The sequence below is a fragment of the Danio aesculapii genome, chromosome 6 (assembly GCF_903798145.1).
Source record: "Danio aesculapii chromosome 6, fDanAes4.1, whole genome shotgun sequence".
Taxonomy (NCBI): Eukaryota; Metazoa; Chordata; class Actinopteri; order Cypriniformes; family Danionidae; genus Danio; species Danio aesculapii.
Window position 1 is genome coordinate 38,898,494 of NC_079440.1, and position 72,089 is coordinate 38,970,582.

Here is a 72,089-nt window from a genome sequence, read left to right on the forward strand (position 1 = left end):
GTCGTGTCATGCAGGTGGATGCTGTACACTGGTAGTGGATGAGGAGATTCCCCCTTCAAAAAATGTTTAAAGCACTTTGAGTGTCCAGAAAAGCGCTATTTAAATGTAAGGAATTAATATAATATAATATAATATAATATAATATAATATAATATAATATAATATAATATGATATGATATGATATGATATGATATGATATGATATAATATAATATAATATAATATAATATAATATGATATGATATAATATAATATAATATAATATAATATAATATAATATAATATAATATGATATAATATAATATAATATAATATAATATAATATAATTTTGTAATGATTTAATTTTCAGTTGAGAGCCATTGCTTCAGCAGTCTTATTAGGAAATTAACGTACACAGTAAAAATGAGATTCACTAATGAAAATATAATGGTTTTCTGTTTCTAAAATGGGCATCTACAGTGACCCATTAGCTTGGATGGCTGGTCCAATTGGGTGATTTCATATCGAAATAAGAGGCTTGTTATTTTCACCCCTAATTTCAGATGCGCAGAGAAATTCCAGGAGAGTCATTATCTGTATTTACGGGGCAGAGACTGCATGTGCAAAATCCGCAGATGATGGGGTCACTGGAGCTGTGTGATTTTCATTTCTCTGTATATAGAAGACTGCGTGTGCTTCTGTTTGAAGGTGCTTAAAGGCCAGAGGTTTGGCCTCTCGCTCTCCCTCTCAGTAATTACGTTTATGGAAATGGTCTTGGCAGCCTTTGCCCTTTACTTCTTATTTCCTCGTGCAGAAAAAATCATGGAAATTCAAGACTTAATGGAGGAAAAATGCTCCTTTAAGACTTCAGGCTGAGTCGATGGCACAGATATGTGGCATAAAACCGCAGGAAACGGAGAAAGGAAAGCTGGGTCGCCAAAGCACATATTTTGTCTTTTGTTGATTACTGTCAGTTTCCCCACAGTGATTTATGTAAAGCAATTAGCATGAGTAATGTGGGAGCACACGCTTCTGTGTTTGTTTGTTCTCCCAAAAGAGCAGTGAAAAATTAAGCACCTGCACGGATCTATAACTAGGCTAAGCTTGCTGGAAACAAGCAGCTGAGCACAAAAAGCCCTATGACAGCATTTTCAATTACACCACATCGGATGTGCCTCCTATCACTCTTTGCATGAAAAATGTGAAAGGTATTTAGTAATTATGCCAGTTAATTGTAAGTAATGTGAATTGATTTTAATGAAATCATGACATCTATAATTTAGTATACACGTTTGATACTCATGACGTATGTATGTATATTTATTCTTGATAATACATTTTTAAATAAAGGACTTATACACTGTAAAAAAGAAATGGCCATGATATCAACAGTAGGTTACCCCAAAAAATCTATAACCTGAATAACAGTAAATTTTATTAATATAATATAGTGAATAACTAAACAACTGGTGAATAAATTGACTTTCATACTGGGCCACTAAGTGGCTCAGTGGTTAGCACTGTCACCTCACAGCAAGAAGGTCCCAGGTTCGAGTCCAGGCTAGGTAAGTTGGCATTTCTGCGTGGAGTTTGCATACCCTCCACGTGTTGGCGTGGGTTTCCCCCGGGTGCTCCGGTTTCCTCCACAGTCCAAAGACATGCTATAGGTGAATTGGATGAACTGTAAATTGGCCGTAGTGTATGAGGGAGTGTGTATGGATGTATCCCAGTACTGGGTTGCAGCTGAAAGGGTATGCGCTGTGTAAAACATATGCTGAATAAGTTGGCGGTTCATTCCACTGTGAGACTAAGCCGAATTAATGAATGAATGACTTTTACACAATTCCCTGCATGACACTTAACTTTTCATGATTTTTTTGTTGACGTTGCTGTGGTTCTTTGTTGCTTTCTTCTCATCAGTGATGCACATAACAGTTTTATATTACATCTAACATGAATAAACAACAATAATTTAATTGTACATGAATGACTATGATGGTGTTTAGAAGTTATATAAATGACAGAGCACCTTCTTTATGTTAGTTATTTAGTAAGCTGATTGTGATGAGCATTGGTTCATTATTTGACATTCTCATCCCCACATGCTTCAAGTTATGTTTTTGTCTGTTTAACAAAGGATATGATGTGTAGACACTTCAAAATACTGTTGTATAACACTATAAATGAACAAAATACAATGGTTTATTGTAAAATTTGTACATTTCTTTGCCAGTTCTACCATATTTTTAATTGTGAAATTCTAGCACCCACAGCTGCCAGTTTTGAACATAAATGTTATGGATTTTTTTACAGTGCAGGACATAAAATACAAGTAAATAGGAAAATAATGATAATAATATTCATTATTATTATTATTATTATTTATGACTGTATGTATGCACTGTATATTTAATTATTGTTTTATTGAATTATTAAATGATTGTATTACAAACTACATTGAACTCCTCAGGTCACCACTGCGGACAAGACACTTCTATACAGCTTAAAGTGACATTAAAGACCTAACTAGGTTAATTAGGTTAACTAGACAGGTTAGGGTAATTAGGCAAGTTATTGCATAATGATGGTTTGTTCTGTAGACTATCGAAGAAAAATTAGCTTGAAGGGGCTAATAATTTTGACCTTAAAATGGCTTAAAAAAATACAACTGCTTTTATTCTCGCCAAAATAAAACAAATAAAACTTTCTCCAGAAGAAAAAATATTATCAGACATACTGTGAAAATTTCTTTGCTCTGTTAAACATCTGTTGGGAAATATTTAAGAAAAGTGAAAAAAATGAAAAGGGGGGCTAATAATTCTGACTTCAACCGTATTTAAGACTTTACTAATTATTATATTTAATACAATGACTTTCCCAATTACCCTAGCTTGTCTAATTAACATAGTTAACAGTTTAAATTGCACTTTAAACTGAATACTAGTCTCTTTAAAAAATCTAGTAAAATGTTATCTACTGTCATCATGAAAAAGGTCAAAGAAATTTAAAACAGTTATGTTTAGAAATGTTGGAAATATAAATATGCAAGGTCTAATAACTGTGTATGTGTGTGTGTGTATATATATATATATATATATATATATATATATATATATATATATATATATATATATATATATATATATATATAGTCTGTTTTTATTGTCTATTGTTCATTCCTGTTGCATTTTGCTGTACAATTAGAATTCAGCTGGTCTCCTCAACACAATCAGCCAAACATCAGCGGAGGCCAAGGACTTTGTCTTGCCCTGATGTTGCATCCCCTTATCTGACTCAGTCAACTCAAGGCAGCCGTTTCCCCTGGCAACACATCCGACTGGCTCTGTTTAAACCACTACACCATCCTCTTCTCTTTGTTCAGCTCTCGCTCTCAGTCCCGTCTCTGTGGTTCCTCTGTCTAACAGTGGTAGAAAAGCATGGGGTTACAGTGGGCAACATTTGTCCATTACCCACAGCGAAAGAAGTGTCATGTCATGCTGATGGAGATTTTCTGTACTGACTCTTTATATCCGACACTAAAGTGTATATATAAAGAATCATATTACTAAACAGATCTCCAGTGATATATTGGTATTACAGGGTCGTCTCACAGCAAGAAGATCACCGGTTTGAGTCCCCCTTGGGCCAGTTGGCACTTCTGTGGGGAGTTTGCATGTTCTCCTCGTGTTCATGTGGGTTTCCTCCTGGTGCTTCTTTTTCCCCCACAGTCCAAAGACATTGCGCTGTAGGTGAATTTAATAAATTATAAATTAGTCATAGTGTATGAGTGTGTGTGTGAGAGTGTATGGGTGTTTCTCAGTACTGGGTTGCGGCTGGAGGGGCATCTGCTGCATAAAACATGTGCTGGAATAGTTGGCGATTCATTCGACCGTGGCGACCCCTGATAAATAAGGGACTAAGCTGGTATCACTTTATTTTGATGGTCTCTTTAACATTAATTGTTGGTTATAAGATAAGTTGCGACTAAATGCCAACTAATTCTCATTTAAATATTAGGAGACTCTGAGGTTGGGGTTACTGTAATTTAACATATATTTGCAAAATTTCTTATAGGAGAATGTCAGTTAGTGGAGCAGTGTCAGGAGATATTAAGCAGATAGTCTACTAATACTCTAGTGAGTTGCAGTGTAACCTAATTCAACTAATTGTGCAAATGCGGTTGTGTGTATGGTTTCAACAGTATTATTGGTGATTGAAATGTGCTTTGATGTGATTCATCCACACCACTAGATGTCAACCTCTGAGTCTGCTGGGTGCACAGCATCATGCCACAAATAGTCATACAGTAGATATTTAGATTAGATGTTGCCTACGCTGTTGTTGTCTATTGGACGGAATGCATCAATAGAGCCACCATTTTAGTACAGGGTAGCGCTCCTTTAAAATGAATGTTGGACCAAGGTGTAGTGAAGGACTGGCCATCCGGAGCCATAGATATGTAAACATATATAAATAAATCTATGATCAGGAGTTTTCCCGGTGGTCAGCATCCAAATATTTTTTTAAATTACGAAAATTATAATTTTACATCACTTTTCAACATTGATGGATATGCGACCGCACAGGCATTGCCGGCAAAGAGCGTGTGTTTGTGTGCATGCAAATGTATTATCCTCCCTTCTTGTTAAATTTGATTTAATCCATGCCCTGAAACAGACCTCCTCTCCTGCATTCAATTCTAATGCTAACAGAGGGAGCAATTAGTTTGAGAATGAATCTCCATTATGAATGACTTGTGTGAACCATCGATATCCCTGCGTCCTAATGTGCACATCCACCTTTCTGATCTAAGTGGTATATAACATTTGTAATATTCAATAAATTAGAGTGGACCGTATGCACGTTGAAGTGCAGGCACTTTTATGTCATCAGGCACCCTTATAAGTTACTTTAAAAACTAGCTGTTACTGCATCAGGTAAGTTTCTGGCACCGCAGGGTCTTGTTGTCATATTTTATTTAGATTGTTTGCAGATTTTATTCAACAAAACTAGCATAAGCCTAGAATTTAGTGTCTGTATCATCATCAATAATGTTACTTGTTGAGCATAAAAGTTTGTAACATATAAAATGGTAAAAAATGACATCTTACCTATAAAATCTTCTGCCTTTATGTTTGTTTTCTTTGTTTGCTTGTTACTACATCCGTACACAGCGCAAAAGTCCAGCATCTTCAGATTGGCTTTAGTCTTGACAAGTGCGGTCGAATGACTTTTGTCCTGGGAGCACTGTACAAATGTGGCAGCAGAATTGACGCATACTCAGGGCCCGTATGCAATATCTAGTATACATATAACAAATAGCAAGTTCTATGGATACTATGGATCCATAGAATTCTATGGATTCTCCTACTTTTTTTGTCATCATTTTAAATTCAGATTTACTACTGTTTGCACATAGTGCTTTTAAAAAAAAAAAAAAGAAGTAGGGGAGAGCAGGGCACAAAGTAATACTTTTTTGGTTCTGGCCAAATAATGAATGAAGTAATGGGGTTAGACAAACCATATTTTTAATCAGCAACACACAAGCCTCTCCTACAAATGAGCACTGATAGTATGACCGCCGGACCTATGGTTTCTGAGCAATATTGCTAAAAGTGCCAGGAGTAAAAATGTTATTATTTACTCCACCTGTTGGTCAAGTTATAACAGACAGAGGGTTATTTGTAACAAGTGCTTAAAAAGTCAGATTTCACATAATTAATTAAATTGAATTTAATTTAAATAGTATATTTCCTCAGTACCTAACTCCTTTTTTGTTTATTTTACATATCACAGCATGTTTATTTATTTATCTATTGGATAAACACATGTAGATTTATTTGCATTATTATCTATTATTAAAGGTGCTGTATGCCAGTGCATTTATTTGCATTATTAGCAATAAAATATTTTTTTTCTAGTAAAAAATGTTTTCCTATAAACACGTTTTTAATTTTAAAAGTTTTGAACATTACACTCAAAATTCAACAATTATTTTGTTAGTTTAATCGGTGTCCAACAGTGTGTGGCTTAACTGTAACACCCTGTTACAACTAACCTATGTCGTGTTTTCCTCAAAACTGGCTAGCAGTCACTGTGTGTTTTTTTACATCTTTCAAAATAGTTCCATCTTTTAGCCTAGAAGACAGTAATCACAACAATATAAGATTTTACTAACATACTTTCACAGATTTTCTCAAATAAAAAAATATCAAGTATAATAAAAAATACTTTTATTCTGCAAAAATGGTTTCTCCTGTGTTTCTCATCCAAATTTCTCCAAACTTTTACAATAATTGGCAGGAAGACGTCTGCCGACAGTGTTGTGAAAACATTGGAAGCAGGCCATGGTTAACCTTGAGCAAATACCTTAAAACCCTGTGTTACATTTTACCCCGTGTTACTTTGTACCCCGCGCTCCCCTACATGATATTTTACAGATCTTTTTTAGTTTCTGTTCAACAGAAATCCAGTATAATGATAAAAGATTGACATATTTGCTTATCATGTCATATTCATACATTTTTAAAGGGATGGTTAACATAAAAATGAAAATTCTGTGATTGTTTATTCATCCTTGACTCATTCCAAACCAGCTTGAGTTTGTTTGTTTTTTTTACTGTGGGGAAAAAATATGATTTTGAAGAATGTTGTAAATAGGAAAAAAATGAAGTCAATAGTTACAGGTTGCAAATATTTCTCAATATATCTTCTTTTGTGTTCAACAGAACAAAAAAAAAACTCAAATTAGTTTGGAACAAATCAAGGGTTAGTAAATAATGACAATATTTTTTGGATGTATCTCTTTAACTATGGATGAATTTTAACAAATGTTATGTTGGGAATTATGCTAATGCTTTTGACCTCATATATTCAGACCACATACCCCTCGGAGACGCTCTTTGTGGAATTGTTTCTGCATGGTAAAATAGTGCTTGTGTAGGACTATTTCTTTGGCTGAAGTGCAGTATGTCTGCTGGTGTTGTAAATGTGTTCTGGCCATGTTTCAGGTGCACTATGGTGCATCAGGCAATTACAGTCTGAACTGAGGAAGAACTCTAAGACCCGCTGGGCTTCTCAGGGCCTTCAGCTTAACAACTAATGTTTCCCTCAACTTGTTCCAACACCTTTTGGTCCAGCTGGGAGTTGTGTTCTGTTCCATCATTCATTTGAGTCTTTAAAAATGAAGCGGTATATGAACAGAAACATTTGGACAGCTGTTATGAGGATTTTACAAGTTGCTATATAAGCAAACAATAATGACACCAACTATCATCTCAGCATTTGTTTCCCGGTCGTTCTCATCTAGAGTAAATGAAATGGACTGCATAATATTCAGATTTAATGTAAATGTGGAACAGTATAATAAAACAAAAAGCATTTGGGAGTTTGGTTTTGTGATGGCTTTACAGACTGTCCCTAATGTTAAGTCTATGTGCCGCTCTTAGTCTTGCCAAATACGTAGCAGGTGGGTAGCACGATTCAATCCATCTGTTCCTATGTGCATGTGTTAGGGGAGTACACAACCAGTAAGATTAGGCATATTGATGCTGTATTTAAAATGGTAATATAAATGTGATAGTAGGAAACCAAAATGAACCCAATGACGCATATATGCAATAAGCTTTCTTATTAAATAAAGATTTCATCTGGTTCTTTATTAAGATGGCCAATTTTCTAAAACAAATCTGAAAATGTCCTTGCTAAATACAGATTCCCTCTGAATATTTTCTGCAAAACAATAGGGATGTATTCCATGTATTATTTCCTGTTTTCCTTATTCCCTAAAGGTGCTGTATGTCAGTCTTTTAAAGCAAAAAAATACCATAATATGTTTGCAGATATTTAAGAAACATGCCAAGTGAACATTCTTGTTTATCTGAAAAACATTGCTAAAGTCAATTATACTACTTTGAAAATGTCTGTTACGTGCCAGAACACTGTCTTTGTTTTGGTCTTTTAACTTTGCCAGTGCCAGTTTAGCCAAATGTAGACGCTGATATGTGTTGGTTTTGTGTCACAGTTCTAAAGTTTAATTTCAAACGGTTTATTTTATTTTCACGATCTGAGGTGAACTATCTCCAGCTGCTTTCAGTAGTATGGCAATCAATGTCATGTAAAATGGCATTTAAACTCACATTATTAGCATTTAACACTGAATAAAGCACATGAGGTGTACCTGAGGTGATCATTGTCAGTTTTTTTGTTGTTCAGCTGCAAAAATTAGAAGCTGTTTCTAATATATCAATTTGAGGTGTTGGTTAGAACAAAAGCTCATTTTATTTTGGAAAATATTCCTTCTTTCATGTGACGTTGCTTTTATATAGAACACTATTTAAATTAGCCTCTAGACTCGATCGTCAGACCAGAGTCACACTCACTCCTGTTGGTCTTCCATCTGGCAACCTGCACTTGCGTTTGATCTAGGAATGCAATACCTTGTTCGACCACTGCGTGTCAGACTTATATCACCATTAAATATATACACTGAAAAAAGTAGCAACTTGTTTTTTTTCATTTGCTAGGTTTTGTACTTTTTAAGTCAACTTCAGATATGGAATTAAGTCAAATTTGCTATAAATTTATCTAAGTTATGTAATAGTAATACTGTTTGTGGATTTATTTAGACTTATTCATTTGAAGTTTAGCGGGTGGCTCAGTGCAAGAAGGCTTAGTCGCCTTACAGCAAGAAGGTTGCTGGTTTGAGCCCCGGCTGGGTCAGTTGACGTTTCTGTGTGGAGTTTGCATGTTCTCCCCATGTTCGCATGGGTTTAGTCCGGGTGCTCCGGTTTCCCCCACAGCCCAAAAACATGCGGTACAAGTGAATTGAATAAGTCGAATTAAAATTAATATTTTTAAAAATAATATTCGGTTCACAATCAAAGAATAGTACACTTTTCTCTTTGTAAAATGTAGTCAAACAATGTAGCGCTAAAGCACTGAATTAAGCAATGCTTTAAAAATATATATTTTACAACACGTTAAAATATGTGTTACAATCTGATAATGCACCAACATGGAAGTGTAGAATTAACTTTTTTTTTAATAATGCACAAGGACTATAATAGTAAATGATTTGATGTTGTTGTTGTTTTTGCGTTTTTGTTTTCTTTTTTATTCTTGTATGAATGTATCGTTTTAAATGGAAACAACACAAACTATATTACAATATCAAAGCCAATGATAAAACTAAATAAATACAACTGGAAACAACCCATTGTCTGACAAGTCTATTCCCCCAAAGAATCGTTGTTAACATAACAAACAATTCCATGTAAACCACAGTTCAAGCTTTAATTTAAACAAGGTTGAATTAAGTAATAATACAGAATTTATCATTCATTGATTGACTTTCCTTCGGCTTAGTATTATTTATAAGGGGTCATCATAGTGGAATGAATCGCCAACTATTCCAGCATATGTTTTAACCCAGTTCTGGGAAACACCCATACATTCTCACACACATACACTGCAATTTTTGTTTACACAACTCACCTATAGCACACGTTTTTGGACTGTGGCAGAAACCGAAGCACCCGGAGGAAACCCACACGAACATGGGGTAAAACATGCAAACTCCACACAGAAATGCTAACTGTCCCAGCCGGGACTCAAACCTGCAACCTCTTTGCTGTGAGGCGACAGTGCTAACCACTTAGCCACCGTGCCGCCTAATACAGAATTTGTTATTTTCTTATTTTCTAAATAATGTAGAATTTGTTTATTTATTTATTTCCAGGTAGTATGTGTGTCATCTAATTTTTTTCAGCTTACAAAAAAACGCTTACATAAGACCAATTTGCCAAACGAAATGAAAAGTACATGAGGGTCAGTTCATGCTGATAAGAGATAAGTCCATAATCTAAATTCTGATAGAATTACAGAGCACTTTTATAGTTTATACTCATATGGGCACAGAGGAATGGAAGGGGGTCAGAGGTGATCTTATCTAGTTTTTAGTAAAATATTTTTTTGGGGGGGATGGAGAATGGTAGGTTATTCTGGGTCTGTAGGTCTAAACAGAATGTTCCTCCAAGGGACCTGTTAAAGATAAGACTGCTGTGCCCCCATTGCACACCAGAAATGGTTTGTGGTCCCAGCTGTGGCTTTGTGAACATGCCTCATAGATTAGACTCTCACCCAGCAGCAGTCACGTGGCTCATTCTACAATTGCGGGTATTTCAAGCATTTTCCTTTCATTTTATTTTAATGATATATAACAAATGTATAATTTACAGTAAACTAAAGCCATTATTATTGTAAAATAATGCAAAATGTTTAAATGTGAAAACGATAATTTAATTCTGTAACTAATTGTTGTTTAAATCCTGTTAAACATTTTAAACCTCTAACAGAGTTGACAATAACAGAGTTGGGCAATAACAGAGTTGATGTTTTTCACCTTTTTTATGCTTTAGATCAGTGTTTCTCAACCATGTTCCTGCAGGACCACCAACAATGCATGTTTTGGTTGTCTCCTTGATATGTCACATCCATTAAAGGCTATTAGGGCTCTGTTAATGAGCTGATGATATGAATCAGGTGTGTTTGGTTAAGGTGACAAGAGCTGCGTCCCACATGGCACACTATGTGCATTTACACACTCAAGAGCATAGTATATGAATGTAGTGTCGTCCCAACTGGAACACTATTGGTTTTTGCTATCCGGAATTTCAAACCGTTTCCCTGATGACGTTTGACCGTTGCTTGCCATATTAGTGAAATAAATGACCAAACTACCAAATAATACGTGCCCTGAGTATAACCGAATTCACAATCGTGAGGCGCTATAATCACTCTCGTAGGAGAATTTTGCTTTTACAATCCAAAATGAAAAAAATAAAATAAATCCAACATCAGTAGCCAAAAGCTCCGCTCTTTACGCGATAGCAGCGATGATTGAGTGTTCTTTTTAACGACTGAATAAGTGCACCATCCGGGTATTTAAAGTGCACTTATTCTTTTTAGAGTTTTCAGTGTAAACACACTACTTACACTATTTATACTACAAAACGGCGTAGAATAGTGCATAAGTATGCAATTTAGGATGGACCTATGGAAAACGTGCAGAGCTGGTGGTCCTCCAGGAACATGGTTGAGAAACACTGCTTTAGATCACAGTAACAGAGTTGACAAACAATTAATATACTATTGGTGTATCATTTGGTGTAACATTTTGCACAAATAAATGAAGGAAAAATAATGACATGCTTTAACACCTTCCTCATATTTCCACCAAAGGAGGTGAAATCACTTGGAGAAAGTCACATGGTCTTTTTACAACTAATGTAACAAGAGTTGACCAGAGCATACTGACCCTATTTTTTTAAAACTGAACTTGCAAATAATACAGAAAGTATCCTACTGTAGATCCCATGAAGGATTTTCGTTTTTAAAAGATGTTTAATAGATGTCTTATAGACATCTAAACATAGTCGTCTTGGCTAAAACAAGACTAAATTTGGGCGGTCAGTGAAAATCTAATAGATGTATAAGAATCGGCCAAAACTAGACTAGTCCAAATAATCTGTCTATTTGACCACTAGTCTAGTTTTGGACTATTCTTAGATGTCTATTAGATTTTCACTGACAGCTCAAGTTTAGCCTTGTTTTAGCCAAGCTGTCTACTTTTAGACGTCTAGATGTCTATTAGACATAAAATTGTTTGCTGGGATGTTTTGTGCAAGGTTTTATTAAACTTAGAAGAATAAATACAAACAGAAAGATGAAAATAAGACTTAATTATTTCATGATAACTGAATATCATATATCATGATAATTGCCTGATTCAGGAGGCAAAGACAGTCAATAATAGCTATAAAAGAGACACAATGTCTTTAAATACACATACAAACACTGTTGTTTTAGAGATAAATTTGTATAATTCTTGTTTTATTCAAAACAGATTTATTTGTTTTATGGTTTTTGTTTAAGATTTATCCTGGAGATGCAATACCCGTAATACTAGAATCACATATAACTGTTCTCACATACTCGTAATGGAAAAGTATGTTTGTTTTTAGCCACATGTATATCTTAAGTTGCTCTTTTACTGTAAAAGTAATTCAAATTTATGCTTAAAAATGTAAACAATATAAAAAAGCATAAATTCATTCATATATTTATTTGTTTTGTGAGCCAACAATGCACAGACAGAGCAAAGATGTGACATTGCATTCTGAAAAAGCTATATTGGAAGAGCTGCGAATATCTGAATGCCTGTCACCTTCCTCTTCCTACAGCTGTCCGAAATATCCACCTTACCGTCTCGAACTGTCCTCCTCCCGTCTTCCCTTCTCAGATCTCATCTATCAGTTACAGGCAGCGTGACATTATTGGCTCTCTCTCATACTAATGATGACAGTGATGTAACCTTATCATATACCTTCTACAATGGTCAAAATCCAGGCAGCAGTAAGCTTAGAGTGAAGAAAGATAATACAGTCAGTATACAGAAAGGAATCACTGTATAATAGGGCCCTCATGTGGTAGAAGTGCGATATAGGTGAGCAAGGTGAGAGGTGTCAAAGAAAGACATTCAAAAATCAGGTTTTAATTAAAGCAGGTTTGTAAAACTCCTTAAAGTCTCTGAATTCCAAAATTTGGCAAGTGAATTAACAATATGTTTAATGTGGTACGTCCAGATTGCATTCATTCAACAAAATGTTTTTTTAGTGGTTGCTATGCAGTTACCCAAGAAAAAAGAAAAGTGCTGGGTGATTTCAATCCAATTTTGCATAAATGATGGACAAATTCAATGGTTGTAGTAACTCTGTTAACATTTAAACTGCCCTGTCAATTATCTTATCACAGTTAAAGGTGTCACATATTGCATTGCTTTAATTTAATTTAATTTAATTAATTTACAGTTTTTCTTAGTCACTTTGGTGCATTTCTCACAACAATCAATCGCGGATGTATCGCTGGATTGCATCTGTCCATTGTAATTAATACATGATATTAAATAGGCCTACATTTTGTGCATATCTGACGGACAGTTTTTGGTCTTATAAATCTATTATTTGTTATCAGGTGTATTATTTTGCCAGTGTTATGTTGTTACCTTTTTTAATAATTGTCTTTAATTATGTCACCGTGTTGTACGAGGTTTGTCTTTGTTTACCATTGTTTAACGTTATCTTTATTTCTTATTGTGTACGTCTTGTACTTTATACTTGTATATGTCCATTGTAGTTTATTAAATCTGCTAATAAAATACACGAGTCTGTGTATAAAAACCCATTTTACTTCACATTTATAGTAATTTATGTTTACATTTTCGTAAATCAAAACTATAAATTTATAATATTAATATAATATTAATTAGCCTATAAGGCCGTGCTTTATATAATTTCATCATTTTATTTTTAATGTACAGTGAAACGATGAATCCATGGTCAGGTTATAATGTACACGGCCGTTCCATTTGAATAAGTACCCGACTTGCGTCCTCGGTAGTTCGTTCTTCCAAGTCTGAACTTGGCAAGTCTGAACGTCCAAGGACTCAAGTCCGAACTTTGCATACCGGCCATTAGATCGCCCCCTGGGGGCTAGCTACAGTACAAGTCATAAACCACGCCTCCTCCGTGTTAATGAACGAGACCTGAGCCCAAATTTTAAAAAAATTACACTGACAATAGAATTTCACGAAAGATGGTTTTGGTCAATAAAGGCACCGATTATCAACCTGATAGGTTCAGATCTTAATTTTTGTGAGCAGTATGTAGCAGTAAATTACCACTACCAAATTGTACGGTACTGTACCACCCAGTGAAAACAAGATATAAATGGAAAAGTAAAGGAGGAAGATCTTTTCATAAACCCCCCAGCCAGCACAACCATCTGGTACATACTTAGAAATCCAGCATCGCCCAGTCTATTCCATCCCAGAACCAGTGCCAGCAATCCTGGAGATTTCCTGTTATTTTACCCTCTTTAAAATCAACCTTACCTGTACTACCATGGTCTGCTGGTCAGCCAGATCAGCCAGTAGTAGAATTTGGCCCCATCTGTCACACAGCTCCACCATGGCAATCTGATCGCATGACTCAATCAAAGTCCAGCATGCTCCTGGCTATATCCCAGTTTGCCACTCCCTGCCATTCTTGAATTCTTTCATGGGACATCATTGGATAACCCAACGGGCATCGGATGCACACTTCAGAATCATGGCAGAAGTAGTAGTTACTTCTCGCATACTATTTTTCGAATTCTATGAATTTGGACATACTACTTGGCCCGCATACTGTTTTTAGCATACTATCTAGAATGGAAGAATGCTATTTCGGATGCAGCCTAAGTATTTTTTGGGCTTCTTTTAAGTTACTTTATTCATTCTAGTTTTACCGATTGTTTCAGTTTGATTTAACCCAATTCCAATTTCAAGTGATTGTAAAATGTTGACTGTTTCTTATCACAACTGATCACATTAACAAATTATGACTGCATTTAGACATCCTATTATTTCAGAAGCACAATACTTTCAGTTATACATTCATTGGGGACTAATTGAAGTGAATTGTGTAGACCACTTTCACTGTGGAGTAGAAAACCAACATCTGGCAAAGACTTTATCAGGGACACAATTCAGATCAGCAGAATAGAATTATCAAAACACAAGTGACTACTGTGAAATTAAGAAAATTTTACCAATCAAACTGAGACTTATAAATGTAACCAAATATGAAAGGAACCAAAAACTATACTGTAGATCCACAAGGTACACCAAGTAATGGACATTTTGTGTGGACTTTCAATGACCTGAGCACTGGTGAAGGAGAGTGGAGAGAGTGGGCTTAGGATGGGTCATAGGAACAGCTAGCTTTCTTGCAGATCTTCTTTGATTAGGATGTTTATTGTTTTGTTGCAATCCATCTGTTTTTGAGAGTTCCTGGGGAAATCGGGGAGATCAGAGTGTTCTTACATCCTGAGTTTTGGTTCTGAGGAGATCAAAATGACCTTACAAAAAGCATTGTTGTCTTAATAGCTCATTGTTGTTTGAGCTTCCGGCGTAGAATGTTTCAAATTTACTCTGGCAGAATTTGATTTTAAGCTCATCAAGACAGAAAATGAGGTGAGTAACACTGTAAGAAAAAAAGTGTTATCAAAACTCAGTGTGCTGTTTTTACAAATGAATGTCCAATGTTTCCTGATGTATTCCTTTCTAGCTATGTAAGTACTTCAGTATCAGTGGTGCTTCCTCTCATTGTGCTGATGGTTTTCCAAAACAACAACTCTAAGATCAGACATGACTTGTCTACCCAGCAGGCGCAGGACTTCAACATGGCATCAGATTGACGTTGTACCCCAACATTGTGGGGAAGTTGCATTTTGTTTGGAAATGAAAATCTGGTTGATGTCAGAACCCAACGTCAAACCGACGTCAATGTCCAACCTAAAAATCAACAATTATGAATGTGTAATGATGTTACAGCTTGACATTGTGTTGACATTACCACTATGACGTCTATCAGATGTTGGATTTTGGTTACCATACTTATTTATGAATAAATGAATCAATATGACGTTTGTTTAAGATGTTAGCTTGATGTTGAATTTTGGTCTCTTTCCAACACAACCTAAAATCAACCAAATATCAATGTCATTTGACGTCATTATTGGACATCAAAATAACGTTGTCCTTAGACACTGGCTAGACATTGAAATTTGGTCACCTGTTGTCACAACCGAACTCTAACCTAATATTAACGTCTTATAACATTGTGTGCCTGCTTGGTAGGAACTTTAAATATGTTAATCAGAGTGGTATATAAAAAATCATAGGGTGCCCACTATAAAAATAAAATCAATTTTCATGCGTGTATTCATTTGTTTGGTAATGACTAATGAGTGGTGGATAAGTATGTATGTACAACACAATCTCATGACAATTCGTAACTTTTTGATTTAGTGGCCTAATTCGTATGAATTCGTACCATCTAATTCATACAATTTAGTACGATTTGCTCATCCCCCAATGACGGTTGGTTTAGGGGTGGGGTTAGGTGCCACGCCTCCTTTTTAAAATCGTACAATTTCGTACGACTGAACTGAACTGACAAACTGAACTTTTTGCCACTAAATTGACAAAACGTAAAATACTTACGTTTTCTCTTAAGATCAGGCTGGTATGTATGCATGTATGTAATTAAGTGGATATGTTTACAGTAGGTTACACCATGGTTTTAGATTTTTCCAGACAAAGTTTTAAATGCAATAATCAATATAGGCTCATCATTGAGTACGTTTACATGAACATCAGTAATCGAATTATTTGCTTTTATCTAATTAAGACTATAATAAGAATAAGATGTTTACATGAGTTGCATTTTGAGTGTTACTTTCATGATCCTGTTTTATATGTTGTAGCACATAATTTGATATACGTCATCGCGTCACCGTGCTAGCCGCATTTCCTCCGGAGTTTCATGTAATTTTGAGTGTTTCATTTTTAAATTGTGGACTTTAACTGCAGTTTGGCAATTTCACTTTCATTCATGAACATTTCCAGCGTGCCCTCCGTGACAAAGAGATATTGGATGCAACTATGAACTGCTGGAAGTGTTGTTTAATGAAAGTTCATACCACATGCTGAATGGATGGAAAAAGAAAACTCTGCATTTCACGATGCAGGTGTCTGTGGTCTGCACTGACTCGGTAGGTGCAAACAGCCGCGCGTGTGCGTGGACTATCCTGTTGCAAAACGCTGTGAAAAGTCCTACATGACAGTAATAATCCGATTAAGGTGTTTACATGTCTGTAATGCACTTCAATAATGAGACTAAAATCAGCATACTCCACACGCCTTAATTCGATTTCTCTTTAGTTTGATTATGACCTTAATCTGATTAAATTAATCAAAAATCGCTGTTTACATGGTTAACTCTTAATCAGAGTATTGTCTTAATCGCATTAAAATTGAATTATTGATGTCCATGTAAACGTAGTCATTGATATGTGCATACACATTTCTGGAGATTGTGAAATACGTCTCAGCAGGTACATTTTTTGCAGTTTTTGTTTTCACGAATCCACTTGAGGCCACTGTGTACACTTTTCAGATCTCAAATTTCTCTCGCGAGTGCCATTAGTGTCTGTTGTTCTTGTGTAAATCTACCAGAGGCTGCTGTTGACCGACTGACTGACTGACTGATGGAGTGACCGACTGAACGATCCTCCACCCACCTTTTCTCTAAACCTAACCGAAAGTGTTTTTAAAAGCACCGATTGACCCGATCACCCCCTTCCCTAAACCCAGCCAACAGTGTTCAAAAGCAATCCAGAAAAAGAAATGTTCTCGTGGCTGCCTGATTTTTACATTTTTAGATTTTTGGTAAAACTTTATTTTGATGGTCCATTTGACTAGTAGACTGTCTGCTTAATATCTGTGGATACTGCTCCTTCAACAGACCTTTAACTGACTATAAGAAACTTTGCAAGTACATGTCAACTTACACTAAACCTAACCCCAACCTAATAGTTCTCTTATAATCTAATGAGAATTAATTGACATGTAACGTAAATTCAACAAACGGACCATCAAGATAAAGTGTGACCAATTTTTTGCCTTTTGTTTTACCTGCTTTCTAGAACCGTTCTCCGCTGGACTCGAACCTCGTCATTGCAGACAATTCCTCTCTGTGTCTCAAGTCCACCTACGTACATGGCGATCTCCTGGGCAAACTGGTAACAGCGGAAAAGCCATCCACACGAAGGTAAGTGGTCAGCTGGTAGAATGAAAAGAAACAGAAGCCGTTGGCGGCGTCAATCCACCCCCTCGCGTTTGTTTCAAAAGCGAAATGCAGCTATATGTAGCGCTGGCTCATAATTTGTTCTCTCCAGAAATGTATACAGTTGTATGTTTTCACAATGAGCCTGTGTTGGCATTAATTATTGTGACATTGTTTTGTGTTTTAGCCACTGCCACTGCATTTAGAGTTTATGAGGAATTTTTATGGCAGACACAGGAATTCATGTTGAATGGGTAAAGGGCAGAAACCACATGTGAACCAATGAGAAGTCCTGTTCTTCTGAGTCTTGGTATCAGGGGTCTTCCTCTGACCCTCAGAGAGGTATCTGGATGTTGTCCTATCATCCTTATCAGATGTGCTGGACATTTATTTGTACTAGTCCTCCAAGATCCTATCAAGTTCAACTGTTGCAGTTAGAGAAGAGCCCCTGGGATGTGCTGCTTACTGCATCTGTTACTGTATTCCAGGACCTATTTATACTTCATCTAACCCAAAATGAGGTTTACGTTGATGTAATTTGTTGATGAAATCGTGTTGATGTATTTGGAGTAAATTATCATTTGAAACATGGATTAGTCAAGTGGCGATGGTCTTTTTCTGTTTGTATTTTTGTTATTTAAATATGATTTTCTTTGTCTGTCTGTCTGTCTATCTAAAATTAAATCATTTTCTTAATGTAAAACACCATATGCAAATTCTAAATTAAAAAGAATACACATTTTTTGACTGTGATTTTTTTTTTTCCAGTAAAAGTTTCCAGTTTTTTTATTTGGATTTCATTTCATTGTAATGGTTAAAAATCTGTAACCCCTTATTCTAAAAATCTGTTTCTTCAAAACAAAACATTGAACTCTATTTTATTTTATTTTATTTTATTTTATTTTATTTTATTTTATTTTATTTTATTAATTTTTTTTTATTTTATTTATTTTTTTTTATTTAATTTAATTTTATTTTATTTATAAGAATCCTAGTTCTATTTTAATTTTAAAAACTCTTACTGGCCCCAAAATTGGGAATTACAGTGTATACATGGATATGTTATCACAGCAGCAACAATAAATATTTAGATTTTCTCCCAAATGGTGCTGTTGTTGAACGAAAAAACAATGATGCTGGACAAATTTCCGGGCATTCATCTTTCCAAATCAAACTCCACCTCAGCATCCTGTGATGTCTTACCAGTTTCTCTCAGTACAATTCCAGCTAATCTAGTAAAATATCGGTCACAGATAATCCAGCATGTGTGATTTATGTATTGCTTACAGAAAAATAAAAAAGAAAGAAACACATGCACACTGTCTCTTTAACATGGTAAACAAAACAGGCTCTGTAATATTGATCTGTGACATATTACTTTATTAGATATGGCTTTGCCTTTTAGCTGTCTTTGAGTCTTTTGAATCTGTCCTTTTTTTCAATTTATGAAATGTTTTGACTTATGTAACTGTTTTTTAGTCGGCCTAGCATGACCCATCTTGACAATAGGCTTACTCAAGGCTGTATACTGCTCAGTTATCTATTTTATGCTTTGTTTTTTGTTGTAGGCTAGTTTGTTTTGTATATCTGAAACTTGTGTGTTGATTAAAAGTGTTTAGATTAGGGTGTGTAAGTTTATGACTGTCCATGTGCTGGGTTGTTGTGTTTTATAGTTAATTTCACCGTTTCTAGGAAATTTGAAGGAGTCTGCTTGAGATTTTACACCCAGGCTCCTTGCAAAGATTCAATGAGAAAATGATGTAAGCATTTATAGTTAAATAGAGAACATATTTTCAGGACTTAGTAATACATGGCACAGCTTTTAACAGCCCATATGTGAGTGTATTATGAAGGGAAGTGGCTTGTTTATTTCATTAAATGAGTGCAGTCAGCATAACTTTATCTAAAAGTAAGGGCTAAAAATGACTAATCAATGATTATGGAACTGATAATCTATGTATTGATTTAGATTTTTTATGAATAATATTTTAGATATTTTCTTTCTTTCTTTCTTTCTTTCTTTCTTTCTTTCTTTCTTTCTTTCTTTCTTTCTTTCTTTCTTTCTTTCTTTCTTTCTTTCTTTCTTTCTTTCTTTCTTTCTTCTTAAAGGGCATCTATTTTACTCCTTTTACAAGATACGCCTTTTGTGTCTCCAGAATGTGTCTGTAAAGTTTCAGCTCAAAATACCCATCAGATAAATTATTATAACCTGAAGAATCTGTCCATTTTGGTGTCTGAATACATTGTAGCCGTTTTTGTAGCCTGTGGCTTTAAAGAGCCCCTATTATGGGTTGTTGAAAATGACTTTTCATGTAGTGTGTAACACAGCTCTAAGTGAAGTGAAATATCCAACTAAGTTAGGTTCAGGTGTGAGGTGTCTGAATAACACCGTTGAGAACCGGGTACTATGTACTGTGGTGTTAGTAACTACTATGAAGCGTGTTTCGGGTGGCTGCTGTGATCGGATCCTATACCAGTGTTGGCGAGCCGGGGGTATCACAGCATTACCAACATGCTGAGGACTGGGGGGCTGGTTGAAATTAAGGGGGGGTTTCGAGATAAATAACAAAATGGGTGGGTGGCTGGAGATGGGTCTGAAATACGGGAGACTCCCAGAAAAAACAGGAGTGTTGGAAGGTATGCTCACACACACACTATGCACTCTGACTACTTAAATATTGTTGATAAACCATGCTGGGCATTTCACTCTGTCTCGCGCTCAACGCTGTCGCCAATCGCAACAGGCTGTCATCGGTCCATTCAGTGCAGATTAGCTTTGCGCTAAGGAGGGGTTTGGGAACAAATGAATCGCTGAACGATTCATACGGGAGTCGCTGGGATAATTAGGTAAAAATAAATACATATTATAAGACAATGGTAGTGTTTATCGACCTTGCATGCATATCAGCCGGTTGCTGGAGACCCTTAAAACTCAAATATGACCCTTTTTAATGTATAATGGGGGTTCTTTAAATACAAATGAGCTGCTTCAGCTTGCCCACCATTCCAACATGCGTGTTTGCTTCTCATCATGCTTTACGTCAGCTAAACATCAGTCAGTGATAGAGAAAGACACTGATGAAGCTGAAATACAGCTCATTAGACAAAAATAGCAAGCCAGTTTACTTGATGTATTTGTGGTGGAGTTTATTCAAGCCTTTCTGAAATGATGAGTCCCACAAAAATGACATTTGTAGTACACAGACACACACATTAGCATTTACTGACACCATGCGGCCATGGTGATTAAAGTGGTTAAGAATTACATAGCTTCTTTATTACAAATTGCTCTGTTTTAAAAATGTTTTAAACTTATAAAACTTCAGAGAGTTTTAACAGATATTTTAGTCCCAGTTTATTTGCAACAAAAAAATCTGTGGACATGTGTATTAATGTGATTATAGAAACATGGCACCTGTCAAATAATTTGGTGGGTGGGGAAAACTGCGCTCCTACATCACATTGCGATGGGCCTCAAAATTACTGGGATTTGGGTCTTATTTTAATGTCAGGAAATTTTTGAAAAGAGACTTGTTGGGTTTCTATCACTCTAACATGACTGTAGCCACACTATACCTACGCACATTTCTGTCCAAACAACTTACAAAAGTTGATTTTCATCATAGGTGGCCTTTCATAATACATATGTTAAAGCTGCATGAAATAGCTGTACTAATATAATACAATCAACATTAAGTGTCAGCAAGAAAAAATAAATAGAAAATGTAAAGATTACACTTTGCACAACATGTTAAGTGTCTCTAAGATTCCAGTAATTACATTTTTTCCTGTCATTTTATTTTCTGTGAATCTTAAATGTTTCATAAATAAACAAAGTCAGGCAGATTATTTTTCCCTTTATTTCTCTTTTAAAAAAAACTGCAGACAATGTTTTGATTTTAAAATAGAATATTGTTATGTTTGTACATCTGTATGTATAAATTTCAATCCATTAAAAATAAAAATAAAACATGTTTCCCACTCATTCTAAAAATTTGATTGATGATTGATTGATTGATTGATTGATTGATTGATTAAAAATCCAATATATAATAATAATAATAATAATACTAATAATAATAATAATAATAATAATAATAATAATTCTCAAATACAAATTTGACAGACAATGCTACAAGGAGCACTGAGACACATAACTATGATAGATGAAGCTAATGTGAGGCACACACATTGTGATAGACAAAACAACAGAGATAGTGATCTCCATGATTCATTTTTCCAGCATCCTTATGCTAAATACCCGGACAAAAAAAAAATTTCAAACTGGGAAATAATTTGGAAATTTGGTTGAAAAGAAATCTGTGGCTCAAGGAGTCACATCTCTGTACAGGAAGCAATTAGCCAAGGAAAGCTTCACATCCTTAAACAGGCCGGAATTCCCCTAAACATTCAGAGTTTTTAACGATCTACTATTGGAAATAACAGCACACTGGAGAAAAACAGTGTAAACGCACGTGCAAATAACAATTAGTAATAGAAAGTAGAAGAATACAAAGTAGGCATAGAGCAGACATATTCTAGGTACTAGGTACTGACTCAGGTCAAACCTTTTTTGACCTGAGTCTGACCAAGAGAAAAGAATAATAAACTGGCAGAGAAAGAACAGGTGAAGGGGAAGAACTGAGAAATATCATTCAAACTTGGTGCAGAAGAATGTTAACCCAGATTTAAGTTTATCTTAGCATTTACCATCGTGCATTCCTGATTTCCTGCTAAAATTCCTGAGTGAAAGTCTCTGGCATGAGGCCACATGCTGCTGTGTTAAATCAAGATGTTTATATCCCTTCCTATCTTGGAGCTCAATGTGACAAAACTTGCTTTTAAAGAAAACTTCCTCATCCTCTTTCCATGGGAAGAAAAACAAGTAACACTTTACAATAGCAGTCCATAAATAATGATGTACTAAGATACATTTATTGTATCATAGATGTATTTTTTTACATATAGATGTATTTTATTATGAACTAATGATAAGTTAAGGCATACGCTAATCAAGTAACTTTAACTACATCATGAATAATTTATTAATTAACACTTTAGTTTAAGCTAAATGTAACCCACACTATGAGAATGAAGATTCATTAAAAGTGAAACTTGACCAACATGAACTCATGACCTGTTATTGCATCATTATTTTATGACTTTTCTTGGAGGGGCACATTATTATTAACGGATGAACTCCTGTATTTAAACGATTCATTATGATTTAGACAGAACACGTTTTTATTGTTTTTCAATGACGGATGTGCATGATTGCTACGTTTAAATACAAGTGTTCATGAATTGATTGGCACATATCTTAACTTAGTTCATAATAAAGTAACATTTAGTTTACGTATTAGTGCATTGTGCATAATGTTACTGTAAAGTGAAACCAGAAAAACGTGTTATAAAAAGTTATCTTGTACCTTGTGAAAAAAATAATACCCACACAATGTGATAATTTTCATTTCGCTACTACTTTTCAATTCTAAATCGGATTAATGAGCTGTTTTAAGAAGAAAGATGGGAAATGTCTGACTGCAACATAACTGAGACAAATGAGAGGCTTGAAGAATTCATATATTCTGTGGTTACAATAGCAAACATGTTTGTTGTCTTATTTGATATTGTTTTGATATACGTCTGGTTTGAATTGTGTATTGAACAAATTTTAATTGCGGAACATTATGATTAACGTGTTATTGTGTCTTCATATAGCTGTTTATTTTGATTGGCTGAAAATGTTGTCCAGACATGCTACATTGCATCTCTATTGCCACATATTTGTCTAACATTTTATATAGTTGTTTTTATTTTGATCAATAAACTATATTTTATAATAATAACATTAGTATTCAATACAAGTGTTTCGCATTAATTTATGGTCTGTTTGTAGTGGTGAATGACAGTTGAAGTTACATTGTTCCACCATCAGGGAGTAACAGAGCCTTGTCCACAGTAACAGTGTCCATTATAAAGACTGTTAAGACCCATTCACACCAAACACAGTGACTATAAAGATAACAATAAAGACAGAATTCTAAGAATTGTTCGAAATGTAAAACAGCAGCAGAGTCAAGACCTCAAATATAATAATGAAGATGTAGAGAAACAATATATAATAAAAAGGCTTGCACAATTTAATGATACAGATGACGTCATTGAGGAGAAGCTCTGCCTGATGTTAAGCCCTATATTTAAGTTATTTAAAGATAATGACTATCAAGAAAAAAGTAATACCATTGAAAAAAATTTATTCCAAGAAAATAAGTTATTCCAAGAAAGATTACCAAACAGAGGTATAAAAAAATACAAAAACATCAGGTAACCCAGCCTGATCTCATGAGAAAACGTAAATAATCTACGTTTTGTCAGTTTAGTGGCTAATTCACTTGTTAGATTTGATTAGATAGATTACACAAGCTGGATTCACTGATCAAAAGCACTAGTAGTTTACTGTACTAGGACATCTGCTGGTTACAAGGGGGATAATGCTGAAAAGCATATACTAACAATAAACAGATTTTTATAATTTGTCAGTGTGTATGTGGCTCATTTTTATGGTTATATTTAGTTTCTTTGTGTGAATAGGCCTTTATAATGTAAAGAGTCAAAAGCACTTTTGTTGGAAGTCCCATTAACAGTTGAAAGGGTGTATCCTTTGCAGATATTCAAACCTTATTGATGTGATACTGATCTGAGGATGAATTTGACTGGTAAAGTAGCTAAATTAGACTCTCTCAATAAATCATTTTCTTGCATAAAACTGTATCACTGAAGTATAACACGGTATGTATTTGGAATTTGCTTGGCTTTCGCAATTATGGGGTTAAACTTGACAAATGACTAGATACTAAAGAGTGATATTGCAATGAAAAAAAGTACTATTTCATTACCCGTGCTAAAATGACATTTTTTAGATTAGCAACTGATACATCTCACACAGATCAAGTTTTTAAGACTCTCCCTGGTTGTTTCTTTGTATTGTATGTATTTGTGCAGTTGCACTTGTGTTGATTAGCATAAAAAAAAATTTTGATTACACTTTTATCCATGATATGGCTTTGTATCAAAGTGTGTTTATCATGGTTGCATGGCTACGCATGTGGTTTTACTCATTTATAGATAAGTGTCTCCCAAGCAACCAAGGTACCACATAGTACTCTACAAACCACTGTAGTGATATTAATGGTCTTATTGAAATAAATATTACGATTTTGGGGCGGCACAGTGGCTCAGTGGTTAGAATTGTCGCATTACAGTAAGAAGGTTGCAGGTTCGAGTCCCAGCTGGGTCAGTTGGCTTTTCTGTGTGGTGTTTGCATGTTCTCCCTGTGTTCGTGTAGGTTTTCTCTGGGTGCTCCAGTTTCCCCCACAGTCAAAGACATGTACTATAGGGGAATTAAATCAACTAAATTGGCCGTAGTTAATGTGTGTGAATTTGAGAGTGTATGGATGTTTCCAAGTACATGGTTGCAGCTGGAAGGGCATCTGCTGTGTAAAACATATGCTAGATAAGTTGGTGGTTCATTCCGCTGTGGCGACGGCTAATGAATAAAGAGACTAAGCCAAAGGAAAATGAATGATGAATATGAGGATTTCTATTCCCCTTCACTTAAGGTGAAAGTGAGTGTCAGATGATACTGTAAGTTCCTTTTTTAAAATTGTGCAGCATTAAATTGTGCCTTGCTTTAAATAATAATCAAAGATTGTTGAAATAAAGATGCCATAAGGCAAGGTCTAGGCAACAGGGCAAATGTTGATTAGTTGTTGATACTGATATTTTACTTTCTTAATGACTTTTCACAAGTTGTGGTCAATAAACAAGCAAAACAAAAGACAAATGGTTCATTCTGTGATCAGCAGTAGTGATGTCCTCATTTCTGTAATCAACATCTGATAAGCTTAAGTTCATGGGGTTAAAGTGTCACTTCAACCCCCGTTTGCATTTCCGTTTATTCATCTTAAGTAATGGCATCTGTTCATGTTCCAATGAATCTAAATTTAATTCCATATTCATGTGTGAATGTCTGTCTCTCTGTATCTATCTATGTGAAGTTTATAAACCTGCTTTGGAAATGAAATCAGTTGGAATAACATATGTGAGATTAGTCAGCATTAACACTGTGAAAATGATTCATGTGTTTTTTGTAGTAGTAACAAAGATTAGGGAAAATCCACCATGGCAGCACTTGCAAAATAAAAGGAAATAAGTTTGGGTGGACTCATATTTTTTTAGGGCAACATGGAACATTCTTTTTGAAGCATACTGATAATTCCACAACATCTGCTTTGATATGTCTTGTCAAATTCCCGTAATTTTCCTTGACTCAGCAGAGAGCAAAATATGTTTTCAAGTTAGTAAGTGATCTTTGGCACAGTAGAAAATGTTGTATACTTGTAATAGGTTACATATGTCCACTGAGCTTGTTTTATTTTATTAGCTTTATTAACTTTTTTCACTATTACTATAATATCTTGCAATACGCTAATATCTCACATTTCTAGGAAAGAAAACTGCCAGACAGTCTATAAACACGTTACTGCATAAAAAATTAATTACAAAAATCTGAGGGAACTTTTAAAAATGTAAGAATTGCAACATTTAAACTCGGAATTACCGAAAAAAAGTTGCTATTGCCTTCATTTTTATTCATCACTTTATTGACTTTAGAATTCATATTTTGTTCGTTCATTTGTTCATTCATAATTTTATCCATTAATTTTAACTCAGAGTTAAAGAAAATAGTTGCTATTGTCTTTATTTTTATCCATCCCTTTATTGACTTTAGAATTCATCGTTCGCTCGTTTGTTCGTTTTTTTGTTTGTTCGTTCGTTCGTTCATTCATTCCTTCATAAATTCATCCGTTAATTTTAACTCAGAGTTAAAGAAAATAGTTGCTATTGTCTTTGTTTTTATCCCTCCCTTTATTGACTTTAGAACTCATCGTTCGCTCGTTTGTTCTATATTTTTGTTTGTTTGTTTGTTCGTTCATTCATTCCTTCATAAATTCATCCATTAATTTTAACTCAGAATTACAGAAAATAGTTGCTATTATCTTTATTTTTATCCATTCCTTTATCGACTTTATCGACTTTAGAATTCATCGTTCATTTGTTCATTCATTCATAAATTCATCCGTTAATTTTAACTCAGAATTACAGAAAATAGTTGCTATTGTCTTTATTTTTATCCATCCCTTTATCAACTTTAGACTTCATCGTTCGTTCATTCATTTGTTCGTTCGTTCATAAATTCACCCATTCATTTTAACTCAGAATTACAGAAAATGGTTGCTATTATCTTTATTTTTATCCATTCCTTTATCAACTTTATCGACTTTATCGACTTTAGAATTCATCGTTCATTCGTTCATTCATTCATAAATTCATCCGTTAATTTTAACTCAGAATTACAGAAAATAGTTGCTATTGTCTTTATTTTTATCCATCCCTTTATCAACTTTAGAATTCATCGTTCGTTCATTCATTTGTTCGTTCGTTCATAAATTCACCCATTAATTTTAACTCAGAATTACAGAAAAATAGTTGCTATTGTCTTTATTTTTTTCTCCATCCCTTTATCAACTTTAGAATTCATCGTTCATTAATTCATTCATTCGTTCATTCATTCGTTCATTCATTCGTTCATTCGTTCGTTCGTTCATTCATTCGTTCGTTCGTTCGTTCGTTCGTTCGTTCGTTCGTTCGTTCGTTCGTTCGTTCGTTCGTTCGTTCATTCATTCAATCATAAATTCATTCATTAATTCAATCAAAAATTCATTCATTCATTCATTCATTCATTCATTCATTCATTCATTCTTTGAAAGAAATGGGCTTCCATATATTAAAATCCCCTACAGATGTTAATGATTGTTTATGGCATTTTATAAGAATGTGCACATATGGTTTACCTCAGAACAAAATGTTCTACATTCGGTTCTGTTCTGTAACCAACTTCAGAAATATCGTTACATATAGTCAAACTATCGTTGTCATTTTTTTTTTATAAAGTCACAGCATCTAAACACCCACAGATCTTTGTTTACGCACTCAAATACCCACAAACTTCCTGCCCCTTTAAAGAGCAGCACAAGGGTGGGGCCCCAAACCAGCATTTCCCCACCAACTCATTTCCAAATAATGTGCGAGAGTACATGAGAGCTTTTGTGCAAGGCAGAGCAGTCAACGGCTGACTGTAAAAGGGATAACCAGAGAGATATGAGGAGGCAGAAAGGAATCTGACCAAAAAACAACCCATCTGTTTAAAAGCAAACGGGGAAACGCTTCAGTGCGACGAGGAGAAACACAAATATCTCTGACAAATCTCCAAGTTCAACGGTAAGACACTTTGTATAAATTCATTACTCCTGACTGTCATTAAAACGTAAGTTAACAGTATTACAGTGAGCTTAATTATAATTCTTAAAGAGTAGTTAGTAGTAATAACAAGAGCACAACAAACATGTCTTTACAACAAATTTGGCTAAATCAGAAATATATGCTTATTGAATATCTGACATTAAAATGGCTATTTTCTAAATAACAAGACGCGATCTTAGATAAAAAATTGCTGTGAATAACAGTTAGAAGCAGACAGTTAAATGTGCCAGCTCTCACAGAGGGTAGTTTGGTTTCACTGGAACAGATTATGAAGTCATGAAACTTTGTTCCATGTGGTTTTCAGTATTGTCCTGACCTAAAACTGCATGCTTGTATATTATACTATTGTGATGGTGCAATTGAGTATTAGTAGACTGTCTGCTTAATATCTGTTAATACTGCTGCTGAACAGACATTTAACTGACTATAAGGAACTTTGCAAGTACATGTCAACTTACACTAACCCTAACCCTAACCAAACAGTTTACTTATAGTATAACGAGAATTAGTTGGCATGTCGATGCAATTTAACTTAAATTTAATACATAAATTGAATGACCATTAAAATAAAGTATGACCAATTTCCAAATAATAAAATGTTTCTAGAGCAAAGAGTAGTGCTAATATTTGTGCATAGGCTTTTTCAGCAAAAAGTCAAATTTAAAGATGTTATATGAAAGGTCATTTTCAAATCCAGTCAACATTCAGAAGGGCTATTTTTTTAACAGTGCTAACACTAGCTTAGCCAATATTTTAATCTTTGTGAAGTTGAAGATGAGTTTTGATAAACTTAAACTATTCAAGTAAAATTTTAAAAAGAGAAATTGAGTGAACATAAAAAAAATGGAACCACTTACTAAATTAAATGTAGAAGCTGTAAACTTTTACAGTGTATAAGTAAACATAAGACAAATATATTTTAAAGCATTTTCCTGAATATACAAAATAAGAATACAACTGCTGAGGATGTAAAATGTGAGAAAAACCAAAATGTGGTTACAAAACCACTGTAAGTCATTTACAGAATCGAAACTTGTGTGATATGGGTGGAGGAATACCATAACAGGAAGGTTACCCAAGAGGCTTTGTCACAAATAGTCAACCGCCCATCTTTTTCCCTCTGTGTGTCAACATTTGCTGTGTGACAAATTTAGGCTTTGGTGTGGCTGTACATGTTCATATTTACTACTTCTGTAAAGTATTACAAATGCTATAATTTCTGCTGTCTTTGTAGGAATCAATGGACCTGGTGTGGTGTGTGATTATTGGCATGTTTGCCATGAATGCTGTTGCTTCTGCATGTCCAGAAAACTGCCAGTGCCAAGTGACGAAAATTGTCTGTCAAGGATTTTCAGTGAAAGAAATTCCACTCACCATGCCCCCAACCATCAACACTCTTGTTATCTCCAACACCAGCATTCAATCATTAAAACCATCGGATTTTCAGACTTTTGCTGAGAGGCTTACACTGTTTGTAGCCAAAAATTCTAATATAACGGAGGTGGAACCTCATACATTTGATCAAGCTTTCAATCTCAATGCCTTAGGTTTCAGTGGGACAATGCTAACCTCTCTACCAGACAACCTATTTCAGAATCTAACTGCATTAACAACTTTAACACTGAGTGGCAACAAACTAGAAGTTTTGCCATCATCTCTTCTTACTCCACTTGTAAAAATGATCACTATGGACCTAAGCAAAAACCTTCTCAGCTCTCTGTCAGAAGATACTTTTAGGGGTTTAAACCGCCTAGAAAAGCTCATGTTACAGAGAAACTCAATCAAACAGCTTCACAGCAGCACTTTTCAGGGGCTCAGTCATCTCAGTTTCCTGTTTCTACAGCAAAATCAGTTAACGGATATACCAGCAGGCTTATTTGATGATTTGGTGAACCTTGAGGTATTGCATCTACAAGACAACAAAATCGAGCAATTGCCAGCAAATCTTTTTGCAAGAGTGCAGAAGCTGAAGAAACTCTACCTCTCCAGCAATAGGTTATCATTGCTTCCCAGTGGAATCTTTCTGAATCTTCCCAGCCTTACTCATATTTCACTGTACGAGAACCGACTCAGTAGGCTAATGCCTGAGACTTTTGGTCCAATGGCCCTTCAGGAGCTTTGGCTGTACGACAACTTGTTTACCCACCTCGAGGAGAACGTGTTCAGCAATTTAACCAACATACGTCTTTTGGTGATCAGTAGGAACCGGATTCAGTACATCTCTCCCGGTGCTTTCAATGGCCTTATAGAGCTTGAGGAGGTTTCCCTTCACACCAATCGATTAACCAGTATTGAGTCTGGGATTTTTAGAGGCCTTCCAAAGTTAGCGAATATATCTATAGAGAACAATCAAATACAGCAGATACCCATACAACTGTTAGATGGTGTGTCCCGTTTGTCTCTCCTGGAGATGCAAAACAACTCTCTACAACACTTGCCCAAAGACTTTCTGGACACTTTGTCTATAGTTGAAAATGTTGTTCTTCATGAAAATCCCTGGAGGTGTGATCAGGACATAAAACCTTTTTGGGATTGGCTTTTACAGCATTCAGAGAAAGTGAAGAACCTTACCCTTGTGATGTGCTCTTCTCCCCCATCCCTGAATGGTAGAAATGTTAGAGATCTGAAGGAGGATGACATCATGGTCAAACAAACGTCAACTATGACAACGGTTGATACTTCTTCACAAAGCACACCCGCAAGTGTAACCAGAAGGCCACCAGATTCAAACTTCACAACAGTTTCAGACGAGAAAAAGGACCAAAGTGAAGGTGATGCTGCGGGTCAAGGTCTGTCCAAAGACAAACTCATTATCATAATTGCTATCATTTGTACTGCTGTTGTTGTTAGTCTCATCTCCTGTGTGTTATGGAGGAAGAACAAGCGAGGAAGTGAAAACTTGGACCGTCGAAGAAAGACAAATTCAGTTATTTAGCATTATCTAAAGGCTCAATGTTTGGGTTGTTTTAATCATCTCTGTCTGTTTAAATAATGAGCAATGTCTTTTTAACAGGTGTATTGTCTTTGGAAATTTTTTTTCTTTGTAAATGTTTTTTTCTGTCCTGCAAAGTTGAGCTTACTAACATTTTGACTAAAAAAATCCAATTGATGTTGATTTTATGATTTATTGATCATAATTTCATGAATTGTGTCATAATGTAAAGCAATGTACTGTATTATGTGTGAATGACTGCACACATTCTGTAAATCTGTGTTAAATAAATATGTTTCCTCATGAGAAAAACATTTTGTGGGTCTGCATGTGTGTATCTTACAATTTTATTTTATTTTTTTTTTACCTAATTTAGATGTTGACAACATTATATTATGAGATTGACAGTTAATTTTCTTGATTTTCTAAATGACTTTAACTGAGCTATTTACTGTTAAGCAGTAATCATGCACAAATAAACACAATAAGACAACAAGAAAACACAAACTGCATACATACAAACATATACATGAATATACATACAGTGCTCAGCATATATGAGTACACCCCAGTTTGAAAATGAATATTTTATCAATTTATCTGTGAATTTAGATGATATATTTTGGTGCATTTGAACAAAACAGATTTATTAAACAAATATATTTATTAAAATATCATTTTAGTCACAGGACATGATTAGAAATAGAAAAATGACATTTAAATTCAAGTGAAATATTGCTGTATATAAATAAATATATATATATATATATATATATATGTGTGTGTGTGTGTTAGATTGGCTCCAAATTTGGCTTCAGTTCTGACTAAAGTAATGTATATGCACGAATATAATAATGCAATAAGTGAGGTTAATTTTGAAAGTGAGTTTGATGGTTCCAGTTTCTTATCTCTTTAAACAGAAACACACTTTCCACACCCGTTCTGCTGCCTAACAGCCACACGAGTAAACATTTGGGATGTATAGATAAGAGTAATGCACTACGCACTTTTATTTACTCTTGGTAATATCTTTCTAAATGGGCATTCGGGTCCAACAGAGATGACCAGGTAAGAATAACATTCTTTATTTGATATTTTTAATTTATTTATTTATTCATTACTGTAAAAAAAAAGTTGAATGCAGATCAGAATGCTAATCAATTATAAATATTTACTTGGATTAAAGTTCTTCTATCATGTTTAAATTGTATGATTTGTGTCACAAAGTCCGCAAGATAAATACACATCAGACATGCGAGATTTGCTGTTTCTGGTAAAATATCTGTGTATTCATATCATAATTGTATCTTTCGTACTTCTCAACAAATGCGCATGCACCTTATCGTTATTAGCTCAGCTTTTTTTGCACTGAATTGGCGGTATTACTATGAGCAACAGGGTCAGTTTTCTTTAATGCTGCCGTCACATGTTATCATAAATTTCTCATTTCCCACATATAGAGTTGTGATATGGACTCGTTGCCATATTGTCAGAAAGAATACAAATGTCATCCTATTCATAAACAACAAATTAAATATTCACACACAAATCTTCAACTTTCTGATGGTTCTGGTATTTTGAATCAAATAAATGCAAATTTCACTGTTTAAAAATCATGAAATACAAATACAAGTGGTTATGGATATATGTAAATATGCACTGCCTTAAAAATAGACCTCTTGTGGAAGAAAAACTTAGAAAGGACATGTCATTTGTAGAAATCGTTCTGTTCTCCAACAGGTTAAAACTGATGACACTCCCAACTCATGTCAACATTTCTTACAGTTCACCTTATACAGTGTTAGAGGCTGTTTATATTCAATTTTATGATCATTCTGACTGCATGTGAAATCTGCATAATTTGATATAATGAATTTTATAGGCTATTTGGTAAGTCACGGGAGTGTATTGATTCACATACAAGTTCATTTAATAATTAGCAATTAGATATTGACAACAATAACTATGGCCTTCAGAACTCTTTGTGTTTATGTGTCTAGTGTTCGTTTACAAAATGACACAGTGATACTGGGAAATATCCGGAAAATTTCCGGATTTACTCTACTAAATTCCAAAAAGCCACATTCACACAGGCAAGAATATTCTGGAATTTTTTCAGAAAAGATTATTCACACATCCATTCCAAGATACCGGTAAATTCTGGCATCATTAACTAGAAATGACCTCTAAACGACTGTGCTTGTATTTGTAAACGGAGTCAGGCTTTTGTTTATGGTTTCACTTTTATCTAAAACTTTAGCAATCATGCAGCTGCTTTGACCCAGAAACATCCAAAGGCAGAAGTGAGATCAGCAGCTAAATCTGTACACATTTGACTACATTACGAATTCTGTGGATGGATAAGTATTGTGAACAACTTCTATGAAAACATATAGAGTAATGTTTTCGCATGTGAGCGTCATGCAAAATATAGCATTTTAATGATATTCTTGTGAATAGGAATTGTTTTCAAAACCTTTTAAAATTGCTAAATGATTTTTAGAACACTGCTTTTACGAAATGCAAGTTAATTCTGTACAAGTTACTTTGGTTTGGAATTTTTAACTCCATTTGTTGTTGTTTTGTTTCACAGCATGGATTTACAAAGTGCACAGGTATTGTTTTTCATACTCGTGCACTTGCACTGGAGCCACACTACAGATATATGTGCACCGGGTGAAGACTGCAAAAATAAAGAAGTGTTTGACAAATCAGTGACAACGATCCCTGAAAATCTGAAAGATGGAGCAGATGAAATATTTTTTGTAAACAGTAAGATTGATGTCATACCAAAAGGAGCTTTTTCTAAAAATCCTCAAATAAAAAAACTGGAATTTCTTGGTACTTCGACTGAGTCTGTAGAGGTCGGAGCCTTTGAGGGTTTATCTGATATCTCCACCATTGAGATATCTAGCACAAACGTGACATCATTACCTGTGGGTGTTTTTAAGGATCTCGTCAACCTTCAAAGACTTGTTTTAAAAAGCAACAAAATCAACATCCTTGAAAATGGGTTATTTGATGATCTAACCCAGCTCCAAGAATTATTTCTACATATGAATGAGATCACCTCGATCGAGGAGGGGACATTTGACAATTTAGAGAATCTCAAACTTCTTCATCTTGCAAAAAACAACCTCAACTCCGTATCAACATCTCTCTTTTCCAAACTCAAGAGCTTACGCATTTTCAGACTTTATGAGAATGTGCTGACTGCAATGCCTGATGGGATTTTTGATAGTCTTTCTGATCTGACAGAGATAGCCTTGCAAGGCAACCAAATTTCCTCCATACAACCAAATTTGTTTCCACACAGAAGCAAATTAGTAAAACTCTTTTTGGACCATAATCTTTTGACGGAGTTGGAGCAAGAGCTACTTGTAGGTTTCATTCAATTAAAGACTTTAACTCTGCATAACAATCAACTCACCAGTCTTCCCAATGTGCTTTTTGGAGAAATGCCCAAATTGACTGAACTGAGTTTGAACCATAACAATCTCACACACTTACCACCTGGAGTTTTCAGCCCACTTAAGAGGCTCAAAAAGTTAGATCTTTCTTCAAACCATTTCTCGACGATATCTGGAGACTTTTTTGAGGGTCTTGAGAAACTGGCTGATCTGAATCTTCAAAATAACTACATAAAGTCATTAAAACAAGAAGACTTTGACAAACTTCCGATCCTTTCAATACTCAGACTGGAACACAATAAACTACAAAATCTTCCTGGAGATATTTTTGACTCTCATCCAAAACTCAGCAAACTCTACCTGAACAACAACCCATGGCAGTGTGATTGTAACCTGTTGCCATTCTTTAAATGGCTGAAGGACAATAAAGACAAGGTTAAATCAAGACCTCCCCTCTGTGAGTCCCCAAATCATCTGCTAAATCAACCAATCCACTCTTTAGAAGAAAATGATTTAATATGCCTTACAACTTTACCACCTACCACACCTCTCCTTACAACCACCGAGCCCATGACAACAACAAAGTTAACCACCACAACACCAACAGCACCCACAATGACAACCACAACACCTACAACAACTACTCAACCCACAACTGTGCCAACCACCACCGCTACAACTACAGCTTTAACAACAACAGTGCCAACCACCACATCAACAACTACTCTACAACCGATTACTGCACCAATAACAACATCAGTGCCGTCTACAGCATCACCAACTACATTACAACCAACAACTACAACCCTTAAGACTACATCAATGCCAACCACAATATCAACAACAACGCTACAACCAACAACTACAACATTGACAACCACATCAGAGCCAACCACAATATCAACAACTACATTAAAACCAACAACTACAACCCAGAAGACTACATTCATCCCAACAACTACATTTCAACCAACAACTACAACCCTGAAGACTACATCCATCCCAACCACCATTCCAACAACTACATTACAATCAACAACTACAACCCAGAAGACTACAACCATCCCAACAACTACATTTCAACCAACAACTACAACCCTGAAGACTACATCCTTGCCAACAACCATCCCAACACTACAACCAACAACTACAATTCCTACCACATCAACATTTCAAACAACAGTTGCAACAACTTCAGTAGCTACAACCATGTTAATCCCTACCACTATTACAAGTCACAAAATAACCTTACCACCCAGCACAACAACAAGGAGAACCACACCATTTCTGACCACAGCGAATAGTTTCACGTGTGGCTCTCTTCAGACACCTCCATCAAGCCACACTTCTGTCCACGAGTACTCATCATGCAAGGAACTGGCGATATTTTACACTACGATGCTGCTGGTGGAAATATGCTGTACTCTGGTGCTGGCCAAATTCACTTACTCATTATATTGCTCACTGGAGCAAAGGGAGAGACTGCACAACCAAGTCAAGCTGACTCACTTCTCCTATACTAAGTCCATTTCTCTTAGGCCAGTGGAGGAGACAGAGACTATAGCGCTATGATTTCTATTTTCAATTATTTATTCATTTTCTTTTTGGCTTAGTCCCTTTATTAATCAGGGGTTGCCACAGTGGAATGAACCGCCAACTTATTCAGCATATGTTTTACGCAGCGGATGCCCTTCCAGCTGCAACCCATCAGTGGGAAATATTTCTATTTTATTTGTTTCGTTTCATTTCGTTTCATTTCATTTTACTTGAGGTGGTGGTACTGCCAGTGAGACTATAGCTCTGTGTTTATTTTATTTTATTTTATTTTATTTTATTTTATTTTATTTTATTTTATTTTATTTTATTTTATTTTATTTTATTTTATTTTATTTTAAGAGCTGGAACTACCAGTGTGTGAGACAGAGACTAAAACGCTGTTTTGTTTTGTGTTGTTTACTTTATTTTTATTTATATGTTTTTTTTTGTTTTGTTTTTTGTTTTTGTGGTTGTGAGCATACTATACTTTACTATACTATACTATTGACCTTATTCTTTAATGCGGAAGTGCACGCGTTTTTGCGATTGTTTTAGAACTTCCGATTAAGCTGCCTATGGGAGAAATTTATTTATTTATTTGACACGGACATCACAATTACACTGGACAACCAAATGCATTTGTTTAAGTGTTTTAGCAAACTTGCTTATTCTCAACACCTGTCCAATGACTAGGAATAATAAACGGCTGAAAACGGTCAAACTACTTACTCTACAAACAAGTGTTTACATGACAATACAGACAAAGTAGAATAATATAATAATACTTAATATTTGTGCTTTGAATCAAAGTCTTATGGGTTTTGAATAATGTATGGAGGAAAACAATAAATTATATGCATTTTTAAATTTACATTTACATTTACATTTAGTCATTTAGCAGACGCTTTTATCCAAAGCGACTTACAAATGAGGACAAGGAAGCAATTTACACAACTATAAGAGCAGCAGTGAACAAGTGCTATAGACAAGTTTCAGGTGTGTAAAGTCTAAGAAGCAAAGCATTAGTAAAATTTTTTTTTTTTTTTTTAATTTATTTATTTATTTTTTTTTTTGGAGAGAGAGAGAGAGAGAGAGAGAGAGAGAGAGAGAGAGAGAGAGAGAGAGGGCACAGTTAGTGGTATAGCCAGAGAGGCAGTTGCAGATTAGGAAGGAAAGTGGAGACTAAACAGTTGCGTTTTTAGTCGTTTCTTGAAGACAGCAAGTGACTCTGCTGTTCTGATGTAGTTAGGGAGTTCATTCCACCAACTGGGCAGATTGAATGTGAGAGTTCGGGAAAGTGATTTCTTCCCTCTTTGGGATGGAACAACGAGGCGACGTTCATTCACAGAACGCGAGTTTCTGGAGGGCACATATATCTGCAGAAGTGAGAGCAGATATGAAGGAGCCAAGCTAGAGGTCACTTTGTAAGCAAACATCAGAGCTTTGATTAATGAACTGACCCTTTAAATGTGTTAACTGTAAACTGGTATTGTAAATATTTTACAGACATAACAAATACATTTCAAAACATTTCACAGCACAAACATACATTTGAAGCTGTTTCATTTAAGAATTGTAAATCAGTATGTGATGTAACATTTACAGTGATCTGAGAGTGTCATATATTAAAAGGGGTTGCCTTTCTAGTTAAGTAACACCATTGAGCTGCAGTTTGAGGCATCTGTTGGATACTATTAAGCAATTATTTACAGTTCATTAATACATGTCGGCAATCTTGATTTATTATCCCTAGACATAGCCCTTGGGCTTAAGTCACATATTAAGGAACTATTGTGACCAGATGCTTTTAAAAACTACAGAGGCAAAAGCCAAAAGAGATACAAAGACCCAGATATATACTTATTAACTGTATACATGATCGTATAGCATTTAGTAAACTGCTGTTTAACTGTATTTATACATGCTGTTTTATATACAGTAAAAATGTATGCATATGGGCCTGACCATTGATTATTGATTTAGAATAGGCTCACTTTCAAAATAATATCGCTATAATATTCACTTTTAAAATACATTTCAAATTAGAATTGAAGTAGGCAATTTTCACTTTTGTCGTCAATGAAATGAAAGTAGGCATTTGGTCACTTTTCACAAATCTAAATATTTTATTTTATTTTATTTTATTTTATTTTATTTTATTTTATTTTATTTTATTTTATTTTATTTTATTTTATTTTATTTTATTTTATTTTATTTTATTTTATTATCGTTCTTCAAAATAAATCTGGATGCAAGTCTTTAACACTTCATGTCAACCACCAGGTGTCAGTGTTATCACAAGAAACAGAAGTTAAAACAATCTGCACATAATCCTTCAAAAACAAGTATTTATTTATTTATTTATTTATGCATTTATTTTTGTTTAATAAAAAGTGCTTAGTCACCATTTCTTAGTTGCTATATCGTCGTCATTATCATCCTCATGATCCTCACATCAAATCAAATCATTCTCTGTATGTCTTTTTTTTTGAGTCAAAATATTATATACTAATTTATAGTAAATTACTTTAGAATTTTTAATCCATTCTATGGATGGGTGTATTAGGTTGTACTGCTTATATTATAGTATTTAGAAATGTGTTAATATGAATGCTACATCATTAACTATTGTGAACTGATAAACTGTCAAAAATATTATTGTATACTTTAGTTTTTACTACAGCAAACTGGTGTATTTCAGTATAATTTACCATACAGTTGTTTTAAAAAGTACACTATTGTATGCACTTTTAATATTACCAAAGCCTACCAAAGTAACTATTACCACAACAGGATAATTTGAGTATTTGAACAGTTCAAACACAGTAATTATAATTATTTATTTATTGATTTATTGACTTATTGATTGATTGATTTATTTATTTATTTATTTATTTATTTATTCTCTTCTGTCGAGGTGGACGTTTGTGGTAGAAACATTTTCTTAACGCATTTACAAATGCACCACTAGGTGGCGATGTTAGCAAATGTCCATGTGTGAACAGCAAATTCCGTGGCCTAAAAAGTTGACCGTTTTTAAATTCTCAGGCTTTCGCGTGCTCTGCTTTTTATTCTTGTTAGGCTTTTATTATTCTTTTATCCAGTTGTTTAAAGCTTACTTAAGTTACACACCAAGGTTTGGTGAAGATAGCCTAACTGTGAAAACGAATGTGTCATCATTTGCAAAGTAAACAAACAGCTCGCATTGTTTCAACCGATGCACCGTTCAACTTTTGAAGTAGAAACGTGGATGTGGGACGGGTGAGTAATTTTTCCATCAAATGTTAAAATGTTAAATGACAAATTGTAAATATTATTAAAACAAAAGCACTGTGCATCATGCCTATGGATGTTTCATAGAGTGTGTTCAGAATGTGAAACTGCCTCGGATCAGAAATCGACATGGGAACTCAATTCTATTCTAAAAAAATACATTATTGGTTGCCCAATACATTTATTTATTTATCTATTTATTTATTTATTTATTTATTTATTTATTTATTTATTTATACCTTTATGAGAAGATATTTTGAAAAATGTAAACAATTACCACTGACGTCTATTGTAGAAAAAACAACAACCATAAAGACTTATGCATAGTGGATAGTTGAAGACTTGAGTGGAAGAAACTGATAACAGAATCTTAATTTTTATGGTGAGTTATGCTTATAAATTTACTATTTAACAGGTGGTTGTGAGTGAGCTCATTTTGTAACTTTCCTATGATGCTTGCTGAATGAAAGGTTTATATGTAGATCTGAAAACAATCGGACCAGTTGTGTTAAATGGTTCTCAAACACTGCATTTGACATTAATGAGTGTACTCACAGCCATGAGTTCTTATAGACTGAGAAGAACAAAGTTACATTCAATGACGCTGTTCCAGTTCCAGAGAGACCACATAGAATTGCCATGGTGATGTATGGTGGTATTTTGCAGCCATGGTGATGGCTATATAATGCATATATTTTATCTAGCCATGGTGAAATGAAATGAAAAGAAAAAAAAAAGCTTTAAAGTCTCAGCTGCATCAGAGTTTCTTTTTTATGATGCAAATCACATTGACAAAGAAGCATTTCAGATGCAAAACATAAATTGATTAATTGAATTATTTCAGATTTAAAGGAAAGCAATAAAGCCCTCAGAAACTTTCAGGAGGACCTTTGTGAGTGAGGAAGAAACTTTGTGATAACTTGGATATTAGGGAACTTTGTAGACTTTTTATTTTAAGAATTTAGCTGAAATCTTTTGAATAAGTCTAACCAAAATTTACAATTTAAAGGAAATGTATCCTTTTTCAACACAAATTTTGGTTAAATATTTAATGAAAAATGTAACTTAAGTTCAGAGTTTTTCCTGGCTTGAAATGAGGTGGTATCCCAATCATGAAATTGTTTTTCTAATTTAAAAAGACTGACATTAAATGGATTTAATTACATGACCAGTACTTGAGCATCACTTGGGGTCTGTCAGTACCTGTGACTGCATTCCTGATTTTTTTTTGTCAAAAGGCAGAAATTATACAAAATTTGATGGAGGTGGCCACCTCGTAATTGTCTATGCCGAAAACCTCTGCTAGCTGTTAGGGCTGCTAGGGTTTTTCATATTTTAGACAAGTTTTAGTTGAAACTGCATGGAAATATCTTAAAGTCCCCAAGAAATCAAAACTAACCATATGATTTTGTTAGCTCACATGGCTAGTTTTGTGTTGAACATTTCATATGTGCATGCCATTAAGAAAAAAAAAATTGCCCCTCTAATCTATAATTGAAATCTGAAAATGCACTTCCTGTTTTTTATTTAATTTATTTATTTATTATTATTTATTTTTTCAGTTTAAATGTCAGATTACGTATTTCGGAGGTATTGTGAGGAGGTGTCTGTTAGGTTTTAATAGCTCTCCCAAAACCCTTTTTTCCAATGTTTTTTTTTAATGTAATGCCTACTTTACATCCAATCAGCCCACAGTAGAAAAAACAAGCCATGCCCACTGTTTTCTCATTTGTTATTGCGTTTCTCTAACTGCGTCACAATATGAAAAAAAAATAATGGTCGCAGTTTCCGGTTGATGGGGACTTTAATCTTTGGGATCTAAGTCTATGGCTCTTTCCCTGCTCTGTCATTTTTGATGTTGAAAAATGAAATCTGTTTGGACTTTTAGCAGAAATTAAACCACACGGAACTGAACTAAAATGAACTTCAATTCTGAAAACTGGACGGACACAGTTTTAATGTACTAGAACATCTATATTAAGCTCCTTTGACACAATATACATTTTAAAAGCGCTATAGAAATAAACATGAATTTAATTTAATTGAACATATATTGACATTTTAGTACTTTCAAATTATTTATTGTATAATGAATAATGTTGTTAAAAAAATTAATTCATAAATTTGTAAGATAACGTACTTGGCCACTCCCTGACAAGACATTAAAGGTCAGAGCAAAGATTAAGGTTTCAAAAAACTGTTTAAATGGAAATCAGCTGTAAATCACAAATACATATAACCATTAATTAACAGATTAATTTATGTAGTTATTTCTCAATATGTTCATTACTAGTTTTAGATTGTCCTCATAGATCTGTGTGAACAGGGATTGTTTGGCAGAGTTGTTATTTGTGCATGAATTTTTTCTAAAACCCAAATGAGAAGCTATTGTATTTTTAGCACGTTCTTATCTTGTAAATTTACCCTTACACTGATTTTATTTAACCATCCTTATCGTTGTATATGAACAGACCTTAAAGAGAAAGTTTTAATTAAAAAAAGTACAAAAATGTAATAATCCTTCACTTGTTTAAAACATGTTTGAGTTTTTCAAAGTAAGATATCTTGAAGAAAGCTGGAAATCTGTAGCTATTGACTTTCATAGCATTTTTTTTTACTTCTATGGAAGTCAGCTTGTTTAAAATTAATGTGAGTATGGAAGTGAACTTGTTAAAAATGTATTTGAGGTTTTTAAAAGAAGATAGTTTGAAGAAAGCTGTAACCATTGACTTCCATATTATTTGTTTTTTTTTCTTTTATGGAATGAAGAAAATGATTTTCAGCTTTCTCCAAAATACCTTCTTTTGTGTTCAGCAGAAGAAACGCATACAGTTTTGAAACCACATGAGGGTGAGTAAATAGAGAGTTATTTTTATTTTTGAGTGAACTATCCCTTTAAAAGAATTAATACCAATCCAATATAAAATTATTCATAGGATAACAGTTTCAGCATGTTGTGTGAATTGAATAAATCCTTGAAAAGCACAAAAAAGTTGATGATAATATTTAGAACATTTTCCGAAACCAAAATAAGCAGGGAAACAAAAAAAAAAGAAGTCTATTTGAATCAGACTGCCAAATTAACCAATTACCAAGTCCTAATTGCAGTCTCCCGAGGAGAGGTTAAGGACTGGGAGCAGAGTCTCTCTGGTTCTCCGCCACCAAGCCTCGAGGCCTAATCAAGTTATCATATCAACAAATCTCTCATCAGGGGCCCATGTCTGACACCGACAGAAAGAGAGGCCAGTCAACGACTAATTTCCAGCAGCAGGGCGCTGAGACTCGCCTGCCAGGCGGGATGAAAAGTACCTGCAGACGCCCAGTCGAGCTGCCCTCACCATCCTGCTGGGAGAGCACTCACGCTGGGCACAACAGAATGCTCTCTTCCCCTCTTGTCTCGACTGGAAGGGGGGCTTGCAGCATCATAGCGGGATAGAGGAACATTATTTGGAAATGTGCACAAAGAAGCCAGGCAGACAATGCAGTGATCATGCAGAGTTTGGAGGGACCTCCTGTGGCCATGAGAGGGGCTTTAGGGTCAGAGTTTTAGGGCTGGAGTGGTGCATCTCTGAAGAGGTTAATGTACTTGTTATGTGGGGTCAGGGTGCAGGCTTCACGGCAGTACATCACCAGTGACAGCCCCTCAGAGCCTTGACTGAAGCAGAAGGCTCTGATCTGGGGTAAGAAGGCTCGTTTTGAAGTCCATTGTATTGTAACCCTGGGGTCAGATCATAAAAGTTTAGTCGGAATGATTTTTGTGCTAGATGGTGGGGAAGATTGGAATATTGCCATTTTAGACTTGTAATGGCAGTTTTCATTTACTTTTATGGGTAATAATAGGGGGTGACATATTATTGTTTGCGATATAATGGTAAAAATTATCCCCACAATAAGAATTAGTGTTCCCACGATAATAACTGTAAATCCTACAATCTGGATTCTGCCTCTACAGTTTGGAACTGGTTTATTCAGAGCTGTACTAATGTGAGACAAAAATGGTTTGTGCAGTTAATATATGTCTTACATTAGCACATGTGCGATAAAGTGTTGCATATGTATGAGACTGTTTACAAACAGTGTGACTACAACTGACATACATCCAATTCACATAATATCACATCTTTTTGTGACCAGACAATATCACAACATATAATTTCATATCACAGCATGAGGAAGAGATCACACTATTATATAGTAGGGCTGCAAGATATTGGAAAAATGTGATGTATTTTAATTTTCTGCGATAAGGAATAGTTTTATAAGATAGTTTGAATAGCACTATTTGATGGTTTTCTATGGAGTCAAACAGTATTCTGGTACAGAAATGTAATAATCACAATGCAAAAAAAATGCTTTTCTTACTTGACTCTTAATACAAATATCTTTTCTTCAATTTTTACCTTTCAAAGTTTACCTTAAAACAAACAAAACTAGTGGGGAAAATAAAATAATCTAGTTTTTCTGCATTAAAAAGATATTTGGACTAGAAACAAGTAAAAAAATTGAAGTAAGAACAACAATTATTTTTTGCATAAATTAAATAGATTCGGCCAAATTATAGAAGTTAAATACAATTCTGTAGCGCCTGGTCAACTATGATTCAGACTCAACATTGCATATCTTGCGATGTGACTATGGCGGATGCACACATTTTGATATCTTTCTTCAGTTAAACAAAAAGAAAACTGTAAGTTATTGCATTTGAGAACAGAGATGAGGTTTTCAAGGTGAATGTGTGGCTCTAAGGGTCAAACAACAAAAAAATAAGGTCAAGATTCTTGGTGTGATTCTGGAGTCAGATATGAGTTTCAGTAGTCATGTCAAAGCAATAACTAAATCATCATACTATCATCTAAAAAACATTGCAAGAATTAGATGCTTCGTTTCCAGTGAAGTCTTAGAGAAACTTGTTCATGCTTTTATCACCAGCAGGGTGGATTACTGTAATGAACTCCTCACTGGCCTTCCCAAAAAGACAGTCAGACAGCTGCAGTTCATCCAGAACGCTGCAGCCAGGATTCTGACCAGAACCAGAAAATCAGAGCACATCACACCTGTCCTCTGGTCTTTACACTGGCTCCCAGTTACATTCAGAATAGATTTTAAAGCATTACTACTTGTCTATAAATCACTAAATGGCCTAGGACCTCAATACATTACAGATATGCTCACTGAATTCAAATCTAACAGATAACTCAGATCTTTAGGATCATATAAACTAGAAATTTGCTTTCTGCTACTACTTATTGCCAAAATTTTGTTTATTGTATCAGTTGCTTTAGTTTAAAGGGATAGTTCACCCCAAAATGAAAATTTACTCTGTATTTACTCTCCCTCAAGTGGTTTCAAACCTTTATGAGTTTCTTTCTTCTATTGAACACCAGAAAGGATATTTTGAAGAAAGCTGAAAATCTGTAACCACTGACCATTGATTATAGGAAAAACAAATACTAACAGAATTTTTGGATGAACTGTTACTTTACTCAGCTACAGTGATAGCTTGATGTCTTTACTACTGTGATTGATATGTGAAGAATATACATGAGGGGGCTTTTAGTAAGAAATAAGTAATATTCATGAACAGTATCTCTTTTGTATGCCTCCCTGCTTATACATATGCATATGCGTCAATAATATCATCATTGCAATACATACCAGAAAATGCATGTGTTTTACAATTTAAATCACTCATCCCTAGAATATTAAAATAATGGTTACTCAGGAGTCAAACGGATGGCTTTATGGATTTAAAGAAATAGTACTGGCAATAGACATGTGCTGAAGTTAAGTAGTGTGGTTCATTCCCTGGCTTTCTCTGAGATGTTTATGTTCTGCTGGCTGATGAGCCATGTGGGCATGAGGTTTGGAACTCCCCGGTGCTAAAGCGCGATGTCAAGATAAGAAGGTGAAGGAGAGATCTGGCTTAAAGCATGACTGAATGTTTGACATACTCTGTCTTCAGGCAGCCAGTCACATGATGATACGGCATACATGTGCAGTGCACACACACAGATGACCCTTTCACACATTATACAAAACTGCTGGAGCAAAACACAGCAGTAGATTGTCCTGTTCATTGTCAGTGGTGTTGGGGAAGGTACTTTGTAGCTTGTTAAGTCATGAGCTATATAATGTAAAGTATTTAAAAAAAGTTGTTGGCTGCATTACAAAGTATTGTGTCGTTACAGTTACTACCAGGTTTTTAAAACTTGTGATTAACTGGATGTTTTAGGATTGTTGAATTTGTGTGTTTGTTAAATCACTTTTACTAAATTAAACTGCTGTTTAGTTGTGCTCTTCAAAAGATCAAATCAGGGTTACTATTAAATACATTTTACTGGACTTATTTTACTAAAAAGCTATTAATTACTCTACTTTTAAAAAGTTGCCCTAAAAGTGACCAGTTGACAAAAATAAAAAGAGTAAATTTGTAACTTGAAACTTTTGAGTTGAAACTATTGAAACTAGCTAGTTGACTAATAAGTTGACTATTAAGTCTAAATATGGGATAGTTCACCCAAAAAATAATTTTGATCACTATTTACTTACCCTCAAGTGCTTCCAAACATTTTTCTTTGTATTTGTTTCTTTCATATGTTGAACAAAAAAAGAAGAAACCTGTAACCATTGACTTCCACATAGGTAAAACAGATACTATGAAAGTCACTGTTTACAGGTACAACGCTATCTCATGGCAATTCGTAACCTTTTTATTTAGTTGCTAATTCGTATGAAATTATACAATCTCATTCGTACAATTTAGTATGATTTGCTTATCCCCAATGACGTTTGGGTTTAAGGGTGGGGTAAGGTGCCACACCTCATTTTAAAATTCGTTAACATATTTTGTACGACTCAACTCTACCACTAAACTGACAAAACGTAAAATACTTATGTTTCTTTGAGATCAGGCTGGGTTTTCAGCATTCTTCACAAAAAAAAAAAAAAAAAAATACATATATATATATATATATATATATATATATATAATTATATATATAAATATATATATATATATATATAATACTATTAATATTATAATACTATAATTATATTATTAGTCCCTTTATTCATCTGGGGTCTCCACAGCGGAATGAACCGCCAACTTATCCAGCATATGTTTTACACAGCGGATGCCCTTCCAGCTGCAACCCAGTACTGGGAATATTTCGTTAACTTATTTTTTTTATTATATAAATAATCTCTTCAAAAGCGATGGTTTTACTCATTTTTTAAATAAAGTGAGTTACTTTATTTTAATTAAAATAATCACTTTTTACAGTGTTGCTGGCAAAAAATATCTATAATATGTTATATTTTTATTTAGACTAAATAAGATTACCAAAAAAATGAAAACTAAAGAAAATAACAACTGTGTCAAGAAAAAAGAAAGAATTTATTTGTAATGTCTGTAGTTGGAATTTTATCATAACTCGAGCAACAAACAAGTTGTTTGAATGCTTCAACATTGACATTTTTTTGCCTCGTGTCTGTACATTCAAACACTTGTACTGTCAATTTATTTGTTTAAAAGTTTTTGTAGATTAGTACTAGGTGTGCAAACATGTACAAGGCAAAAACAACTTTTTTCAATTGCTCTTTAAACTCAGTCATGTATCTATGCAGACACGCTGTTGTTTTGACCATGTTAAAAAGGCCAAATTAGAATACAGAATAGAATTATCCAAATTCCACTTAGTGTTAAGAGTTTGTTTCTTGATGGCGTTTCTCTAGTTGTTGTCGTCTCTTGACCAGATGCACTGAAAGGGATAGGGCAGGTATAGTGAAAGCCCAGTGGGGGAGACTCCAGAAGTTGGGTGACCCTTAACCCTGGCACTCACATTATTCTTATTGGACGGAGGCCACTGAGGAAGCCGGGACTGCCTGCTGATCTCTACAATACAGCCCTTTCCCCGGGCCATGGTTGGCAGAAAGACCCCCTGGAGCTCTAGTCACCATCTAAAGGCCTTTCAGCACAGTCCGACTGGCCTGGGCCAAGTATCAGAGTGGAGGGGGCAAGCTAGAAAGCAAGAGTGGGAGAAAAAAAAATACAATATCGAATGAAAGTGAAGGGAAACAATGGGCTTTAGAGTCTATCCTAACCTAGCACAACGGTGTCAACATCTGTGATTCTGCTCAAGGGATATAATCTACGCTGAAGAAAGCCTGTCTTCCTCAATGGAAAAGGATATGATTTTTTTTTGTCAATTTTATTTTTGTCATTCAGAAAAAATGTAGCCTTTCAAGAGCACTTAAACCGCACTGTGATGCACGCCACAAATTGTACTTTTAAAGCTGAGCGCAGAATGGCAAAAGTTCATTGGCTGGTTGCGGGAGATTTATGTCCACATTTATCAAGCAAGGTGATTTGAAGTCTTTCAGGGCGCTCACGATGTCGTCTTAGGCCTAGAAAGTGCAGCACATGGTTTGTGTGATTGTAAACAGGGCACATGCGAAGCCCAGACGTGTAGGAGGGAATTCTCACGGGGTGTTTTTCAAGAGGGAGGCTGTCACTGCTTCTTTCTTTCTCCTTCACTCAGACGCTTCTCTGCCTCTTTATTGCGGTACATTCCAGCCACAGGACGTGCTGCACATAAAGAGTCACTTCATGTCGCTGACGTCAACCTGAAAGGAGTCAGTGAGTGTCATGACCAGTTTGGATCCCACCCTAATTTATCAGTAACCGCCAATTGGTTCTAACACGGAGCCCATGGAGATCCAGGTGCTTATCATTATTTCGGCTTTGTTGTGCTTGAAAGAAACTGACAGGATATGGAATGATGTGGGCAGATAGAAAGACGCTTGCATCGTACGACTGCATTTCATTTCCTTTAAATTGCAAATGAAAGCCGTTTGAATTGGTTCATAGATGCAGTTTTATAGGGAAACTGACAGTTTGTTCTGTGATGCTTCGTGCTAATAGAGCTTTTGCCTACATAATCGTTCAGTGTTTTATACAATACATCCGGTGTGCATTTTGTAAAGTAGGAAAACAACAAGTGTAGCATGTTTATGCCTAATTGTTTAGAAAATATGTAGCCTAGATTTGAAAGTTTAGGTTAATCATCATTGAAATGTCAGCTGTCAGTACCCGTAGGACATATTTGTTTCAAATAGCAATTACTGTAAATCTAGAACGTTAAATGTGATGTGTTTGTAAAAGCAGTGGCGCAATGTTGAATATGTTACCATTTTTGTCTCAGAAAACATTTCTCTAATGCTGCTGATGTATTGTTTTTACCAGATGTGAGTAACATTCATTCATTCATTCAATTTCTTTTCAGCTTAGTCCCTTTATTAATCAGGGGTCACCACAGTGGAATGAACCGCCAACTTATCCAGCATATGTTTTACGCAGCGGATGCCCTTCCAGCTGCAACCCGACACTGAGAAACACCCATGCACTCTTACATTCACACACATACACTATGGCCAATTTAGCTTATTCAATTCACCTATACCGTATGACTTTGGGGAAAACACTGGGAGAACATGCAAACTCCACACAGAAATGCCAACAGGGCTCAAACCAGCAAGTTTCTTGCTGTGAGGCGATCGTGCTACCCACTGCACCACAGTGCTGTCCATGCGAGTAACAATCAAAGTAATCCAAGAAAGTGCAGAGAGATGCAGTTAGGGTTAGATTTAAGGGTAGGGTCGGCGCTAATAGCCTTTGCCGACCCTTCCTCTCTCTGTGCTCCCAACAATTTCCTGTCAGTTCTCTGCACTATTCTATCCATTAAAGGTTAAAAACCCCTAAAAAAAGATTTAAGGGTAGGGATTATGATTAGGTACAATTTTTGGATGGTAATGTACTAGGATCAACAAAATATGTTGATCCAGAAACAAATTTGATATGCATTACTTGGGTTATTTGCACATTTGCCAAGAGTTAATTTGCTAAGTTACACTTGTATTATTACATATATGAACACTCTATTGATTATATCCTGGGACATGTTTTCAGAAATGCCATGGTAGGGCAAAAATACAAAACACTCTCAACTCTCTTGTAATAGGAATGGATCTCTCCAAAAGAGAATGTTTATCAAATCCTGTCCAATCAAGCATGAATCTTCAAGCTCTTTTTGGTGGTCGCTGTTGTGACGTCCTTTAGCATGTTAGTGAACCAGGCCATAATGTTCATTACTCTGTCCCCACGAGGGTGAACAAGCTTACCTTTGTCCACTCCAAAAAACGAGACCACAATTAGAGATGGCTGACCTGTAGCCAATGTTAGGTTAGGTGAGAGGGGGTGAGGGAAACCCTCTCAAACGATAATCTCTTGTATTGCTCTCCCCATGGTACTCTTCATGTTCACTTCTCTATCACGCGGATAACAAGAGCTATAAGCTCCTTATTGCTGAATTACAATTATTGGAGGAGAATTGCATCTCTTCTGACAAGTAAAAGCTCTCTGTAGTGGTGACCCCTTCTTCAGTCACAGCCACTCCTCATGAAGTGCCTTTAATGCACATATAATGAATGTTTCATTGAGCTTCAATGGCTTTTCATCAAGGAGTTACTTATGACTGTGTTTTTTAATGCATTTCTACTTAGACGGTTTAAAAAATGGTAATCCCATTCTTTTTGCTGTAGAGTGGACCACAAAGAATTTTGGTGTAGGGGCAAACGCACATTAAAAAAATGCTGGGTTGTTTTCCGTGAGCTTGTTGTATAATATTTTGGTTATTTTTTTCCGTTTTTGGGTAGATTTTGTGTTACCCTGCAAATGGGTTTGGGGCTGGGTCTATAGACCCTTATCACAAGATTTCACACAACTTCTGTGCACAATTCTATGCAGTGTATTCATACTTGCCAGCTTGGCGCTACCAGTACAGAGTTCCCAAAGTCCCTTATATCTCCCACAAAAAACTAATTTGAAAGCATTTGTGTTGATCAAAAGCATTTTAGCAGTGATCAAGATTTTGTCATATATATAGCATAGACATAGGTATATAAGATTTAAGATTATAAGATTCTGACGGTATGATAACCTTGGATTAAAATATCAGTTTCACGGTATTGTAATTACTGCTGTAAAATGCTGTCTGTTCTTTTTTTAAATGTCTGGGAAAAAAACAAAAAAACTTTTCCCGCCATTGAACACAGTATATTTTATTTTGAGAAACGTTTAAATATTTTGGAACAGTAAGCATGTCAGGCTAAATAATTCAAATGAATCATTGACTGCTTTTGTTAGTTTCAAAAGCACCGATTTCTTTATAATTGAAAACAGCATTTTTGGATATATTTTCTGCTGCAGATACTGTTGTCCTAAAAAAAAGTCAAATAAAAAAAATAATAATTACATATACCATAAGTATGGTATAGCAGAAAATTTGGGCGGTTTTAAAACGTTGACTTTTCCAAACCGCTGTATACCTTGAAAGCAGTTATCGTCCCATGCCTAATATCGGAATAATAAAAATATTATTAATTAGTTCAATCAATAATTACTTTGAAAATATAGGTACGCACATAGTCAAATTGAAAAGACCAATGATATAAATGCAACAATACTCCTGTAGCACTATATTGACAGTTGTCTTTCTATCATCCTTTCAAAATAAAGCTACTATTTTTTTTTTACTTTATAATGTTGCATTTCTTTTCAGACAGCTTACATTTATAGATGTGAAATTTTTCATATGACAAATATGACAGGATTCATACATGTATATTTAACTCATGGCATGTGATGAATAAAGGGACTAAGCTGAAGGAAAATGAATGAATGAATGAATGAATGTCTCACGTTGTGAAAATGGTAAATCCCACAACAATCCCTTGCTCCCTCTGACATCACAATCCAGCAGTGGTGTTAATTACAGTGCCTAAACTAATAGACAGAGCCTGATACATTTTAAGTGTATTTTTTAAGGTTTACTGGGTGTACATTTATATTGAAATATTGCACGAGGTACAATATACTTGTAAAGCAAACAAGCACAATTTAACCTAAGGAAACAACCCAACATGCTAGGTTAAAATAGCACATGGTTTAGTTTATCCATGTTTGTCCCTTCTGTGGGTTGCAGAACACCCTAAATTTAGATACTTTTCAACCAGACATTTCAGCGGGAGGAAATTCAGAGTGTGTAAAGTATCAGTATCAAACCAACAAACAAATGTTGTGGTCTTGTTAATTCTTTATTGCCCAAAGACTAGCATATATTCTCAGAATTTCATGTCTATACCATCATTTTCTCATCCGCGTGGTTGTGAGTTTAAGTCTCAGTCCACTAACAGCCTCTTTATGTGCCTCTAAATCAGTTTTTTATTATTATAAAAATCTAATATTAATTGAAGTCTTTATTCTCTTATAAACAAATCTTGGTTAATCAAGCTGCAGTGTGTTCATCTTTCTTTGACTTTGATAGGCTGGAATAATAAATAAGGCAAATTACTCTTATATCAAAACAACAAAATATCAAAGCAGTTATAGAGCAGTTATATCATTTTTTGCACAACTTGCCAAAACATCATCACATTTGACAAAAATTTAAATGAAAGGGCAAGAGTTGATGAGGATCTCAACAATTAATGATCCATGGAAGCCTTCCAAAAAAAGAAAGTTAAAGAAAGAAAGTTGAAGTTGATGAGAAACATAAATTGAAATTAATTCTTTTATGTACTGTAACCCAAGCTAAATGATTCTTGAGCATCTAAATGAAGACTAAATGAACACAAGATTTATTAAGATATATTTTGTATTTTGTACTTTAGATGAATGAATGGGCCAGATTATGCTTCACCTTATGGAGTTTCCTTATCAATGACTGACCAATTACTCAACTAAGGTAAGTTATAAAGTTATAATGCGTCTAATTTTTTGCACACTGAATATGACATGTTTGCACATTAAAAAAGAAATGTGATTTCATGTTGTCAATTGCACACATTGCTTCTGAAAATTGTCATAAAATAATCAGATCAGGTTAGATGCTTTCTTTTTTTTTGCATCTGTAGAAAGTATTTTGAAAAGGGATTCAACAATTCTGAGCCACCATAAATGCGAAAGCCAAAATCAAGAATGCTGTTACTTCATCAATCTAGAAAAAGAAAGTGTGTTATATAAAGACAGAATGTGGCGGATGGTTGTAAAAATTGCTGTAGCCTGACCTTTCCCATGCCATTGTTTGGCAAGTTGTGTGTGTATGTGTGTGTTTGTATGTCCGTACCATTGACGTTATGCCAGTTTCTGTGAAAGTAAATGTGAAACAGAGCTAGTTTCAATTGACAACACACTGTTTACAAACTATTCCAAAATAGCTATTCAGAAAACATGACATTAGCTTCATGCTGCAAGCCGTCATGTGTGTTTAAAGTTAAGTATTCTTGAAAACATTTAATATTTATATCATACATTGTACTGAAATGTGAATATTTAGAGTGAGAACAGTCCTTCTGCCACTTCTGCATGCCTCCTTAAGACAGTCAAGCAAATTAATTGAAATTTGGCCTAACCCATTGTTCAGTTTTTTCCTTTGTATGTCTAAAAACCAAGCGCTTTTCTTTCATTAAGTAAGCGAATGACGGCAACCAAACAGCCTGTTTTTATACACTGAGAGGCTTCTGTCTTCATCGTCATTGAGTCTGTTGATATGGTGAATCATTAGGCCTGGTGCCTTTCCTTTGATGGTCTGTTTTCCTTTTTTTTTTTTTTCATCTGATCCAAAATCTCCAAGGAAAGAGAAAACCTATTTTCTGTTGCAACCCTTTATGCCGTCAGTGAAGAGCGGCAACAATAGGAAATTGGCAGATGCTGGTCATGCCACTCAAACATCAATGCAAAAAAAGATGATTCATGCCGGTGGTATCTTTCTATCAGAAAGGACCATTGCGAGGTTAGTCCCGCGCAGATGCCCCCAAACTGAATGCGTGTGTTTTTCCCCTCTCTAATTTATTTTTATATCTCTTTTCTCTGTTAATTGCAAGCCGTTGATTCTTTAATAGGATTGTCAACCACCAAGGAGTACAGGCTTTAAAGAAATGCTTTCCAGTTGAAATGTGCCTTTGAGCGCTGATTTTCCAGGGCTTTCTTGCTTCACTTTTAAGCTCGATCCAATTCGCAAGCTCTTTCAGTGTAACTGGGATACAAATCCATGCCATTGCAGCTATCAGAGGCCCGCAATGAGCATGAAAAAGTGGCATTACATCTTGCTCTTTTTGTAGGGCCCTTTTTGGCTTATTTCAGAGTGGAGGGCCCATCCATTGCAATGCAGCCCACATCCGTCTGCCAAGAGTCTCCGTTACTGGGATTCGTCATAGAGGAGTCACAAAATCTCAGCCGAGACAATGCTAGCGGCCATCATTTTCATACCGCCCAGGCTCTCTCCATCTTATCACTGAAACGCCTTTGTCATGCTAGCATCTGCCGTAGAACTCGCTCCAGGCCAGCCCTTAAAAACAGGGGAAAAAACCTCTCAGCAAGTATCCACCACTGTGATTTTCTAGTTAGCCGGCATGTCCTCTTAAATTTTTTTAGCTGTCCAATTCTTCAAACTGAAGGTTCCAGCGTTCTGGCGATAGGTTTGTTTCTACCGAGTGCAGTAATGAATGCAAACGATAATCATCCAAGCCAAAAGCCGCCGCTGTGCCTTGGCTCTCGTCTCACGCCATCCTCCTGTAGGTTACTACAAAGGAAACACATTTGCAGACTTCCCCTGCAATTTCCCTCTCTCTTTGTTACTGGAGGGAAAATCACATTCTCTTCCTTCGTAGCAGAACCTGGAGGTTCTTTAGTGATGGTTCAGAAATAGACAGGGCATAAACAGCCACAGATGTGAGGGAACAGAGACTAGCGGGGAATGCTACCCCATGGCTTCCACTTAAGCTTGTTAAAAGACCACAGTATTAACAGAATGCGTGCAGTGCCTTTTAAACAAAATTAAAACACTGGGCTGACCAACAAAATCTAAAAATAGACATGTTAATAAAGTATTTAACGTAAGCCAGGATGCTAAATTTAATTACAATTTGGAATCATTCCTAATTAATTCAGATTACAAATAATTCACTAAGTGAGAATATTGTTGGTGTGATCACACTTGGCAAGATTAGCCATTTAAAACAAACTCTGATGTGATTACTCTTTTAGTGTGGTTCATTTGAATATGTGTGAATGCTTCCATTTAAACATTGGTGCACACCAATCAACTGGACCAAAGCCTCTAAAAAGATGATTGAGCCCTCTTTCAAATGAACTCTTGTGCAGTTTTACTGTAATAATGACATAGCATTGATTGAAGAAATCTTAATGAACCAAAAACAGGATGTGATGTCACAAACCACCACTTTCAAAAATAAATATTCCATCATTGTAATCTTTAAAATATTTTTATTAATTTACTTATTCCTTATTACACATAGCAATTAATTCAGATTACTAATAATGCAGTTAAGTAAGAAAATGATTGGTGTGATCACAAAAGCTGTTTCCCACACTGCAGAATGACAAGTTTTTCAAACTCCCTCAGATCACTTGGTTTTGAATTTAAACTCGTTAAAATGTGCAAAACTGTGTGTAGTGTGGTTTAAAGCTGAAAGAATGATGCTTTTCATTGTTTTAAGCTGTTTTACATGGTGGTGCAGTGGGTAGCACAATCGTCTCACAGCAAGAAGGTCACTGGTTTGAGCCTCGGCTGGGTCAGTTGGCTTTTCTATGTGGAGTTTGCATGTTCTCCCCATTTTTGCGTGGGTTTCCACCAGGTGCTCCAGCTCCCCCCAAGCTAAATTGTCCATAGTGTGTGAGTGTGAATGAAAGAGTGTATGGGTATTTCCCAGTGATGGATTGCAGCTGGATTATATGCTGAATAAGTTGCTTCATTCCGCTGTGGAAACCCCTGATTAATAAAGGGAATAAGCTGAGAAGAAAATGAATTAATGAATGTTTTTGGCCTGAAAATAATGTTTCAGGTTCTGAAAAGTTGTTTCCTGAAACATATAATGACATGTTTTTCAAACTCCCTCAGATCACTTGGTTTGGACTTTAAATTCATTAAAACATGTTTAAAACTGCATGTAGTGTTGTTTAAATTTTGTTGTTTTAAAGGCAAGTTAATCAATTGATATGAAATTAATCTGTTATTACTCTTATGTGAGTCCTTTGTGTGGTTAGTGTGGTTCATTTGAATATGTGTGAATGCTTCCATTCAAACATTGGTACATACCAATCGAGTGGACCAAAGCCTCTAAAAAGATGATTGAGCCCACTTTAAAATCAGCTCTGGTGCAGTTTCACTGTAATAATACCATAGACCCAAGTAATCTAACTAAAAAAAAACAGTACATGGTCACAAACCACAATCAAAATTACTTTCAGTCATTTTAATATTTAAAATTATTGTTTTTTTAATGCATAATTTTGATAGTAACATGTTTCTAATAGTTTGGACCTGAATGGTGCACTTCTACTGCACATACAGTGTGTGATGGGGAGCAGCCATATACTGTGTCATGTCATTCATCCCAGGGCTCAGAGAGAGACAGCAGATTTTGAGATAAGCCAGCCCAGTGAGCTACTGCTTGTGCCAGACATCCCTGATGTGCAACTGAAAAGGGGAAGCCTGTAAAAAATAATGACAATTTACGAGCATATTTTCAAGGCTCTGCAGAAAGGAAAAAACTATGTTTGAGAGTTTAATTGAAAGCAGAAGACCCCCAGGCCTCTATTTAGAACTCTAAGTATTCTCTCTACCTGAAAACAACAGTTTGTGAAGAACAAGTTGTAAAAAAGATTATATTACATTACATTTTTATTTTATTAATTGTTAGCAAAATTGACAAAGAATTGGCAAGCAACACATGAAGTTAAAATGAAATTTCAATTAGATAAGATGCTAGTTTATATAGTATTTCAATAAAAAAAAAACATACAACAATATTTACATATACAGTTAATGTTAGAATTATTATCCCCCTTTGACTTGTTTTTCTTTTTTAATTATTTCCCAGATTATGTTTTCCAGATGATGAATTATTTCCTTGAACAGAGCAAGGAATTTATCACAGTATGTGTGTCAATATTTTTTTCTTCTGAAGAAAGTTTTATTTGTTTTATTTCGGCTAGATTAAAAGCAGTTTTTAATTTTTAAAATCTATTTTAAGGTCAAGATTATTAGCCCCTTTAAGTTAATTATTTTTTGATAGTCTACAGAACAAACCATCGTTATGTAATAACTTACTCACTTAAAACAGTTAGGTAACGCAATGATGGGTCAATTTAGCACCGACCTTCTGTTGGGTTATTTTAATCCAATGCATTGGGTTGTTAAGGTTTACCCAACAATTTGGGTTAAAAAATAACTAATTTGTTTGGTTATTTTGCCAAAGTGGCTTAACCACTATAAAATAAATTATTATTATTATTATTATTATTATTATTATTATTATTATTATTATTATTATTATTATTATTATTATTATTATTATAGTAGAAGTAGTAATTTTTATACGTAAATAAAAAAACAGCTTTTAATAGATTGGCAATGCTTTAATTAAGTCAATGAACTTAGTGCCAGTCTTCCCACAATAACAAATGCCTGAGAGCAGTTTAGTTCATGCCCAAGCAGCAGGACAAGAGGGTTCTGTCTTTGTTGCTCCTCCTCCTCTAAGTACTGAACGAAATACAAGTATACACAGATTAATTAAATAATGTCAAAAATGTATTGTCATAAATAATGCACCTAGAGGTCGCAAATCAACAAATTCTTGTTTTGCCTCCTGGTATGATGGTCTCTTTCCCTATCTATTCCAACCATTAGCCCTGCCTGTAATCTGGAGGATTTTAAACATGTGTAAACACAGCAGCACGGATATAGGGCAGTGTGACTGAATGGTAAGTAACTCAACTGATAAAAGACAAAGTCCGCCATTTTCCAATTTTTGTACAGCTCTCTTGACAAACTTGCTGCAAACCAACATATTTGCTGTAACATGCAACAAACCCTGTGGATCCCGGAAAACAAACACATATGACCTGTACCGTTCACGGACGCAGTCTCACCAAGTCATTGGGTCTCACAACTTGAATGATAATGAGATATGAATAATAATGAGAAACCGACGCGTCATCAATCCACTAGCAGATTCGCGATATGCCACTGATTTTGATCCCGCCCCAGAAATTATTTTAAACCCAGAAGATGAAATTAGCTGACAAAAGCTCAAAATTATCCCGTTTTCCCCACAATTAAAGCTGACAGATGCTAACGTTGTCTCAAAGGATGCTCAACTTACACAAACATGTTAAAATTTCAAAAAATGGACTCCAGGGTGTCTTGACCCTTTAACAATAAATAGCAATATAAAATAAATACAGGTTTTTTTTTAACATAAGAAACTTTGAAAACTAAAATCTTACTACTAATGATTTTGACCCTAACTTTAGCACTAATAGTGCATGTTTGCAAATAAAGATAATTTTCAGTTAATAATGCACTAAATGTAGTAATCAATACAGTGTGACAAATTCTGAAATTTTTATATTCTTGTCATGTTCAAATCACGTCATAGGATGAAATAGAAAAGCACTAGCAGAGGTATACAAATGACTGTGTGCCACTGTCATGATAAAACTAAAAATGACACTCCATGCTGAGGCTCGACAGCCTACATATGGGTTTTTCATCAAAACAAGCGTGGCTCACGATAAATGGACGTGTAGTTCGGCTAATTTATGAGATTTGCCGGCCAGTTCTTGCTGCAGTCTTTGATGGGACACCTGCAGTGAAACAGTATCTTTACTGCTCCGTGCAGAAACTCGAGCCAGCCTGAAGGCTAGTTCCATGTTCGTGCAAGAAGACAGCTATATGTGTGTGTCTGTGTGTGTGCGTGTTCATTAATATGTGTGTGTGGGCTGACAGCCAGACATGCCACCTCATGTCTTTGAAGATTATTATAGGTGCTGGTAGTCAGCAGAGCACGAGGCACTGGTTTAACATTTACGTCATGCTTGCCTGTGGTGGTAACTGTAATATAAAGGTTAGTCACAATGCTCAGAGTAGTCATTACATGCACTTCCCCATCCTGTGATGACAGATTTAGCAAACTTTATATATAGAAGGTAAAAATGTTTTTAGTGAAATGGATCAGTTATGAGTGAAAAAAGAAAGAAAATTAATAAATTACTTAATTTAAAGGAATAATATATTAATTATTGAGCAAGTGGATATGCAAATGAATATAGTGAATTAATGATTGAGCAAGTGAACTAATAATTGAAGTAAATGAACAAATTAAGATATATAGAATAAATACATTTCCAAGTGAATGAAAAATAATGAATAAACAGAATAAATAAATTATTTAATATTTTAAAAAATGTCCCTGGTGTTTTCATCTTAGTAATCTTGCATATTTTAATTTAATACTACTTTAGAAATATATGTTTAATAAGCTTTTAATTTTATATTTTCATTTTTAATTTTGGTTTTGGTAATTGAGTGTGCTTATGTTATTATTCAGACATTTCTATAATATTTAAAACTTTAATAATAAAAAAAGTAATATATTAATTCTGTGTGGTGACTGTAGTTTATAACCCAGTTGTTGCGGTGTCTGTGATAAATCTGATCATGTGTTAGGTGACTTTTATGCTTCCAGTGCCTGAGGTTAAAGTCTCTGTGATAAACACAGGGACCTGCTCTATAATTGGTTAAATTGATGGGAAAAAAGTTCCACATTCCGGTGAGGGCAGAGGCCCTGGTTAGGGCACGCAGCGTATGCAGATGACTGCTCTGATCTGGAAGTGAATCTAAAGAGATTTCCCTGCACAGGAATGCACCCGGTTAATCTGTAGCCCCTTGTAGGAAAAGACCACTGGACAGAGGAAAGCAGTGGTTTGTTATAGCTGAGAATGTGTAAACATATAATTAAACTTTGACACCACACACATTTTCTTTTACTTTTTATTGACCAATTGTGCACATATTCTTTATATAAAAAAATAATTAAAGATAACTAAAGATATTGCTGGTTGCAAAAATAATATTATACCAGTACATTGGATGGAAGAGGGTTCTCCAAAGGTGGCTCAGTGGATTCAGAGAATTAAACAGGTGCATGTAATGGAAAAAATGACTGCATGTCTACAAATAAAGACTGATATTTTTCTGAATAGGTGGAAAAGTATTACAACATATTTGGATATGTATATTTAGAGGTTACCTTTCACCAATATAATTTGGTAACTACAATGTAACACAATGTAACTTGATGTACAAATGTATCCCCTGAAAAGTAATTATGATGGCAGTACCTTTTATTTATTTATTTTGTATTAATTTTCCTATTTTATTTTAAAATGTTTATAATATCATTATTTTCATATGTATTCCCTCATCAGTAAGGGGTTAAATTGTTGAGGAAGGGGTTTTCTTGAAGAAAAAAAACATATTTTGAAAAATCCAAAGTAAAAAAAAAACAAAACACTTAATTGTTTATCATTGGTCTTAAAACAACTGCTAGTTTAAGTCTAAAGTTTGTTATAGTTTTTATAACACCACTGTGTGAGTTGCAATTAATAAGAATCTTCTCTGGTTTCACATACCAGCTTGGTTTATTAATAATCAAACATCATTAGAGTTAACAGGTCTTAAATATAAGTTCCTCATTTCCAGTTGACTTACCAACGGGTTGCTCCTAAATTTCTCCATTGCACAGTCAGTTGGGCAAAAAAAAGATTATAAAGTGTGCTCACTATTGAAATATCACCCTAAATTAATAGACAATGCAGTTATTGTGAGCATTTGCGTATGCATTAGTGTGTGTATGAGTAGACCTTTAACAATATCTATTTTTTTGTTTTACATTTTATTGCACCAAATTCTATTGCGATAAACCATATTATTGTCATTTTAAGACCATTTTATGCCACTTACGATATTATGCCAGAACGACAATATAATATCATATCGTATATAATATCATATAATATCAGCTAAGTACACACTTCCAAAGAACACATAACATTTTATTCTTAAGAATATTTTATTTAATTATTGCAATTTTCTCCATTTAATAATTAGGCACTGGAATCAGAATGTGAAAATGCAAATACCTAAATAAATAATAATAAAGATTAACAAAAAGTGCAAGGTAAAAAAGTAAAAGAGGCTGCGATATCTGCTGCTAGATCTACTTTCAGTTGCCAACACCCACATTAGAATATACTCAAGTAATTTAGTGATTAATTTTTAATTTGTCGACTTTAACTGCAGCTTGGCACTTTCACTTTCATTCAGGAACATTTCATGCATGCCCCCTGTGACAAACTGAGGTATTTGATGCAAGTATGAACTGCTGGAAGAGTGTTGTTTTAATGGAATTTGATACCACACGTCTTATGGTGAAAAAAAAAAAAAACTCAGCATTTCGCGATGCAGGTGTCAGTGGTCCTTCACTGATTCAGCAGGTGCAGAGAGTAGTGTCAAAAAGCCGTGTGTAAATAGACTATACTGTCACAAAATGCAGCAAAATCCTACACAATAGTAAAAGTTTGATTAAGCGACTGAAATCGGCATGCTCCACGTCTTAATTAGATTTCTGTTTATTTAGATTATGACTTTAGATGGAGTAAGGTAGGCGACGCAGTGGCGCAGTAGGTAGTGCTGTCGCCTTACAGCAAGAAGGTCGCTGGTTCGAGCCTAGGCTAAATTGTCCATAGTGTTTGTATGTGTGTGAATGAGTGTGTATGGGTTTCCCAGTGATGGGTTGCGGCTGGAAGAGCATTTGCTGCGTAAAACATATGCTGGATAAGTTGGCGGTTAATTCCGCTTTGGCGACCCCAGATTAATAAAGGGACTAAGTCGAAAAGAAAATGAATGAATAGATTAAGGTAATTAAAAATCACTGTGTGCATGTTAGACTCTTAATCATATTAAAATCTGATTATTGGTGTTCATGTAAACGTACTAGCTGTATACTCTTTCTTTGTTACCCAGGGTCCGTTCCTCATATGGGGAATACTCAATTAGCTGGATTTGGTTATTGACGATTTGACACGATCCAGGATTGTTTCGTTCTTCAAATTTCATACGAGAGTTGTTGTCATAGCAACAGGTCTGGAAGTTCAAATCTGCTCGGGAGTAGGCTTATTTCATATAAAAAGGATTAGATCGATCCTTTTAAGCAAAGGTAATACTGAAAACATGTACCAAATGCTGATATTTTCTTTCAGTAGTAGATATATACACTTGGGAAAATAGTCAACTAATAAAAAATAAATAAATAATAAAAATATTGTTACAGTTTAAGTTTAAATTTAAAAACATATATTTAAATAAAAGTTATGCAATCTGCACTCTGAAATGAAAGTACAAAAACTGTCATGGGGTGGTTCTCCCCAAGGGGTTCAAAGAGAAAATTTATTAATATGGACTTTTTAGATACAAATGCGTACTATCTTAAGGTATCGATCCAGCTTTAGAACAGTTTATGTTTGATAATAGGCATGCACAATATTCAACTGTTTCTTTTTGTTTTTGTTTTTTTGCTTGTTTGTTTGTATTTAAGGAAAAATAATTAATGCAGTCATGCACGTGTTTTGACAGCTAATATGACAGTGATTTGATGCTTTTTTTGATGCAAAATTTATTTATACAGCCAGTTATAATGGAAAGTTATTGCATATCACATTGAACAAACCGTTTACTACAATTTTATGTAATTTTGCTCACTTGGATAATTGAATATTAATCAGATGATATCATTACGCTGCTGTGCCGTCAGCCAATTGTTGCATTACTGATCATGATTTCGATGAGTGATAGATCTGTCCTTCATAACACACACAGCAATCTTAGATCAGTTCATCCAGACATTTTAATCTGATTCGCGAACTTGTTTGCAGAACCAAATTAGCCAGACATCAGTTATCAAGATTAAAAGATCCGGATCTGCCAAATCATCTTAGACTGAGACATTCACATTTGTTTATCAGCAAAAGTCAGCCTGATAACACAAGACCCAGAACTTTTTACAGGTCTTGAGACAACTGGTGATTTTACAATAGCATTTTTTGATAAATGACTTAATAATAAAAAAATCAGCAATTTTGTTTAGCATATTAGCTTTAAGGTTAAAGTTGCATATAATAAAATCATTAGCTTAAAAAAAGTTGTTTATGGAAGTTCCCATCATTATAATTTGTATATGTGTATAACATTTCCTGGACCCTTTATATGGATGTGGTTTTTCTAGAAAGCCTTCGGAGGCTAATGAGATTTAAAATATGCACTACAATTTGTCTGGAAAGTCTAAGGCCTACAATTACTCAGGATGTAATCACAGCCTGGAGAGAGGGAGGACTAAGTAAAGGGCCTTGTGTTAAGTGACTGTGGGAACAGATCAACCCTGGTTCGACTACAATCCGGACATAAGAGAGCATTACCTCAGCTTCTCATGTTCGCTGTGTGACATGAGGTCGAAGATGGGCTTAACAGCTGTCAGAGCAAGAGCCTAAACTGAGACCATCCGCACTGCTTCCTGCTGTTTATTTTCTTTTACAGTTATGCCAGTTATTTCAGTAGTTCGCCCACATAAACTGGGGTGATTAATATACATATTCATACAGACGTCAAGACAGTAAATCAAAGGGGCTTTCCCCATAACTCTGCTTTATCCATGTTACTCTTGAGCTCATTAGAGCTTAATACCGCGGCACAGCTGCTCGCAGGACTGGATCTCCTGTCCCGCCAGTCGGACCCTCCCCAGGGCGCGTTCCCGAATTCCCACTGCCCGGATTTGGTTTCCTGCCCCTGAATTGGAGCAATAGAGCCACCACTGGTCTTAAAACAATTACCAGTTTAAGAGCTCCAAATAAGCCGCTTCATGGAAAACAATATAATGACAGCAACTGTTATTTACTGTAATGAATTGGCTCCTATTATGAGCATAGGGTCCTGCGGGGACCGCTCATTGAGGCCTTTCAATTCTCTCCCAATGAATGCATGTCAGGAGGCATAAAGGCCGCTCAAAGCAACACTAAGACTGTAGCTTTGCCGATAAAAGAGTTGCGGTAAGATCATATTTACAAACCATTCACTAACATTTTAAAGCCTGTTGAGCCACATCCTATTTGGGTAAATAAAAGGAGTCTGTGTGGTGGGAAGTGTGGATGTGTGTACTGTATTCTGGAGAGCTGGTTCAGAGGCTGACTTGACTCGGGCATGGGAAAGCAAATAAGCGGGATTATCTGCCTTCAAAGGTGCAGCTGAATGAATGCTAGGGCACAGAACTCACACAAAGGTGGGTGAGAGAGAAGTGCCTTAACATCGCTCGTGCAGACACATACACACACACCTGACTGTGCCTTTATTATTTGTGCAGCTATTTAAGTGCAAACTGCATGAACGAAGCATTCTTTGTTGTCAGATACAGCTGCTTAAGAGGTTTTTGATCATTAGGTGAGATTTTGCTTTTGTAATTCCACTGCTTGTCCTGACAAATGTTGATGTAACATACAAAATGAGATGCCTATGTGTATTAATAAATAAATATAGTAGGAATTTTACAAAGCATAATTTGTTAGTCTATATATAGATACTGTGCGGCAAGATTATAAACAAAGTGTCAAGAATAGCTTTTGTATTAAAGGTGCCATAGAATGGAAAACTATATTCTTGAATATAAAGAGTTCAATAGATGAAAATGATATGCTGTGAACCTCAAAATCCATTGTTTCCTCATTCTTATATAAATCTTGTTTAAACAAAAGACCATAAAAAGATCATTACACCATGGTTCAGATTGTAACACTGACTGTAATGGGACACTTACATTATAAGGTAAAAAGAACATTTAATTTTAAGGTCAATTTCTTGTAAATGGACATATAAAATTGGAGAACTTTTGCACTTACCTAAGCTGCATACCATTCGTAGATATAATAGAATGTAACACAATGTAGATTCACCTTGTACAAACATTCGTTTGATAGTATCAGTGCATTCTATGAAACTTTTATAGTTTGACACTAAATCAAGGACAAGCCTGTGCTGTTATTTTCAAAATTACATTTTAAAGATTATAAACATAGTGGGGAGAAAAGTATTTATGTTAAAGGCGCCATAGAACATAAAACTGTATGTCCTTGAATACACAGAGTTCAATAGATGGAAATAGGGCTGCACAATATATTGTTTCAGCATTGAAATCAAATTGTGCACATTCGCAATAGTCACATCGCAGGACAAACAATGTTGAGTCTGAATTATATTTGAGAATTTTTATCTTGTTTCTAGTCCAAAAATTTTAATTTAAAGCAAAAACAAGATTATTTTACATGTTTTAATGTAATGTAATTCTGACTTATTACTTCTGAAGGTAAAAACATTTAAGAATTTTTTGTTATTTGGACTAGAAATGAGACAAAAGTAAAAGCAAAGCATTTTTTTGCATTGTGATTATTCAATTTCTCTACCCAAAAACTATTAGACTCTCCAGAAAAAAAGTTCAATTCAATTCTGAACAATTCAAACCATCTGGTGAAACTAATGCTTCATATCGCAATAAATATTGCAGAAAAATCAAATATCGCAAAATCAGATTTTTCCAATATCGTGCAGCCCTAGATGAAAATGATATACTGTGAACCTCAAATACCATTGTTTCCTCATTCTTGTATAAATCTCATCTAAACAAAAGTCCATAGAAAAATGTGCATTCCAGATCACACTGTAATGTAACACTTTCAATATAAGGTAAAAAAAAGAGCATTTCGTTTTAGGGTCAAATCCTTGTAAATGGACATATTAAAACTGTTTTTGAATAAAACACAATGTAGAAAATGCACTACTGTATATGAAATATTTTAAACACATTTTAACAGTGCACTGTATGGAACCTAATAAGAATAAATTAGTGACAGGTATGTGCTGCTATTTTGAAAATTTACATTTTAAAACTAGATACTGAGGCTTGAGCCTTTTTAAAGCAGATTAATGTAGTTGTTACAAAAGGAGAAAGATTAAGGGCTCTATTTTAACAATCTAGGCGCAAAGTCTAAAGCGCATGGCGCAAACGCATTAGGGGTGTGTCCGAATCCACTTTTGCTATTTTAATGCCATTGCGCATGTTCTAACAGGGTTGTGCTTATTCTCTTAATGAGTTATGTGTTTTGAGCATAACATGCATTAAACCAATCAGAGTCTCATCTTCCATTTCCTTTAAGAGTCAGTTTCATCACACCATGGCACATTTGCTATTTACATGGCGACTTTGTAAGTGGAAAAACTGAACATTTTACTAGCGAGAAAACATAAACAAACCTTCTGCAGCACAAGGATAAAGAACAAGCCTCCTCCATTTGGCCTCTTTACTTTCTCTTTACTTTACTCTTACTATTTACTCCTTTACTTTTTTGGATAAGGAAATGCTATTGTACACACTTCACTGAAGACATCCATTACCCTAGATATTTAAATTTGTTTAAGCATTACATTTACATTTACATTTAGTCATTTAGCAGACGCTTTTATCCAAAGCGACTTACAAATGAGGACAAGGAAGCAATTCACACAACTATAAGAGCAGCAGTGAACAAGTGCTATAGACAAGTTTCAGGTGTGTAAAGTCTAAGAAGCAAAGCATTAGTAAAAATTACAAAAAACACAAAGCAAAAAGCACAAAGACTTGTTTCAAAACTATTTCTAAATTCAGTTCTAATTTCCAGCAAACAAATAAATTAACAATAATAACGAAGTGTGAACAAAAAAACGAAATATCTAAACACACGTCTTTTTCTTAAGCCCCATATGGTGATGCAAAACGTGAAAATTAGGATTGTGATGGTCATTTTTTTCATAATGTAGCCTTAATACTGAGGTTAAATTATCTGCCACTATTTCTAAGTATAAATGCCATCTAATAGCACTTAATGTAAACTCTTTTTACTTGGTGTAAGTAGAATATATCACTATTAGTGCTCACTGTAAACAGCATGTTGCGTAGAAAATACCCTTTTTTGTATTTTTTACTTGTGTGAAAAGCATTTACTTAGCGTAGGTGTTTGCACTTAGCACAAATAGCTGCTGCCTAATCAAAATGCTGGTGATCAAATAATTTCTGGAGGATCATGTGACGGTATATAGTCTGAATCAGTGGCTGCTTAAAAATTCAGTTTCGTTATCGCAGAAATGAGATGCATTTTAAAATATATCTCATTAGAAAGCTGTTATTATTACATATGTTAATATTTAAGCAATTAGACATGCACACTTCAATTCAGAGACTCAAATATGTGAATTGTTCTTGATTTAAACCACTTAATGTACATGAATGAACCAATTAATATAAACGTCTACAATTTCCAACAGCATTTTATAAGACATTAGTTTAACTCATCGCCTCATTATTACAACATTTGACATCACTGCTGTCAATTCTGGAATTTGCTTGTAAGTGCGTGGAAAAAAAAAAGTGTAGCATTTGTTGTTCCTCCTTAACACTAAAAAACATGCACATCTCTTACAGATGTCTTATAAGTGAGCGTGCAGCTGTGTTTGAGTTTAACCATATATTGTTGCTCCTCTACTCTCTAATACATCTCATCAACAGCCCCTCCATCTTCATTCTCACACATACAAACAAGCAGACGCACATATATTACCGAGCTTCTCCCTTCAGGCAGCCTTGGAGGAAAAACGATACCACAGAGCAGAGCATTTCGCACATGCCTTCGCGGACAGTTCCCACACTCAAAGCTGTCTTGGGGTGTCTGACCTTTGCCAAGTGCATCGTCCTCCAATCCAGACTTCTCTCCTCCCCTTCCCAAGGCCCTCCGGTTTGGACAGCTGCAGCCAAGCTGGCTGTTATGAAGCGGACAGGAGACAGAGGTAAGGAAACGTTAGGGTGTTTATTAAATGACAACAAGGAGCACATGAAGGATAGCCAGGAGGATCAGGAATGATGTTGGGGTCTTTTCCTCCGTGGCTGGGTAACAGGAATACACGAGGATGGACAGCACACACCAGATACAGCTGACAGAGGATGACACAGACTTGGAAGGACTGGAAGACAGGACGATTCGGGTGGACCAGGAAGACTAGGAGGAATACAAAGAGAACAGGTAAGTAAAGCGTTTGTTTAGCTGAGGATGACTACGCTGAGTGGTCGCTCAGTTGTCCGCTTTCGTCGAGACGAGCCCGGACAATGAGCGACTGGAGTGCTGTGCTTTTATCTGGTGCTCGTGAATGTGATGCAGCTGTGTGCTCATTAGAAGTCAGGTGATGGTGATCTTCGTGAGTGGGGCTCGTGAGAGCCTGACCAATCCGTGACAGTACCCCCCTCCCCAGGGCCCGCTCCTGAGGGCCGACACCTCCGACGCCGTGGTGGTCTCCCTCTGCCTCTAGGCGCTGGGAACTCAGGGTGGCTCTCATGAAACTCCACCATGAGACTAGGATCGAGAATATCAGCTCTGGGAACCCATGTCCTTTCTTCGGGGCCGTACCCTTCCCAGTCCACCAGGTACTCCAACTGGCCACCACGACGTCGGGAACGCAAGATCTCCTTCACTGCGTAGACGGCTCCTTCTTCTAGGAGCAGTGGAGGAGGGGGTTCCTCTTCGTGGTCAGGCTCTGTGGAGGGAAGAACAGGATCGTGATAGGGTTTCAGGAGTGATACGTGGAATGTAGGGTGAATACGGTAGTGAGAGGGTAATTGTAGTTTGTAGGTGACGGGGTTAACCTGTTCCACGATGGTGAAGGGACCAACAAATCGGGGACTTAACTTGCGAGAGGGCAGTCGCATGCGTATGTCCCGGGTGGATAGCCACACCTTTTGTCCGGGTGTGTATCTGGGTTCTTCAGACCTTCTTCTATCGGCGGTTACCTTGCTTCGACGGACTGCCCTCTGCAGATGTTGATGAGCCTCGTCCCAGACTCTCTCGCTCTCCCGGAACCAGTGATCCACTGCGGGGACATCAGATGGTTCGCCATCCCAGGGAAAGAGCGGTGGTTGGAAGCCCAGGACGCACTGGAATGGCGTGAGTCCGGTGGAGGGTTGCCGCAGTGAATTTTGGGCATATTCTGCCCAGCCCAAATACTGGCTCCAGGAGCTCTGGTGACCACTGCAGAAGGTCCTCAGGAACCGTCCCACCTCCTGAATCTTCCTCTCTGTCTGCCCGTTGGTTTGGGGATGATATCCAGAAGAGAGGCTGACGGCCACACCTAGGAGCTTGAAGAAGGCTTTCCATAGACGTGAGATGAACTGTGGACCTCTGTCCGACACAATATCTTCTGGAATACCAAATGACCTGAAGACTTGATTAAAGATATTGTCGGCTGTTTCAAAGGCTGTGGGAAGACCTTTCAGAGGGATTAGTTTGACAAACTTTGAGAATCTATCTACGATGACTAGAATACAGGTATTACCTTCTGACGAGGGGAGGTCAGTGATAAAGTCCACTCCTAGGTGTGACCAGGGACGGTTCGGAATCGGCAAGGGATGGAGCTTTCCAGCGGGTAGATGACGTGGGCTCTTGGATTGGGCACAGTCCTTACAGCCCTGAACATATTGCCTCACATCCCTTGCCATGTTTGGCCACCAGAATCGTTGGGATACTAGCGAGAGAGTATTGTTGATCCCTGGATGTCCAGTGCCTAGCGAGGTATGTAAGGAGTGGATCAGATCTACCCGGTGTTCAGGTGGTATGAACTGCCGATGAGGAGGGCATCCCGGCGGAGCAGGGGCTTCCGGAGTGGCAACGACTGGAGGAGCGTTCCAGGTGATCGGACAAATGGAGATGTGTTCGGGAAGAATCTTCGTTGGGAGTTCTTCATGATCGTGATGCTCGTGTAAACGAGAGAGAGCGTCTGCTCTTAGATTCTTGGGTCCTGGACGATAGGAAATGGAGAAATCAAAACGTGAGAAGAAAAGTGACCATCTGGCTTGACGTGGACATAGTCTCTTGGCCTCTTTGATATATTGGAGGTTTTTGTGATCTGTGATCACCTGGAACGGATGTTTGGCTCCCTCCAACCAGTGACGCCACTCCTCCAAGGCTAGCTTGATTGCTAGAAGCTCCCTGTCTCCTATGCTGTAATTCTGCTCCGCCGGGCTCAACTTCCGAGAGAAATAGGCACAGGGATGCAGTCGGGGCGGTGTATCATGATGTTGGGATAATACTGCCCCGACGCCGGTGGTGGATGCGTCCACTTCCACCACGAAAGGAAGATTTGGGTCAGGATGAGTCAGGAGTGGGGCCCTTGTGAACTCCTTCTTAAGAAGGCGGAAGGCTGCGGCTGCTTCTTTGGTCCACTCCAGTCCTTTGGGTTTACCCTTGAGGAGATTAGTGAGAGGTGATGTAATCCTGCTGTAGTCCTTGATAAACCGTCTATAAAAGTTAGCAAACCCAAGAAACCTCTGGAGCTCCTTAATGGAAGTGGGTTCTGACCAGGATAGAACAGCCTCAATTTTCTTCCCATCCATACGTATACCGGTTTGGTCAATGATGTATCCCAAGAAATGAATCGACTTCTGGTGGAATGAGCATTTCTCCGCTTTGAGGTAGAGGTGATGTTCTCTCAATGTGTGTAGGACCTCCGCAACGTGTTGGCGATGTTCGGCCTCACTCCGGGAGTAAATGAGGATGTCATCTATGTACACTATTACAAAGTGGTGAAGAAACTCCCGGAGGACTTCATGAATGAAGTTTTGGAATACGGAGGGGGCGTTGACCAGACCGTAAGGCATGACCTCATATTCATAGTGGCCAGTAGGGGTCACGAATGCTGTCTTCCATTGGTCCCCCTCACGTATTCTTATCAGATTATACGCGCTGCGGAGGTCCAATTTAGTGAAGACTTTAGCTTCTCGGAGCTGTTCCAAAGCGGCTGGTACCAGAGGAAGGGGATATCGGTATTTTACTGTACCGTTATTTAGGACCCTGTAGTCGATGCATGGACGCAGCCCTCCGTCCTTCTTGGCCACAAAGAAGAAGCTTGAGGCGGCTGGTGATTTTGAGTGACGTATGTACCCCTGACTCAGAGCCTCCCTTATGTAATCTTCCATTGCCTGATTCTCTGGAAGCGAGAGCGGGTAGATCCTACCTCTTGGCAACTGGGCATCTGGAACTAGGTCGATCGCGCAGTCCCATGGCCGATGCGGCGGTAGCTGGGAAGCTCTCTTGGGGCAGAAGACATCATGAAAGGAGCTGTACTCCTTAGGAATGTGGATAGACTGCTTCTCAGGAGGACTCTCGACCGATGTTGTAAACAAAGAAATGGGGTTCCGACCTTGAAGAGGGAGATTTGGAAAACAGGTAGGTGTACATCCAGATCCCCATTTCTTTATCTCTCCTGTGCCCCAAGAGATGATGGGATCGTGCTTCACCAGCCACGGGCGCCCTAGAATGATGTCCATATTTGCACCCTCCAGAACCAGAAATTGAATCCTCTCTTGATGTAACAACCCCACTTGAAGAAGGATGTCTTCGCATTGTCGATGGATACGGGTCGAAGATCGAGTGCACTGGGTTATCGGTTGTATCTGGTATATATGCGAGGACGCCTCAGTACGTAGGTGGAGTTGACGACAGAGGGATTGGGAGATGAAGTTCCCTGCTGACCCGGAGTCGATGAGGGCTGTGACAAGGAGAGAAATAGAGGCAGTAGTTATTTGTACGGTGGTAGTAAGTGGTTTACATTGTTCAATATTCGTACTGAATACACTCACTGAAGTCCGAATGGGACGAAGGGGACACTCCATACGGGTGTGTCCACTGACACCGCAGTATAGACACAGACCCCGGGTCAGCCTCCTCTGTCGTTCCGCTGATGTCAGTCTTCCAGACTCTATTATCATGGGTTCTGGTTCTGGAGAGGCTGTTGACTCAGGCGATTGGAGGAGTGCAGACGAGGGGGTGATGGTGTCCTGTTGATAGGAACGGAGACGATCGGAACATCGGAGAGAATGTTGGATGAATCTCTCCAGACCCATAGTATCATCTAATGTGGCCAGCTGGATTCGGAGAGGGGGTTCCAAGCCGAGCCGGTACGTGGTCAACAACGATCTCTCATTCCATCCACTTGCAGCTGCTAGAGTGCGAAACCGGAGAGCATATTCCTGTGTAGATAGAGTACCTTGCTTTAGATGATACAGCTGCTCTCCAGCGGCTACTTCCCCATCAGAACGTCCAAACACCTCTTTGAAATACTCCGTGAAGGTAGTGATGGAATTCATGACCGGCCCGGCTTGGTTCCAGATCGTCTCAGCCCATTTAAGTGCAGGCCCAGAGAGTAGTGATACGATGTAGGCGATCTTTGACTTATCTGTGGGATATAGAGAAGGTTGCATTTCGAATATGAGGGAACATTGTAACAGAAAACCATTGCACTCCCCCGTTCCGCCTGAGTAGGGCGCTGGTCGGGCCATGGGACTGGAAGGAAGGGCCGAAGAAGAAACTGTGGAGGCGGAAGTGCTCGGTGCTGGTGGTGCGTTGGAAAGTGGAGCTGGTGGCTGTAGAATCCGCTTCAACTGGTCCACCAGCTCTTGAAAGTGATCGGGGGTGCTCATGTTGTCGTCGTTATAGGTCCGGGCTTCTGTTATGAAGCGGACAGGAGACAGAGGTAAGGAAACGTTAGGGTGTTTATTAAATGACAACAAGGAGCACATGAAGGATAGCCAGGAGGATCAGGAATGATGTTGGGGTCTTTTCCTCCGTGGCTGGGTAACAGGAATACACGAGGATGGACAGCACACACCAGATACAGCTGACAGAGGATGACACAGACTTGGAAGGACTGGAAGACAGGACGATTCGGGTGGACCAGGAAGACTAGGAGGAATACAAAGAGAACAGGTAAGTAAAGCGTTTGTTTTAGCTGAGGATGACTACGCTG

General features: G+C 36.1%; 2 protein-coding genes across 2 annotated transcripts; both read left to right on the forward strand.

Annotated features, from left to right (window-relative positions):
- Positions 1-27,813: 27,813 nt before the first annotated feature.
- Positions 27,814-31,339, forward strand: lrrc15 (leucine rich repeat containing 15). Its single transcript, XM_056459095.1, has 2 exons — positions 27,814-28,053; positions 29,330-31,339. Exon 2 carries the CDS (start codon positions 29,336-29,338, stop codon positions 31,028-31,030), a length of 1,695 nt encoding a protein of 564 aa, XP_056315070.1. The 5' UTR covers positions 27,814-28,053; positions 29,330-29,335; the 3' UTR covers positions 31,031-31,339.
- A 723-nt stretch (positions 31,340-32,062) lies between these two features.
- LOC130230151 (carboxypeptidase N subunit 2) lies at positions 32,063-36,303 on the forward strand. Its single transcript, XM_056459096.1, has 2 exons — positions 32,063-32,095; positions 33,621-36,303. The coding sequence occupies exons 1-2, from the start codon at positions 32,088-32,090 to the stop codon at positions 36,007-36,009; spliced, it is 2,397 nt and encodes a 798-aa protein (XP_056315071.1). The 5' UTR covers positions 32,063-32,087; the 3' UTR covers positions 36,010-36,303.
- The last annotated feature ends 35,786 nt before the right edge of the window (positions 36,304-72,089 follow it).

Coding starts and splice junctions, on each gene's coding strand:
- lrrc15 (XM_056459095.1), top strand. CDS start 29,336: ATGGACCTGGTGTGGTGTGTGATTATTGGCATGTTTGCCATGAATGCT.